The sequence below is a fragment of the Lygodium microphyllum genome, chromosome 12 (genome assembly GCF_053477565.2).
Source record: "Lygodium microphyllum isolate KBCC chromosome 12, Lygodium_microphyllum_v1.1.10, whole genome shotgun sequence".
In the NCBI taxonomy this organism is placed as follows: Eukaryota; Viridiplantae; Streptophyta; class Polypodiopsida; order Schizaeales; family Lygodiaceae; genus Lygodium; species Lygodium microphyllum.
Window position 1 is genome coordinate 151557797 of NC_141146.1, and position 72089 is coordinate 151629885.

At 39.8% G+C, this 72089-nt stretch overlaps 1 protein-coding gene across 6 annotated transcripts; it reads right to left on the reverse strand.

The window, feature by feature from the left end:
• Positions 1–41539: 41539 nt before the first annotated feature.
• Positions 41540–53150, reverse strand: LOC148028447 (aluminum-activated malate transporter 9-like). Of its 6 annotated transcripts, none has more exons than XM_087690241.1 (8): positions 52691–53149; positions 52308–52448; positions 51915–51974; positions 51694–51746; positions 51460–51606; positions 42146–42940; positions 41929–42016; positions 41540–41817 (listed from the first exon to the last, which is right to left on the reverse strand). In XM_087690241.1, the coding sequence occupies exons 1-6, from the start codon at positions 53082–53084 to the stop codon at positions 42350–42352; spliced, it is 1386 nt and encodes a 461-aa protein (XP_087546367.1). In that variant the 5' UTR covers positions 53085–53149; the 3' UTR covers positions 41540–41817; positions 41929–42016; positions 42146–42349. The 6 variants fall into 6 exon arrangements, with proteins under 6 accessions (XP_087546367.1, XP_087546365.1, XP_087546366.1 ...); XM_087690239.1 differs by having other exon boundaries at positions 51915–52184; XM_087690240.1 differs by having other exon boundaries at positions 51694–51830; positions 52691–53148.
• Between the last annotated feature and the right edge of the window lie 18939 nt (positions 53151–72089).

The following is a 72089-nucleotide window of genomic DNA, read 5'->3' on the forward strand; positions in this document are numbered from 1 at the left end:
CGACATTCTTTCTGTTAACCTCTTCATTCAAGAGTGCACCCTTTACATCTTGCAAATTTAACCCATCAATAGACATATTTGCACACATAGCACTACAGAATGTATCCCATGACTTAGGCAACGTAACTAGTAGGAACAAGGGAGGAAGATTGTCCTTAAATTCAATTCCCTGCAAAGACAAGTGGCTGAAAATAGAATGAAACTCATTCAAGTGGGCGAACATGGAGGTCCCCTCCTTCATTCAAAGGTCCATAAATTTCTTCAATCAATACATTTGAGAGGCAAGGCTCTACTTATCATAGACATTGCGAATCTTATCCCATAAATGCCAAGCGGTTTGCTCATTAGAGACAACATTATAGAAAACTAGCTTAGAGAGTGAGAAAATGATTGTAGATCTACATAACTCATCCAATTCAGCCCAATCCTCTACATCAAAGCATTCGGGCTTTATAGCCTCATGTCTCAATGGCTTAATCTGCAATTTTTGCACTAGAATTTGCTAGACTTGTGCCTTCCAATAGTTGTAATTTGTGCCATCCAAATTCTCAATGTTAAAGATATAACTGTCATTCAACCCACCAGCCATAATGTAAGATATGAAAGCACAATCTAAGACAAATAAACTATTGTAAATTATAGTAAATCAGTCCTTAAAATCATAGCCAAATCAAGGGCTAAGCTAGAGAAACTACTAAAATGATGAGCTTTCCACAAATTGTAATCAAGTAAATGTCAAATCCAAGTGATTACCCTTAGATAGAATATATAAAACTAAAATGGCATCCTACTGTAGTAAACTATAGCACTATGCCATCAACCAATTGTGAGCAACTAAGAAAGAAAGATCAAGAATAACTGTCACTAAAAGCTGTCACAACTCTAGTGGGTCAATAACCATACATATGGTAGACATAGATATCACACACATAGGAGATCTCAAGGTAAAGAGAGAAGAACCGATAAATGCATAACCCATTGAGCAAAGCTCAATACATAACCTAGAAGCATATAAATATCCCTGACAACACATTGACAAACATAAGTACCAGGTCCAAAGTAAGTGATCAAATCAGCCCACTATAGGGTAACTGTATCCAATACATATCAAGAGAGCATATACAAGAAGTAAGTGTCCCATGGCTTGGTGAAAGTAAGATCAAGCTCAACTGCATAAATCCAAAGCTCTATGTAATAGCTAAAGTAGCACATGTAAATCCCACTAGAACAAAATCAAATACCAAACGAGCAATGTAAGCTCAAAATATAAAGTACATCACATCCGTGTATTCAAGATGCATGACAAGAAATTTAGAAGCATAAAACCCAATAGATTCTTCAAACCTGCAACTTCGTAAGCCATTGAAGTAACCAATGCATGTAATCACAGCTAAGATCAATGTAACAGAGATCAAATCTCAACTCAAAACTATGCCATAGCATATTAGAAAGTATTTTTTACAATCAAAGTAGCGACACATCCACTGAGTATCCACAAAGCATCATTGAGCATTAGGCATAAGCTTTTCACTGATAAATGCTTGTAGCCAGTTATTATAGTACTAAAATGATAGTCAAATCTGTGCTATTTCAAGCTCAAATTAGTCTCAAAAGCATAACTACACCATCTAGGCATCAAAATGGCATCTCGAAAGCATCAAACATGCATTATGGAATTTATTATTTGTTACCTAAACCAAAACTATTCTATTCTATGTGAAACAAAGAATAGAAGACTACATAGAATCAAATTTATGAGTGCCTAGATATGTAGCTCTCATCGTGCTCTTTACTTCTAGCTACAGAACGCCTCAATTCGATATTGTATACAAAATTTATGGCCAAAATACGACAATATTGTCAAGTTACCATAGTTATCAATGACTTCTACATCATGCTCCATATCCACTTAAAATGGATAAAGTGGCTACTCCTTAGCTCAATAAGTACTGAATATACCTCAAGAGGAAGAAACAATGGCTGCCATGAAACCTTGAGTTGAAGCTTTGAATCCAGGCTAAAGCAAAGGATGAAGAAGCTCCTTGAATGGTGGCTCTAATATGAGTTGAAAGGTAGAGCCCAAGTGGAAGCACACAAGCAGAAGCAAGAGCAAAGTAAGAGCTATGGTGGATGGAGCAAGAGAGAGAGACACCATATGTGGGAACTCCAAGAGTCACAATGTGTGACCGATCTTCTTTTATTCAAAATGTAATTGAAATAATAAAGAATGAAGTGATAGTGATGGGTGTTTGCCACCTGCAGTGTATAGGTGTGTAGGTATTGTCAGTGTAATGAATATACGTGTGGTTAAGCATAGGCGCCTTGACCCCCAATAAGTTTGGCTTAGAAGATGAACAATACTATTTAGGAAAGGGTCGAGAGTATACTCTCTAATGCTAGTCTTAATAATGGATTTTGGCCTAAAGGTATAAAGACAACAATACATTTGATCAACATGTGTCTTAGCAAGCCATTGGATGGTAAAACACTAAAGGAATTATGGTCTTGCAACAAGAGACCTAGTTATGATCACTTAGTATGTTTTTGGCCAAGACACATTTATGAATATACCTAGAGACAAGCAGAGTAAGTTTGATCCTAAGTCTAAGAAATGCATTTTTCTTAGCTATGGAGAATTAGGTGAAATGGGCTATCACTTGTGGATCTTGAATTTAGCAGAGTAGTTAGTAGCCATGATACCATCTTTAATGAGAATAAGGTGCTTAAGTAACCTATCAAAATAGTTGATATCTGTAGAGTGGTATTTCAAGAAGATGGACATCTAGAATATGAGTAGATTGTACGACACATTCCACATGATATTGGGCTTGGATAGGCTGCTAATGTTGAGATGGGAGTGCCATGGCATGGTAAATAGTCTCATCTCTTATAGGATAGATAGATGGGATAGCCAAAGGTTCCTTTTGAGCTAGTTTTACATAGGTCTACAAGGGTTTCTAGACTTTTATTTAGATAAACTCTATCTCTAGACTATGTTATGGTCATCGATTGTGGTAAGCCTTTTTGTTATGCAAATGCTATGAGCAAGGATGTTAGTAAAAAGTGAAATAGGGCTACATAGTGAGATGGATTCTTTGGAAAAGAATGCTACCTAGGAGTTAGTTCCTTTACCTTAGGGTGAACATGTATTTCCATGCAAGTGGGTCAACAAGTTAAAGGTATCTCCATCTCATGCATTGCCTAAGTGCAAGGCAAGATTGGTGGCCAAAAGGATTAAGTAGGAGAAGGGGATTGACTTTGATGATGTATTCTCACTAGTAGTCAAGATGACCACTCATCACATAATGCTTGCTTAAATGGTTGATATAGAGGATGTGGAGTTGGTTCAGATTGGTGTAAAGACCACTTTCTTGCATGGGGACTTGCATGATGATATTTACATGTAGGGGGTTTGTTTTGGAAGGCAAGGAGAAATTGGTGTGTAACATAAACTTGATAAGATTGTCTCTTATACCTAGTGACATTGAGAGTAGCCACTAAGGCATCTATGTGGGTTGCATGAGAAGGAATGCTTGATTCCCATGGATAAACTCATGGATTTCATGTTCCACCTACAAGCATTGTTGTAAGGTATCTAATAAATTGACATAGTTGGAATCATAGTGAAAGAAATATTATCCTCTATGTAGTTTATATTAAAAAGCACTTGGTTTTTAAAATAAAACTTATTCATCTTGTCTTGATGGAGGCCAAATCCCAACATGTCTTTCTCCCTAGGAGGAACAAATCTAGGAGGAGTGGATTAAACATTCCAATTTTCTTTCCTTGGTTGACCAAGACAACATTCTAGTTTTCTTTCCTTTCCTTAATGCAAATGAGACTTGAAAAGGTAAATGCTAAAATCTTTAAATATTTTTTCAAAAGAGATTAACATTTTCCTCTTTGATTTCCATTGAACGTGTTATTACCACCGTGCAATTGAAGTGGAGAAGATAGGATTGAGGGGGGGATAGGGGTTTGAATAACACTAAGGAGGAGACATCATGGTAGAGTGCATCCTCCCCCTCCCCTCATAAATACCCCCTTTCATCATCACCATTTTTTGCATGTGCCCCCCCCCCCCCTTTTTTTTGGCTATCCTACTATTTGTTTGGTTACCTCAGAGAGAGAGAGAGAGAGAGAGAGAGAGAGAGAGAGAGAGCTAATGGGCACCCCAAAGTTCATATTGGATATACCCCTCTCCCAAGCCCCCTTTCCCATGAGAATAATAACACCTCCTCTTTATAGTTCAAATAACCCCTCTCCTAGCCCCCATTTCCACCTTTAATGCCCCCCTCTAGATTCATTTTTACAATGGATATCCCCCCCCCTTATAGGTTATCACCTTGTTTATAACACCCTCTAGCCCTTATTGTTAAAGTGACTACCCCTCCTCGACTTGAAAGCAACATGTTCAAAGAGAGGGGAAAAGGAAAATAAGAATAGGAGCCATGAACAGAGAGCAGTGTGCTCTCTCTTGTTCCATTATTCATTTATTAGGTAGCACTCAAAAGATACTAAGTCTAAGTCACACATACAATGTATGAAAATGGATCACTAACTAACCAGATACCTCTAACATGAGTTAAGTTTGATTGACTAGACACCTCTAGCCTAAGCTAGAGGTGTCTCATCACACATATAGTATATGAACATGGGTCACTAATTGACCAGAGACCTCTAACCTACCCTAAGCTAGAGGTGTCTCATCACACATATAGTATATGAACATGGGTCACTAATTGACCAGAGACCTCTAACCTACGTTAAGTTTGACCGACTCATTATTACAGCATGCAAGGTGGTGATAGCTAGCTATAGTTGTACAAATAAGTTGGTGTAGATATTGAGCTTGAATCTCAACACTCCCCCTCAAGCTCAAGTCAATTGACGTACTCCAAGCAGCTCTCTAAAGTGAATAAACTTATCTCTACCCAAGTGATTTAGTAAAAATGTTAGCTATCTGGTCTTCAGTCTTCACATGGAGTAGATAAATCTATCCGACAAGTACCATTTTCATGATGAAATGATAATGAACCTCTATGTGCTTAGATCTAGCATGATAGACTTGGTTGCTAGCTAATAGCATATGACTATAATTGTCACAGTGCAATGTGACCTTCCTATCCAACTGTATATCCAAGTCATGTAGTAGTTTCACAAGCCAAACTGTGTCACATACAGTTAAGAATGCATCTCTATACTCTGTCTTTGTGCTAGAAAGAGCGACGGTAGGTTGCTTTTTACCACTCTAGCTGATCATACTATTACATAGATTGAAAGCATAACCACTCGTTGACCTTCTATGATAGGCATAACTAGCCTGATCAACATCTGTATAACTTGTTAGATCAAGTGGCTTTCCATGCTCATAAAACAACCCATAATTAGAAGTGCCTTTCATGTACCACATAATCCTCTTGACTACAACCAAATGTGGTTTATGAGGCTTCTACATAAACTAGCTAATCAGCCCCATTGAATAACTAAGGTCAGGATGAGTGATAGTAATATAGATTAGGTTTCCCACCATCTACCTATACATAGTAACATTCTCTATCTCATTTTCAACATCAATTGCAAGTTTGACATTCTAATCTAGTGATGTTTCCATGGGGTTACAGTCCATCATCCCATATTTTAGCATCATAACTTGACCATACTATTTTTGTAGCAGCTAGATTCCTTGAGGTGTAGATACAACCTCAATCCCAAGAAAATATTTAATCTCTTCCAAATCTTTCACCTTAAACTCAGCCTATAACATGTATTTAATTTCAACAATACCATGGTCATCATCTCCAGTGATGATCAAGTCATCTACAGAAATCACCAAGAATACATGAGGTGCTATCATGTCTACTATGAATGCATCACTCTGTCTTGCGAATTCTAATGACTTAGCCCTATTTCTTATAGTAGATAGAATGTGCCTAGAATACATGTTGTGAACCATTTGTTTCCATAGATAATTAGCTTCAAAATTTTAGGACCTATGATTCCCTAAGACCCTTGTATCCTCAAATGATTCTAAGAACTTAGGAGAATTATATAAGCAACAACTTCTCTTGTACTTCAATGTATCTTTATGTTTTCCATCCTACTTAAACTACGCATGGTGTTATCTCTATAGTTGTATTTAAGATTAGTCAAGAAAGCATTTAGCTTGATTCATGATCTTGGGGACTTGATTCTCTCTCTATCTCTTTCTAAATACATGCACACACATGCATACACATGCTCTCTCTCTTTCTCTCTCTCTCTCTCTCTCTCTCTCTCTCTCTCTCTCTCTCTCTCTCTCTCTCTCTCTCTCTCTCTCTCTCTCTCTCTCTCTCTTCGTTGGATAGTAAGCACCAAACACTAGACACCATCATGAGGAGCATGCATCATCCTAAGAGTGTGGTAGATAGTACGACATGCATTTTTCTCTTTCCAAATCTCTCATATATCGTATGCTTGATTGAGTTGGACATTTGTTTTGGTTTATCTTCTCTTGAGTGAGAAGTTTCATGTGGGTTTTGATTTATGTCCTTAATAACTTAATTAAGATAGATCCTTTCGATTCTAGGGTGATACAAGAAAAGTAAATTGACTTATGCAAAAAAGATGCATGTTTTCATTTTAAGAAAGAAAATTTATGCAGAAAGGAAGAGTGATAAAAACATTGCTTGTGAACTTTTTCCTAGACATGAATGCTATCTTCTTACAAGACACTCCTAGATAGCTTTGGGTAATCGGCTCATGCGTGTGACTAGCTACATTTTCTGTATCCTTCATCAATCACTACTGTAATACTTCCACGCAATTTAAAGAAATTAATTGGTTAGTTCAAAAGTTACTTAGTCAATTAATAAGTTAGTAAGGTTACTAACTAAAGACTAACTAAAGTAAAAACTAACTAACATTAATAACTAACAATTTTTATTTAATTAAAAGTTTAAAAAAATTGAGAGTCGTAATCTGACATTTTTTTCAGATTGACAAGGACCGTAGCCACCCTTCATGGAAGTCACAATGTGAACGAGAGTTATGAGCCATATTAATCACTAGTGTTAATGTGTATAGTGAGGATGGTCCAAAAATATTAGATTTTTGGGCAAAACCGATATTACTTATTGTAAATTTCCTAAAAATCTATGGAAATTTTTAGAATAAGATGTCATGTAAAAAAAGTAAGTGGTTTTTTATCATTGTTTTGGAGATTTAATACAAAAAAAGAAGGATTGGTGAAATCACATGCACGGCGATCACAGATTACAGGTAGTAAACAACACTTCGAACAAGGAGAAGAAGGAGTGATTTGGAAGATTTCTAACCAAGTTTCTTGGTGTTTTACCCCCCTTTCGGAGCCAATGGAACCATCACATTTATGATTTGAGCATCGAATCACTGATGTTTCCAAGATCCCCTCCACAAAGCTCTTCTTCTCAGCCACAACCCCTCTTCTCTAATTCACTATAAATAAGAGGTATGGGGAGTGGTTTAGAAAAGCACAAGGAGACCCCGAGAGGCTGCGAGAGAGAGGTAGAAAGATACCCCTTCAAGAGATTGCGAAAAGGAGCTTGAGAGAGAGAGAGAGAGAGAGAGAGAGAGAGAGAGAGGAGTTACCCCGAGAGGCTGCAAGGGAGAGAGTTAGCTCAATTCCCCCTATCTTGGTCCTCGACTAAGCCATCTTCTCTTATGCTCTCCCATCTCAAATTCATTCCTCCTTCTTTATCTCTCGATTCCACTTGCAAATGATGGCCCCCAAGCGAAGAATGTCATGTGCGGGTGGCAATCCCACAACCAGTAATGAACCTTCGGGTGAGGGTATCACTATCAATATAACTACAGTACCGGATATAAGTAATACATTTCCAAATTGTTAGATGCTTGCTTTGATTCCTGCATGAGATATATTAGGTCCCGTACTATGCCGCATGAGAATAGGTCATTGAAAGGGATAAATTTCATCTTTATAATTGTAGGATGCATATTCAAGTGCAAGAGTTAAAACTATGAAAAAGAAAATTACACTCATCCATGTATGGTAAATGCATCTACACCTAAGTGGCAGATGAAAATGTTATCGCATCTATTCTTGCATTGTTTGGAAAAATACAATTGGTTTTGTTGGTTGATCAAACAACATTCTAAATGCTTTTACATTCAACTGATTATTGGATTGTCGTTTGGACGATTATTCCAAGTGCTTGTGATTTATGGTAAATTCATGGCATGGGTCTATGATGACAAGTTGCCATGGGAATGAAGGAATGTTTTTTGAAAGATGATATTAGCGCTGAATGGCTTGTTTGTGCTTGATTCTTAAAGAATTTAATTAAGGAAAGGTTCTTTGCACGGGTGGATCACCTCCATGATCGCACCGCAGATCAACCCAAAAAGGACACTACTCGATTCATGGGCCGAAGGTCGAGTGGTGAAAAGGCTAACCATGGGAATAATATTTCACTCCTAGGCAGCTTGTGGGTTAGGTGGAACTTTGGACACCCCTTGCCAAGTCCGGAGTTGACCTCCGTGGCCCCAACATCTGTGGCATTGGAAGATCCTATTCTAGATAAAGGATGGAATTTGTGGTGCCATGTGATTTTGACCAGCTACTTCTGCAGGGAAAAAGGGATACATAATTTCTCATGTATGTGCAGGAGACAAAGATTGACTTGAAGATAAGTTAAGGAATTTGTTTGAACTTGTTTGTCAAAAGGACTACTTGCTTTGTATTCGTGTCTGTGCTATAAATTACGTGAATGAACCCTATTTTATAAAAGGATTAATTAAGGAAGTTGATTTTAAATGTCACACATAATTGTGGTAGGACCTAATTAAATGACTAAAGAATGCCTATTGAGAGAAGCGAGTGGGCGAAACCCCCAATGGGTCTGCCTTACAGTAGAGTCATAGAGAACTGGGAGGCTTCTCACGCCCTTAGAAATTGTTAGGTTAGAACCCCGATTCATGCCATTTTAGGGGATGGGAAGGGGACTATACCACCCTACTCTATGGGTAGAGAGGTTGAAAGTGCATCCCTCTCATTTTCCATTCTCTTTGAACCAAGTGCGGTATGGATGTGCTTTGTATTGGGTATCTTTACGTAGGTAGGATATCCAAGATTCGATGCTAGAATGCTATCAAGAGACCTTGACCACTGGGAACCCGAATTTCAGGTCGATCCCAGTGGGTTCAGCTACGAACATTCTGTTGTGAGGCGGACTCGCAAAACCCTAAGTGACAAACCTCATGACATTCCATGGGAGTGCCAGGAGCATTGCTTGGATACATCTCTCGATGGACCACTAAAACGTGCCTGGATAACCAATAGGTGGGTCCGTTATAAGTACCCATTGAATAGCACTTATTACTTGTCAAATACTAGACCATTTGTCATAGATATAATGGAAAGTATTTAACTCCAATAAGAACTTGTCATAATGTTACCATATGCCCTCATTTTTGTGTGGACACACAAAAACATGAAAATCATATTTGAATAGAAAATAACACCTTTCAATGGATGGAGACCTAAAGAGCTTATTCAAAAGGAAAATGAAAACTTGTCATTCCTCTTATCCATGCTAAGAAAAAGTAAGAGAGAGAAAGAGATTTCAAAATTGCAATGCTGATCCTTTGAGAGACATGACTTGATGCAATGATGTTAGCAGTTTCATGGAGCTAGATGAGAGGCAAGAAGAAAACAAACTTAATCATGAATATTCTACCATGCAAGTAAAGATTTACAATAACAGTATTAAGCAATGTCAAGATAAACTAAAAGACATGCCATAGAAAAAGATTGAAGAGAAATTTTAACTCTTTAAATTTAGGTTCCTATCAAGTATTTTGTCTTAGGCCCTTCAAAAATCATGCTCTTCTTGCATGATTTTTTCCATGACTGCAAAATACAACAAAAAACAATAATGGAGCTTAGAAGAAGAAGAAGAAGAAGAAGAAGAATTCGGTGGTTATTGGTAAAGGGGGATTCCCAGCTGATCTTATACAGTCCGGAATCCCATCCTTCATATGTATCATCGCACTGCTATAACCCTACTTGATGAATTCGAGAGTGTATCTCTTCAGCTAATTCCATGTTATTGGAATCAGTTTACGGATTCCTTGGCTAATTTTGCTTATAAAGAGGACCTCTTCTTCAACTGTGGTCCTAGTTCGGATGTCACTCTTGATAATAAGATGGGACCTAGTCGCTTGTGGGGAATGTTATCAGACCACGCGTTATATGGTAGGCGATGGTTTATATGGGTAATGCGAAGAGTGGCCAAGACCCATCTACCATTATTATCATGGACCCATAGGTTGATCAAACAACATGTTATGCATATGCCTCTTGCTATATATGTAGGAGGTATGGGTCACAACTTGATGCATTTAGTTTAGGGCTGAGAGCCCTATTTTTCCCCTTGGAATGGAGCGTATTTTCGTATATCTGCCTTCTTCCAAGGAGGGATCTATATGAGCTGGTTTTCTTGATTTCTTTAGGCCAAGAGGGCTAGTTGTTTTAAGATTTTAATGATCTATTTCCTTAGGCTAGGAGGGCCAGTTAGTTTTGTCATGTCATGTTTGATTTCCTTAGGCGGCCAAGAGGACCAGCTAGTTTGCAGTGAAATGTGCTATTTCTTTAGGCCAAGAGGGCCCTATGTTTGTTTGGTGCAGGTACAGTCAATGGGTTTTTGTTGTAGTGATTGCATCATACAGGTTGACGAAGTCGCTAGAGGGAGCCTTTGCTACGAAGGAGCTTCTTGTGGCCATTCCAGGTGGTTTCTTCCCCTTTCCAAGTATTTTCCCTCAAGCAATTAATTATATATGTGCATGTAAGGATTACTTTCTTTTGTTTGTTGGGGACCGATACTCGAGGCATGAAGTCCCATGTTTAGGCTCTGTATGTCTGGGGGAGGTCTGAGTAGTCATTGCCTTCTGCAAAGGCATTGTCAGGCATTGAAAGACTTGTTTTAGAAGGCAATTCTAGTGACCATGTTTTGTTGACCTGCTAGGCGGCCGTTCTAGGAGTTCCTGTTAGTTGTGAGACAGTTAGAGAAGCCTACTAAAATAATGATGGAAAGAGGTAAAACCCTAATTATCTAAAAGACAATATATGAATATACGGAGGTGTGTAAAAAGGGGTTCTAACCCCTATAAAAATAGAAAAGGAAAGAAAGAAAAATCCTTGAGTTGTTGTTTATTGCCTTGCGAAGGCCTGGTAGGTTCCTAGGGACGAGATAAGGCCCAGGGCCATTGTCTTGTCTTCCGAGGGGTGGCATCTAGCTGAAAAACAAAGAATACAAGAAGGTTGGAGCGAAAATAAAAGTAAGCGTTAGAAAAGGATTCAGTGTCGCCTTGTGAGAGCTTGGTAGGTTCTTGGCTACTGAGACAGGACCTGAGGCCGATGCCCTGTTCTCCTTGGGTCACTACGCTCAGTTCCCTCCTTTTTACATGATCGAGTATGGAAAATAAGAGGCTAAAAGAGCAATGTGCTAAAAGAAACTATTTCTTGATCAGGCTATAGGAGTTTTCGCCTAGTAGAAGCTCCTAGTTGAGTTGTCCTTAGTTAGGTAGGTAGTTCAGACCACCATTTAGGATGACCTCTTTGATGGTTCTTTTTAGCTTGGCTGTGTTGGAGTGATTGGGTAGCTTGGGTTTTCTGCCAGATTATGCTAGGCCTACTCCTCATGGATTTCATGCCTTGGTTTTGATAGGGGGTAGGGTGAGAGCTGTGATGTGTTTTGTTGTGTATCTATTTTGTATTAGCCTGATGCTCTTTGTGGTTGTGTTTATGTGCAGATCTGTTCGTGGGATTCGACGGGCTGATTCGCCCTATCCCGTGGTCACCAATGACAGATGATTTTTGATGCCAAGAAGTGCTTAAAAATAGCCAAAAATTTCAAATTTCATGGAAAAAATAGGCTTCGTGGAAGGCGGCGGTTGCAATCACAGTACAATTTTAAGCGACAATGCTCGGAAGTGCTTAAAAGACCCACTGGATGACAATTGGTGAAATTTCATAATTATTTGGCATATCAGATGAGACCCTGGGAGATGCCCGGCAATGGAGGACTTCAAGACGGATGCACAGGATTTTTCGGACTAGGAATTGGACTCCGGACGTGGAAAAGGGAGTGCCCGGGAGGCCAAGCCCAAAATGTCAAGTGTGAATAGGACTTGAGAAGTCCCAAAAGACATGCCTTTTGGGGGCTCCCTTTAGGGAGCCCCAAAAAATCAAAAAATGTGGGAGGGGGGGCACCGTTTTTTTCAGGCATAGGTAGATGAAGGCCATCTTCCATAATTGGTGGAGAGGAGGCTATGGGGGCTATAAAGAACCCCCCAACTGATCTCATGGCTGGTCTGCATTCTATCTACACTTCCAATTTCCGGTCTCCGCTCCTCCATTGGCTGCCTAGTTGTAAAGATAAAAAACCAGTCTTTCTCTCTCCTCCCTCTCTCTCCTGCATAGAGACACTTCATGTTCCAAGAATTAAGAAGAGAATCAGATAATGGATGCTTGTCCGAGAGGCATCAGATTGTTCCAAGAGGCTGAGGAGGCTGAAGGTTGAAGATCTATGCTGAAATCCATGGGTTGGTGGATGCACAGTCCCAATTAATTATTCAAAAAACCCGAAACACGCAAAAAGGCGGTATGCTATATTTTATGAAAGAATTTTGCTTGTTGTTTATCATTCATGGTCTAAATGGTGTGCGCATGGGCTGAAATTTTATTTAAATGTTCCTTGCATTATGTTTGAAGGCTGCAATCACTGTTATACAGAACTCGTATTGATTTATAGTAATTATAAATTTTCAAAATTTAAAAACACTAATTTGATGGAAATTGATTGTTTCTTTGATTTTGAGTGGGAAAAAAAGAGTGGACATGGAAAAAAATAAGAGAAAATGCTATGTTTTAGTTCCAGTAAAAGGAGTCATTTTATGGCCGTATAGCATGTAAAGAAAGGGTATTTCTTAATACACTTTGAATGCACATTATATAGATGATTTTTTTTATAGGTGTACTCCTTGGGTGCATCTCACCATAGGCCAAATACCAACAATTTTGTTTTTCCATTCTAGCATCATCATTCCTTATAGCACAAAATGAGGCATAGATGTATTCTTATTAGTGAGACAAATGCAGAGCAATGGTTTCACAATATGACAAATTTCCTATCTTTATCATCTATTACGAATCCAAATGAATATAAAGAAATCCTACATTTAAAGTTCAATTTACGGATAATGTTTAATGTCTCCTCTTTCGCATAAACTAATCATAAAAATGGACTTGTCATAGCACACATGATGTCTATCAAAGAATGGGTTGATTGACCCAAAAAACGAACAAAAAGGGCAAACTGATGATGATTTGGGTGAGCCTTTCCCTTTTATAGGCTACTGCTAGCTGCAATATTCTCTTTGTCCTTGTGTTGTGCTAATGGCGATAACTATTGTTGCACCCATCTTCCCATCAATGCACCTTGGCCATCTTGCTTTAAACACCACTATCATTTCCCTTAACACTAACACACATAGTGGACTCAGACCCAGAAAGTTATTTGTTGATGTTACCTTCATCTTGGTGGTGAGTGTATCATTTTGCTGGATTGGATCCTGGGGCGAAAATGGGGCAATGGGTGCCAGACTCGAAGGAGGGATGGGAGGAAGTAAGGAGTGGGGCGGGTTAGGATTTGGTGGAGGCCAAAGACAAGGTGCTATCATATTGGGTGGTTGGGGTTACCATGACTAGGCTGGTAGAACTTCTCCTCAACCCAATTGGTTGATAGGGTATACTTATGACCCTAGATGTAGATGGTGGAGCCTGACTAGCTACTCTAAAATAGATTGTGTGTCAAGATAAATTGGGATAGTACTCCATGTGGCAAGTTAATGAAGCGGTTGAGTTCTAAGGAGTCGATCCAAGGTTGTACTTCGACAATAGTCCTTGGGCAAAGAAGAAAACTTCCTCAATTGCAAGTGGGAAGGTAACTATGGAAGTGAGGACATAGAAAGTAGATACAAAGAGGATGCAAAATAACAATGAAAGAAGATTGACAAAGCAAAGAGATGAACACAAGTGGAAGATGACAAATAAGAGTGATGAGAGGAACAAACTTCCTTTAAAGGTCATTGAGTTAATGCAAATGTGTTGTGGCCAATGCATACTTGCCACATCAGCAAAATAGGCCATAAAAGGGCATGATGAGGATGAGTTTTCTAAGATACCCTACTGTTATCAAGGGTATCATCAAATGAGTGGGTTTCATAAATGAATGAAACATCACTTTGATTGGCAACTACTAGATCCAAGTCGATTTGAAGGCGAGCAACCAACTTTGAGTGTAGCAAAGGTAGTAGGGGATTTTTGGTAAGAAGCTCTTCCATTCTTCCACTCTTCCTCTTGGATAGAGCTTGTGGAGGCACTAGAAGCAAGGCGGAGAGCAAAAATATCATATTCTATGAGATTTGGTATACAAGCATAGCACTGCATGTTCTACTGAAAAGTCCTTTCGAGCTTATTTTGCTGCTTTTTTGGGTATCTGAGGCTATTTCGAGCCTTGTTTTAGATGTACAAGATTCTGGACAGCAATTTCAGGATATACTATGATTTTAGTCGTGTTGACAAAAAGTGGGTAGACAAGTTACATATTTCAAATTTGTAGGTTCTGATGCACTTGCAAGGAAGCAAACACAAGTTTTATCTACAAACAGATTGCAAATTACATGTATTGTTGAGTGGTTAGTGAAAAAGATTGCTTGATGTATTACTGTATACTTGTTGCGAAATGTTAGAGAAGACTTGTTTGCTGTTTGGTTTCAATTTTGTGATACTCGTAGTAAACAATGAAAACCCCATCATTGAGAAGCTAGACAAGAATGACTACCCATTGTGGAAGTTCCATGTGACAAACTTCCTTATTGAAAAAGGCCTCTTCAAATTTGTTTTAGGTGAAGAAAATGAACCAGAGCTAAGTGACCTTGCGACTATAAAAGAATTAAATGCATAGAAAGAATGAAATGCAAAAGACAAAAAGGTGATGTATTGGCTATATGTAGTCATTGACAACACTATGTTGGGGTATATTAAAAAATGTTGAAACTTCACATATATCTTGGACAATTTTTTAGAACACGTTTTTTGTAAATACAAAGGCACAGAAGATTTAATTCAAAAAAGAGTTGAATATATTGAATAAAGAGAATATGTCTATAAATGAGTATGTTTTGAAAGTGAGAATCATTGTAGATGTGTTAGCAACTATTGATACAATGCCTGATGATGATTTGGTTTCGTCTACTTAGGGTAGTTGTAAGAATGAGAAGACGTAGAAATCCTTTGTCACTTTTGTGTATGTGTGAAAAAACCATTTTTAGTTTTTGATGAGTTGGTCTCTCATGATCATTGAATAGATCAACATGTAGGGTGAATCATCTGAAAGAATTGGTGAACAGGTCCAAGCTTTTTACTCAAGTTTAGGAAGTGAACATTGGAGATCCTCTTTAAGAAACCATGGTACGGGACGTGCTGATGATAATCAATAAAAACAAGTTAAATAAGTAATTTGGTGAAATGCAAGTTTCAAGAGGTTGTGGAAACTTTAGAGGCAAGGGGAGCTCTAGAGGAAGAGATGGATGGCTAAAGTTATTATACTTGAGGATGATCAACCTACTGGTGGTTCGAGATAAAGACCTCTTTGATTTATCAAAAGAATTATGTTTATGGACATGAAAGAAACTCTTATATCCTTTAATATTTTAAGCTTATTTATTTGGTTAATAATGGATTGGTTCATATGGTTTCATGTTTATTTCCATTCTTTCTTTTAGACAAGTTATTTATGGGGTCATGGTTGTGTTCAAGAATGTTACTAGACTAAAGCATGAAGATATGTAATTAGCTATGAGAGTTGTCTATTCCATTCATTCCAAGGTCATGAGGATGCTCCCTAGACTAATTGTGGGGATATGTTATGTGCTAAAAATACTTGATTTTTGGCTATTTTTTGTTGGTCTTTTGGAGCTGAATGGATGATTTGATACTTGATTGGATAGTTTTGATTGGTTTTGAGAGTATTTTAGAGAGTTTTGGTTTAGGTCGACTATGTTTTGATAGCTCATTGAAGGTTCGGTTCGGTTTGAAGAGTTTCGATGGTTTTTATTGAGTGGCTATTTGGTCCTGATATGTTTAATTTTTCTTCATTGAGTCTATTTTGGTTTTATTAAGAGGTTATGGTTGTGAATAATTGGTTTGAGGTTTGATTGATAATTTATTGAATGGTTTTTTATAGGTGGGAGTGGTTTTGATTTGACTTATATGGTTTTATTATTATTTATTTAAGTTATGTTAGCTTGGAAAAGTTTTTCTACCTTGGAAACAAGAGAATACAATCTCAAAGTATCTAGTTCTAATGAAGATGTAGTAGTTGAAGACTAAAGCTAAAGACTAGGAGTGACAATATCACTTGTCTACTATGAAGGGTCACTGTAATGGCTCTGGTGGACTTTCAAATCAGCCATACCTCGTGGAGGGTGTCTCCATGATGACAACATTAGAATTATGTTTATTCATCCTATTATATTCTATTGTATGAGTATAGAGAGCATGTGTGAGAGAGATATTGTGGGAGAGATAACCATTTCTATACCAAAAACATTGTATTGAGTGAGATTGTGAGTTATTGAAATGAACACTATGGATTGTTATTGAAGACATGAGTGAATTCTATCTGATGGTTTCCATTACTCATGGGCCTTCCTTTTTGTTCATTTCCTTCTTGGTTCGTTACTATGAAGATATGATGTGTTGAATTGAAGATAAATCCAGATGCTATGTGAAGATCTGTTTGTTGTTCTTGTTATTTTCATTTTGTGGTTTCATAAATAGATAAATAATATGCTTGTCAAGATGAGACAAGATAGATTTTCTTGCAGTTCTTTCCCCTTGTTCTTCGTATTCCTAGAGAGCTCCATGCATGCATGTGTGTGTGTGTGTGTGTGTGTGTGTGTGTGTGTGTGTGTGTGTGTGTGTGCGTGTGTGCGTGTGTGAAATTTAAGAAAATTTTGGAAGGAACATTGTGATGGACCTCATAAGCAGTGTAGTGTTTAGAAAGATTTGTCTACTAAAATTTCATCAAGTCTTCAAATATAATTAGGATAAGGATTCACATTTAATGGACTTATAGCTTGATGATTGGATCTTTGAAGAACAATCCTCTTTGGACACCTTTGTGAAGGCTTTATTTTAACTAGCTCTATGAGAGAGAGAGAGAGAGAGAGAGAGAGAGAGAGAGAGAGAGAGAGAGAGAGAGAGAGAGAGAGAGAGAGATTTATCTTTTTGAGGATGAATTTATTAATGGTGTTAACTTGTGTAGGGGGTGTGCAGAGGAATGTGTGCACACATGTACATCCATGCACACATGCTTGTGTGTAGTTTTCAATTCACTAAATGCCTAAAGACATTTTCTTGTAATATTGTTTTGTAGGGTTATATAGGCTTTCATAATAGCAACTTGCAGCTACTAAATGTGATTTCACATCACATGTGTAGCATATAGGTAAATATTGCACCTTTCTAGAGATTCTAGGTAGTACGGACCCCCTAAAGACATTGAAATTATTAACACATGTTTTTTATGATGTGATCTCAACTTCTTAGTAAGGCTACAAAAAGTAATCTTAAGTCAACATCTTTGGCATGACACATAAATGAATTAGAAGATTGTTTTATCGCCACAAGCTTCTTGCTAGAGCCATAAAAGGCAAGCTAATTTCACCATATTTGATTTAACATATCAACAAATATGAAGATTGGGTGTCATGACTCAATAACTTATAGTGTTTGTGTGGGACAAAAGCTCATGTTGTGTTCATGCATTAAAGTAAACAGGTGATTTCTAAGAGAATCATAAAATACATGTATTTATAATAGGTCTCTAACACACAAATCTGTGTGTGTGTGTGTGTGATATTTATCCTTTCATACATGCCTTTATATTCAATGTCACATACACATTTCTCTCATGTCATGAAAACATAGAAGACACGTTAGATGTCTATCACCTTGAGATTGTGGGAATACCATGGTTTATGGCTAATGGGTTACACTAAGGAGAAAGCATGGAACTTGTAAAAGGTAGAAACATTTGAGGATACCCTTTCAAGAACATTTGTAAAAGGTAGAAACATTTGAGGATACCCTTTCAAGAACAATAAGTTGTTCAATTTATGGAATGGTAGGTTTGTGAATGCGTGGCAAGGAGTGCATATAAATTGCATAAACTACAAAAATGTCAAATCATGTATACCTTTAGAAGGATTTTTAATCAAGAAGATACATTTCCATGTGCAATCATTACCTTTCTAGCTTATCCAAAGTCATGATGAAAGCTAAGGGTCTAAGTGTAAATGATGAACATGCTTGGGGATGACAAGTTCATTCATGCTACCTTTTATTATCAAATAGCTTTTAATATTGTTTTACCTTTGTATATCCCATATAACTAAAGAGTCTTTGGTTTTCTGTGTGTGTGTGTGTGCGTGTAACATTTTTCCTTCAAAAATTAATACGTATAGTACTATTGAAAATTTAATAAACTATCTTGAGTCCAAAAATTAATTTGAAAAAATGTAGCGATGTATAAAATTTAAAAGTATACAGTGAAAAACTTTTAAAAATTAAAAAATGCTTTAATAAAAAATATTTTGTAAAAGTAAATAACTAAATAAAGTACAATTATACTTTAATAATATATGACAATCAAATTTTCATGAAATATACCAAAAAGGTGCAAAGAAAAAAAGTTGATTTTTTTGAAAGTAGTATGTGGACATAGTCCTTCCATTGACTAAGCAAAGTGTCTAGCTATTACCTACATCTATACAATAGTATATGGTCATTGCCATCCATGCTAACATGTATTATAAGTGTAATCATGGAACCTAATTGTTATTTTAATTACATTTACAAACTCATTAGAAAAAACCAAACTCGGAGGGCTAATATAAATATGATTGATTTATCCAATTAACAAATTTTTGACAGATGTAACTAAAAGGTACTAGTAGTTTACAATAGAAGACAAGCAAGATAAGTCACTTATGTTTTCTCTTAACAACCAAAAGTAGCCATTTCCATGGCATGCCCAATTTGAGACATCTGCAGTAGCACGATTTAGTGGTTCATTGAGATGATTTTGTAGGCGACACTGCTAAGTGCTCTTTCGAATAACATCAGGTTTATTACCTAGACTCCCTTGAGTCCACTTTGCAATGAAAGGTCTTGGCCATTCCCATGAGAATCAACCTAAATTTTGGGTTCTAGTAAACTAAGGTCACTTATCAAAATAACTAGCATTGGTCTTCAAGCATTTTCTTGTGCTAGATTACTCAAACCAAAGCCAACTCATATCACACGTGGTTCAAGAAGAGTGAGAAACGAGGGGGAGTATGGGTATGTTGAGCCCTCTACCCACCATAAGGTAAAGTCTCACACTCAATGTAATGCCCCCATTACTTAGTTTATTTTAATGTGCATACACTTTCCAAAGAAAATTGATTTATGTTGCACATTTATTTAAAAAAAAACTAGCTCTAATTATGAAACTAACTCTCATTATGAAGATACTTATTATTATTAGTGAGGTATTATATGCCAGTTCATGGAAAAAAGACTTAGAGACTCTCCCAAGGCTAGATTATTAAAACTATGTTTATACTATAGAACAACAAAAAGAACTAGCCTCGTGGATAGTCACTTGGCAGTTAAGTGAACTTGGGTGACGACACTACTGGGATGGGTGACCTCCCGAGAAGATTTTCCTACAAGCTAGTGGGAGCTTCTCGTGCGCAACCAACGGCACCAATGAAGCCTTCATCGCCCGCTATTAAGTATGCCAAGGCCAAGATGCCAAGGTCTATACCTTGGTCACCGCCTTAGTCGTAAGCCTTGGAGTGACGGCCGCCTGACGATGCACCATGTGGAGCTCACCCATAAATTCGTAAATTTTTATCTTCGCGCTATAAAAATGGAGCTCCCTCTCTGATGTCATCAATGATGTCATCAGAAGTGCTAAAAGAAAGTATTCTTTCTTTGTCATCGATTATGTCATCAAAAAATGCTAAAAAGCAAGCATCCTCTCTTTTACACCCTATAAAACTATAAATTGAGGGCTTGGGGATGACCAAGAAGGGGGACAAGAGCAATCTTGAGGAGGACGAGATGCTGATCGAGAAGGAGGAGACTCTATTCTGCAAGATGAAGAGACATCATTCCATTCAACCCAAGGAAGGGGATACACAGAAGGTCTCTCATCATCTTTTACTCTAATCCAAGAAGAGAAGACACAGAAGAACTTTATCCTATTCTATCAATCCAGTTAGAAGTCATACCTCTACTCTCATCCCTATTCCGTCTACTTGAGAGAGAGAAGTATTGCTCTCCATGAGGCAAGAAGAACCATCCGAAAGGCCTACATCATTGAATCCCGCAATAACCATCATCATCATCCAAAGTCTTACATCCTTGCCAATCGGTATTACTACCATGTTCTTCTTCTTCTACGAATCATATTTTCGTCATGGCCCCGAAGAAAAAGAATTCAAAAGTGAAAATCACGAATGATCCTACTAGCATGGAAGCAACCATTGGAGTTGCGAGCATGGGAGTCATGGGCATGGATAACAACCCTTTACCAATTTCGATATCATAGGTTTTTTCTAAAAATTTCTATCCGAATTCAATAGAAATAGGATAAATCTCTTAAGAAATACTGCGATCTTAGAGTATTCACTTGGTAAATTATTAGAACATCTAGGCTAAAATTATTAGGTAAAGTACGAAATTCTAGAACTCAAGAGAAATCATGATGATTTTTTTTCAAGATGGATTTATTAAGAATGAACCCCGAAGAAATTAGCCAAGGATATAGTTTAATCTAGAAGCTTTGATATAAGATTTTAAGATCGAAAATATCTCTAAATTGAAGAAACTGACTTAAGGCCAAGAAACTTGGTTACAAGATTGTCATTATAAACCTTAAACTGAGAGGTTAGAGACCCCAAAATCTAAATACCCTAGGGGAAGAGCTCATTGCGTGAATTTCAATGGTCGATTGCTACGAGATTAATCATCACTTGAAAGTTGCATGAGTGTTTAAAGTCATAATTTCTTAAAGATATCAATCTTGTCTGTGATTTTCTAGATTAGATCTTGATTGAATTAAGTATTGTGATAGATATAAATTGAGGAGCCCTATACCTCCCCCAAGGATAGGTGTTGAATCCCCATACCAAGAGGGGATGTTTTTACTGTTGCCGCGGAAGCATGGACCGACTCTGATGGCTAGAGGTCTCCCAACAGGGATCATATTAAGTAGGAGGTGGTTAAGGTGCCAAGGGACTCTAGCTAGTAAATCCTTTATGTACCTAGGAACTACTTGGTCCCCTGTATGGCCCAAGTTCTACTTGGGACACCTAAAAAATGCTAACTATAGGTGGATTTGATCTTGGTGATGTGCACATACGCCAGATGAGGCAGCACGTGAAATTGTAATTTTTCTCATGTATGGGTGGGAGAACACACATTATGGAACATAATCAATGAATTTGTTTTTTGTGATTGTATGTCCATGAGTAAATTACGCAAATGAACAACTGTGCATAAGAGGATTCTTTTTAATTAATAAAGTTGTTTTTATATCTTTCACATAATGTGGTAGGTAATTAGATAACTAAGAACTTCCATAGAGGGAAGCGGGTGGATGGATTCCTAACGAATCCATTCCTATGGCAGGGTGGTCTCGATTAGCTGAGAGGTTTCCCCAAAAACAAACGCTAGGAAGAAGCTCTAAGAAGGGCCAATTTGATGGTTTACCTAGGGTTTGGTCTCAAAACCCGAACAGTAAATTATCTTAGGGGAAAGGTACGGTGACTGTGCCAGAGAATTGCAAGGGATTTCATAAATCCTTAGTCTACACTGGAAAAAAGTGTTGTACTCCATGAACCAAGGGTAATGGCAATCTCTCCTTCTAGACAAGAAGCCTCTCGAAGGACACCTTCGGATGTGAGCTAGTTGTTGATAGGTGATTGTTAGGTCAATTAGGAACCTTCACCTCCGTGGGTAATAGTAGGACGCTTCCCCTGCGAGGTAGACCTAGGGTTATAGAGCCGGACAAAATCTAATCATTCTAGTTAGAGTAGGGATGGCAATGGCTGAAAGGTAAACTCTAGGCGGCTACTAAAACGATACTCATCACGTAATAAAGGCGAGTACATTACACTCAATTCCACTAAAACGATGTGGAATCAAGATTCTGATTAATTCTATGTGGTCAATGTTCCCTATACTATAACATATCAAATTGTAAAGAAGCTCTTGGCTTCTTCCTTCCCTCGTTCAGGTAGTTTTACTTTTCTACTTACCTAACACATTCATGTTGTACACATAAAATCAACTTTCTTAATTAGTCATTTTAATCACAATGTTTATTCATGTAACTTAAATTACAACACACAAACAATGAAAAAAATCCTATGAAATACAACTTTTTTATTTATTAGAGAATCTTATACAAGTGTTTATCTTCTATCCATATAGAAGAACGACTACAATGCCTTTATTTTACCAAGATTTCCACCCCTAACTAGTATTGAAGCTCTCACGAAGTCCATCCTAAGTCACACAAGCATTTGGACGATTCTTAGGATCCTAAGAGTGTACTCGCTAGAGTTTCCCTTGCACCTTCAACTCCTCCAACACAAGGATCCCCTAGGAAGTGACCTCTTGCCATCAAGGTCTATCTAAACTCTCTAAGGCAATAAAAACCACTTCCCCTTGGTAAAGGGATCTACAACTAGCCTTGGGGGAGGTCTAGTGCACTTTCCTTTTTATCTTTTTTTAAATTTGGTACATTAGAGTTTTTGTGAATTTAATCAAACTTCCTAAGTGCATCAAGTAAACTTGTATGCACCATTTGTAAGCACAAGAAATTCTTTTCCAAGCAATTTTTTCACATAATAGAGAGACAATTTAAGTAAGGTTTTAACCTAGTAGCAATTCTTTCCAACTTAATCTCATTCCCTTCTTGGATTTCTCTTAGTTTTCCTTTGGATTTTACTAAGTTTCCTTCACAATCTCAGTTTGTCTCCTTCATTGGATCCTTTCTTGTTTTTTTGTTAATTTTTCCAACATATTTCGGTCTTTCCTCATTATCTTCCTCGACCTAACCTTTGTTGTGAAGGTTAGTCGATTAACCTTATTCCGAGTCTTGATTATTTTTCTAGACTTCTATGTATTGGGATATGGTTAAAATTTGTCTTAATTTATGGAAACTAAGTTGGAACTTTGGAATCTTGATTTTTACTTTGGAAGTTATGTAAGTCAACAAGGCGGGTATTTTTCCTAGGAATCTTAGGCTTATATTTTCTTGAATGAGAATTATATCAACTTTTTGGTTGCTTCATGAACTAGGGTTTATACTTCACTTCGTCATGTTGGCAAAGTGAGATAATTCGAATATCCTAGGCTTCTAATAGCTACGTACACAACTCAATCTAATAGCTACGTACACAACTCAATAACTTCTAATGGCTACGTACATATTTTAATAATTTTGAGTTAATTAATAATGATGAGATTTTCTCTATTAAAGAAAGTACTTCTACTCAACGAATTTAATAACCTACTTTTAACTATCTTGATTCACTTTTCACTATATTTACATAATTTATAAATATCAAGAAAAATATTTCTCCATGTTAACATAATTTGTAAATGGCAAGAAAATATTTATTGATGTAATTACTCGATTCTTAATTGTTGTGATTATTCTAATTGATATTTTTAAATTAAAAATTAATTTATTTTGATGCACTTTGTTTATATGTAGTTAAAGAAGAGTTTAATTCAATGCATTGCGACATTATACAATTTATCATACCTTTCAAAAATTAAAATATAATTTCACTTTATTTTATCATTACTTTCTTATTGAATTGTCAATTTTTCCTATTTGTTAAGCTATAAAATTTTCATTGAATATTGTAAAATCTTTTATTTATGTTCCTAATCCTTGTTTTAAATGAACATCACTATACAAAAGAACTTGATTTTGTATTGTGTGTGACAATGTGTTATCCACATTCGTGACCGCATTTGTAACTGTCGCACTCTCCACTCCAGAATATCATCTCTTTGGGGATATCAGGAATAAGATTCTCATACACCAACCTTTCAAGCTTTGTTGGTCTTGATTGGAAACCTCAAGCGGCTAGCTAGATTCCATGCGAGACAGAGACTTCATAGAGAGAAGAAGGGGCCATTCCACGAGTGCTAGAGGAAAGAGGGTGGACAAAGCTTCCACAAGCTGGAGTGGTGCTCTCTTATGTGGTGATTGCCAGTGATGATGGTCTCCTCTTACTCTTCTCTTTCCTTCCTCCTATCTCTTTTCTATTACCTCTTCCTCCTCCCTCTTCCTTCTCTTCTTTTCCTACTATTCTCCTCTCTTACTCTTTTTCTTCCCTCCTCCTCCTCCTCCTCTCTCTCTCTCTCTCTCTCTCTCTCTCTCTCTCTCTCTCTCTCTCTCTCTCTCTCTCTCTCTCTCTCTCTCTCTCTCTCTCTCTCTCTCTCTCTCTCTCTCTCTCTCTCTCTCTCTCTCTCTCTCTCTCTCTCTCTCTCTCTTTCTGATTCATTCTTTGATTCGTTCTTTGATTCATTCTTTGAGCAAATGGCTATTATTCTTATCGAACGAATCAAATGGCAACTCTTGTTCTTCATTACTCATACAACGATGATCCCGATGCTATTTGGGTGGTCCGAGATTAAAAAAACATGGAGTAATGATCACAAGGTTCGTTCACATGGATTTGATCATTGTGATCAATGGCATTGATCTGGTGAAATGGTTATGTAATGATCAATTTGTCAACTAGTTTGTTAACATTCCTTTTCTTTTTGTTTAAATTTTTCTTAAGGTTATGAAGATTTGTAAGTTACCTCCCCTTCACACGTGGTTTTCAAGTTATGGCTCTCAAATCATTACATCCTCCCCTTAGAGGAATCAAGATGTCCTCATCTCGAAGTTAGGAAATAAGTTGCATTGTAGAATTTGTGGACCCATCATGTTTCTATTGTGCTATTATGTCTACATACAAACATTGAAAGTTCAAGGTAATGTAGTGATTACAAAGGCAAGGTAAAATAGCCATTGCAAGTATTATATATCATGAGGATCTTCCTAAGATTTCTAATCACTTTCAAGATTTTAGTGGCTCTAGTACTTCATCATGAAAGAAATTGGGGATGTTGCTTACGTAGGGTATCTTCATCCATCCAAGTAGCATTCTCTTTAGGATAGTGTTTCTACTCGATGAGATATTCTTGAAGGGTTTTTCTATCAAGTTGAAGCTCAAGGAGTTCTTGGCTTGGCATTACAAATTATTGATCATAAAAAATATGACCGGGATTTGATACATAATCTTTTATTAGGCTAGCATGAAATATATTATGAACTTTCAAGTGTTCAAGAAGTTGTAACTTGTAAGTAGTGAGTCCCAGACACTTAAGAATCTTGTATGGTCCACAATATATTGGGCTTAGCTTTTCGAATTTCCCCAAAGGTAAAGAACTCTTTTTAGGATGTACATGAACAAAAACCATGTCTCCGTCCTTTAAGATTTGTTTTTGTCTTCCTAGATCAACATATGCTTTTTGTCAATCCTTGGCAGCCTGGATATCTTGACTAATAGCCTTAAATTGTTCATCCATCTCTTCCAACATCTTTTTGGAAGCTTCTACCTTTAAGATATGGTCAAAAAATTTCAATGTGGCTAGATATTCTTCCCCATACAAAGCTTGGAATGGCATCATCTAGATGCTTTGATGATAGGATGCATTGTAGGTAAACTCCACCAAAGGTATGCATTATATCCACTGCTTAGGTTCCCTATAGTAGTAAGCTCTAAGTATGTCTTCAATGACTTGGTTGACCCATTCAATTTGCCCATCAATTTATGGATTATAGTAGGTAGTACTGAAACAATATTGGGTACCAATGTCCTTAAATAAGTGAGAAGTGAAAAGACAATCAAATTGCTGATGATATCCTTTTAGGTAATCCATGTAACCTAAAGATCTCTTTCACAAAGATCCTTGCAATATTTGAAGCCTTGTAGTTGGTTTTAATTGGCATAAGATGAGAAACCTTAGTTAGCATATCCACACACTAGGGTTGAATTGTATCCTCCTTGGATAAAGGGTAATCCAACTACAAAATCCATGCTGATAAATTCCCACTTCATTTGTGGGATGTCAAGTGGTTGGAGCTTTCCTGACATCTTAATGTGCTTAACCTTTGCATGTTGGTAGCTCAAGTATTCGATAACATATCTAAGCACATCTCCTTTGAGATTTTCCCAATGAAAGCTTCTTCTTACAGCGTTGAGAGTCTTTGCATAGCCCAAATGTCCTAAGAAAGGGGAATCATGGACTTCCCAAAGTATCTTCTTCTTGATATATTGACTAATTGGGATTCATAGTCTTGTCTTGAAGTAGACAAGTCCTCCTTATGTAGAGAAGTTCAAATACTTGAACTTGAACTTAGGGTTTATCTCTTTGGAGATAGGATCTCGTTTATCATGTGTTGATACCTTGGATCCTTATGTACTTCTTTGGCCATTTCTATGATCAGATTACTAGCCATTGATACCATTTCTACTAGAGATCTTGCCTTAGAGGGTTCCTTTGAGATAAGAGTGTTGATAAACACTTTGCAACTTAGGGTATCCACACAATTGAATTCTCCTTACGTGGCCTATACTTGATCTCAAAGTTATACTCCTTCATGACTTCAATCCATCATCATTGCCTGATGTTTAGGTCAAGCTACCATTTGAGACTCTTATGGTCAATAACTAAAGTGAACTTGTTACCAAGCAAATAGTGTCTCCATAATTTAAGAGCATGGCATATAGCAAGTAGCTCCAAATCATGGATAGCGCAAGTTTTCCCATGAGTCTTCAAGTTCCTATAAGATTAATATTAACCACAATGAGCAGTCTCCCCACTTGCCAAGCGATAGCTTATACCAAGGAAGTGATATTCAATGTCAAAAAAACAACATTGCATTTGGGACTGCACGTATCATTACCATCACATGGGGCCAACAACACCTCATCTAGAAAAAAAAAAAAGTAACAACCTCTCCACACATCACAAAAATTTACACCTCATTGTGATAAATGAGATTAACCTTGTGGGTGGGAAAATGGTAAAGTTGGTTAATACAAAACTCTAATATTTTTTAAACTAAAGATTACACACTCAATAAAATGCATGTCATAATTTTGAGTGATTTATGCCAATCAACGCCTAAGTAAGGATGGTTGAATTTTCTACGAGAGTCCAAGTCATGCCTTAGTTATGTGTCAATTATTTTAGTAAAATCATAGTGTGCTAAGACTTAACACGAAAGATGCACCAACAAGACCGAACCTTCATTATGATATTGAATAGGAGAGATAACTTGGATTTCAAACAAAATACAAAGTCTAATATAGAATACTCGTACTAAATCCTACTAACACACACCCTCAACCAAAGTCTTATGCTCTCTTACCAATAAAAGGAAATATAAGCATAACACGAGAGTCATACATTTTCTTGCTACAAAGTCATATATGATTGAAATAAATAAAAAAATTCAAGTCTAGAAATAAAAATCCCTTGACCCAAAGTCAATAGGAGGTTATCTAAGCATTGGTAGAGCGAGATAGCATATGTGTGTTATGTCTCTAGAGAGGTAATAGGGGTATGGGATGTGGGTTCCTAAAATGCCTTCCATGCCACCTTTAGATCTTTACCCAAGCATAGTGATAAAATTGATGCTCTAACTTAGACAAGTATACCTCTTCTTCCTTTGCACTAGGTAGCAAAAGATCTTGCATCCCTAGCCATGTGTAGAGGTCCTTCATAATTCCTCCTACTAGAGGCAAGCATCAGCTTCCCAATATTCCTCATCATACTAGCTATTCTATGGGACATTATTGCTCTTAGAGGGGTAAAAGGAGGGTGAATGTGAGGGAAATACATGGTGCCTAAGGCAGGAGTGTCATGAATTCTTCCAAGGGTATATATAGATTCATGTCCTCCAAGGCCAAATACACATGATTTGAGTAGGCATTTGATGTCTCTCCGGTAAAATGATACATGGGAAATTATTGAAAACATATCCATGGTGGGTTTGAATCATATTGGCTAGTCATGCTCCTAATAGGTAATTCTTCCAACCTCTAAGAAATTTCTATAAAGTATCCTTCTATTGGTCATCTAGATGCATGCTTATATATAAAGAAAATGTGAGAGCATCTAATTCTAGCCATCTAGCCAAGCCATTAAGGATGCCTAGTCTATGCGTGCCTCCTAGAGCCAAGAGGTAATATTCATAGTTTGTGCATTATATAGTCGTATGATGTCTTACTAAGTCCCATCTCCTCTGATGATGCAAGATCTCTATACATGGGGCACTCACTCTTGAATAATGATAGATTTATTTCTAACATTAGGGCATTAAAATCCCTAGCTAATAGAATATCCATTGTGCTAGAGTGCTACACAATATCCTCATACAATGACATTAGCCTGACTGCTCCCCTTGTGTAACATATGCAAAGCCTACAAGGCCAAAGTAGCACACTAGTGAAGATCACAAGGAATAAGGGTGCCATTCATTGTAGCCACTACTAAACTCTCTTATGTGCTTCTCTCTCTCAACTTCCTTGAACTCCATAGATTTTATGTTGCATCCCACCATTGCTTCTCTCTCAAATTTATCAAATAAACATTAAAGGAGCTCATTCTTGGAATGAGGAGTGCAATGAGTGAAGCTTTGTCATGATGGTGGAGGATTTGAGCTTATTCTATGACATTTTGTACTTGTTATTTGCATCATAATAAAGGTACCATTCTCATCTCTGAGCTCAAAATCTAAGTCAAATAGGTATTTTAGCTTCAGGAGCCATTGTGGCTCAATTTGGGGGCTTCCGTAGTCTAATCTGGTTGCATTTGGGCAACCATTAGTGGCTAGAATTGAAGTAAAATAGCTTGATCTCAAATACTTGAGAAGAGGTTTTGGTACATGCCTTTGATGTATGCAAGCTTGCTTAAATAGGGGGAAAACTTGTCATTTGGAAGCAACAGGCCTCCTTGCCAAAAGCATAGGGATTAATCAAGCGCTTTAAAGGTCCTTCAAGCAAGGGGTGCTATTGTTTATAACAAAGTACCAACAAGGAAAAACCTTATGAGAGGAGCAAGTCAAGTCACTCTCACACCAAGAAGGATGTGAAATGCTTATTTTATCATAAGAAGAGACGTATAAAGGAGGATTGATACAAATGGAAGAACAAAAAAAATGAAAAAAGGAAAAATGAAGATGATGGAAAGAAGAAAGAGAAGGGCAAGGCAAAGATAGAGAAGATTAGCGCATGTAGCAGTGATGATGGAGATGCTTTGTATATATTCTCTATTGGTGATGCATTCTTGGTTTCCATGGATAATGGCATGTCACAAATTGGCTTTTAGATTCTAGAGCATCATTCCATGTTACTTGAGCAAATGGGTAGCTCACACAAATTATCGAGTCGTCATCACAAAGAGGTGCCCATTATGGGGTGTGATGTACACTCGGCCGTGCATCTTCAATTGGCCTTCGCCTCTCTTCTCCCATGTGCTCTAGTGGCTCTACTTCTATGGGGGCCCACCGGCAATTTGTGTCTGCACGTGTAGCCCATGCTCTAGGGCCCCACGGGCGATCTTCAACTTTTTCCATAAGGGCTCAACAGCCTCCTCTTCCTTAGATTGTGTGGCATCCAAGAGAGTGCAGAGAAAGGCACGTTGTTGGGCTTCCAAGGTCACTTGTGTGGCCTCTGCCCTGCTCTCTACTAGCACCTTGTCACCTTCAGCAAGGGCTAGTCGCGTGCTAAGGCGCTCACTTTTTCTTCACTCCTGTTCACCTAGTCATCTGCTTTTTTCTTCATTTCTTCTAGGCTTTCGTTGTGCCTGTAGGCTAATGCCCTTAACCTCTTCTCATATTCTTTGATTGCTTTTTTCAAGTGCTGTTGTTCTTCAAGCTCTAAGGCTAGCCTTTGTTCCAAATTTGCCATATGCTTTTGGTGGTGTCGGCTTCTCTCTTCTTCTACTACTGCTAGCTGCTCTGCGGCATCTCAGATGTTTTCATTTTCTTTTTTGAAATCCTTGTATAGCGCCACCATCTCATCAAAATTATGTTGTAGGCTCATGAGGCTATGTGTTTCCACCATGAGTTTTGCTTGCCATCTCCCGTCTTCTCCTCCTTTGGCCGCGAGCTTCACTTTTAGCTCCTTGATCTCTCTTTGATAGATGGCTACTTTGACGGGTTCTCTCTAACTGAGAGGCTGCCATCGTCTCCCTTTCACCCTCGAGCTCAGCTAGGGTGATCTTCTTATCTTCTTTTTCCCTTTCCAACTGTGACAAGAGTTCCTGCACATAGGCATTGTAGGTTGTGGACAACGGCAGTGCCAAGGGACCAGTGGTTGTAGATGCCTCTATCTTCAATCGTTTGAGGTCCCATCTGGATTCCGCGTTCGGCGCTACCTGTCTTCTTTTCCCCATCACACAAGGGTTCTTGCGCTCGCACCTTCTTGTTCCAATCACACAAAGGTTATGGCACCCATGCCACAAGATTGCCAGCATCTACCGTGGTGGAGGAGTCTTGGGTGGGTGTAGTGACTGGGGTGGCGGGTAGTAGGACGCGTGGAATAGGGTGGATCAAACCCTTGCCCTTTCCCTCGGTCACTGGGGGCGGCAGGTTTTTGGGTGTCTTGAAGCTTGTGCTTGGACCTTCATGTCAAGGTGGGCTCATAGCCACCAACTCTTCTTGTCTTGAAGGTTGCTCCACTAAGAGGGGGATAGCGAGAGCTATGTCTTCTTTCTCCTTCTTCTTGAGCTCCACCTCTTCCTCCTCAACTCTTCTCTTTCTCTCTTCCTTAGCTCTTCTATATTCCTCCTTTATTCTCTTTGCCTCATCCCTTTCTTTTTTCTTTTGTTGTTCTTTCGTGCTTTTGGACTCACTTTGTGCTCTACGTAGGTTTGTCTTCTCCTTCTTCCCCCTCTCTCCTTAGACCTTCTTCTGTGGGAGTCTCTTTCTTTGACTTCTTGGCCCTTCCTTGGCTAGATTGTGCTTCTTTCTCTCCTTTGTCCTCACTCATGGTCGTTTCGTTGGACTGCTCTTGTGTTTGGTGCGGAGGAGGGGACCTATCCAGCAACCCACCGATTGCCTCGTTGTCTTGTGTTTTCCCTAGTGCCTCTCTTATGATAGCTCTCAAGATTCCTCCAAACCCAATGGTGGAGACCTTTGAGGATGATGATTTATTGGCTTTGGAAGCTAGGGACTCTCCCCTTACGGGTTCGTGCTTTTGCCGATGTCTCTATCGTCTTCCGCACGAAGCCATTGAGGTTTACCTCGTCAAAGGGCAACAATGCTCTCTAGCATTGGTACATTGATTCCATTCATCAATGCATTATACCATTGACTGGAGAACAAAGCGTGCACCATTTTGGCATGGATTTGAACATTGAGGTCAGGGATGTCAGCTAGGCTCATGTTTTCATTGGTGTGGACCATCACTTTGTCTATCCCCAACATGTCATACACATCCCACTTTGGTCGTTTTTCCACTTTGTTTGGTAGGCCCAATGCTTTCTGTATGATCTCAAGGCTCAGCTCGATTTGTACTTGGCGACTTCATTTTCTACGTGTACCATGACAGTGCCTTGATTTTTGTTGAAGGTCCAAAGAAACTCGACACACTTCTCATAGTCGATGGCTTGGCCCACCTTCTCCGTGTACTTCTACATCTTGCACTGCTTCACCAGTTGTTTGGACGACTGGTTCCTCCACAACGATGTCTTCTAGATTCAAGATATACTTGAATTTGACTTGATTATAAGCCCTCGTCTCCAACGAGAGGCCATACTTCGCCTGCTCATCTTCTGAGAATGGAAGTTTACTACTTTTATCTTGACCTACCATAGTGGGTACATGTCATAATGCCACCATTAGTGTCCTTAAGGTAATTTATTGCTGAAAGGTGGGTAGAAATTGATTATGCTTTCTTGGGAAGAGTAAAATACAAAAAGAGAATTTTTTCTTCAAGTAGTCCATTCATTCCAAAACCTTATGACTTGCTCCTCAGTCCCGAGTTGATCTTTATCCGCTCCTTTCTTCCCTTGGACATTGATAGATGTTTTATCCAGACGTTTCATTCACCTTAATTTTTTACATGTTTGATTTCACCTTATCCCAGAATCCTTCCTAGCATTAAGGTTTGAGAGGTTAAGGGCATTCAGCACTAGCTTGCGGCATTTTATTTCCACATGAGCCAATCATAAAAGTTCGGATTATATTCTAGATTGGCATAGCAGTCCATATCAAAAGGACGGATGCCCACTTGAGTGATGTAGGTGAGAACATCTGTGAGGAAGTCACCGAAATCGATCTTGCTAGCAATGTGTAACTCTTTCTCAATCAGAACTCGATCTAAGTACGGGTGGGTCATGATGTGCTCTTCCAAGGGTTGGTTACGGATGGTGGTCAATGCCCTATATGAAGTTGGAGCTACATAAGTGGGATCATACTCGGAGGTCTTAATAGCACATTGTTGCTCAGCATTGGTCATGATTTGATAGCCTTCTTGTTCCCACTGTGGATTCTAAGAGCATACCACTTGCATAAGAAGGATGAGTCATTATTAGCTAGCTTGCGAAGTTTGTCCAATTTTTTGCTCGTGGCAGTAACTCTGCTCTTATTGTAGGAGGTGATTAGTCATTGTATAAAGACTTGGTCTCGAGATATCTCAGCATTAGTAATCAATTCTTCCAAGATCATGGGGGTTTTCACCGTCATGAATTCATATTCCTCCCATGTGCATGTCATGGAGTGGACCAAGCAAACCTAGGTCCAACACTCATAGTTCTTAGCGAGTAGGGTGAACATGGCATCCAAGTGCTTGATACAGGTAATCATGTCATCTCCTATGTTTTTAGCTAGCCAATGTGAGGATGGATCATCGTTCGTAGGATGGTTTAAGACCTACTGGCAGGTAGAGTTTGACTAAACTAGATAGTTTGGCAACTAATGGTTGCGTCTTTGGTTGCTCCTGAGAGTGTGGTTGGGCTTCTTGTGTGATGGGTTTGGTTAGAGTCGAGGATGTTGCGCTACGCTAATGAGATCGTAGGGGCACTAGTAGGACTAGGCTAAAGCATTATATTAGTAGCAAGGTGTGGCTTTGGTTGATAGACTTGTTTAGTCTCCGCCAGCTTCTCCATTTGAGGCTCTATGGGTTTTGCAGTTTGAGTCATTTGTGGCATCGGTGCCTTGTCTGTCACGTGGCTTTGTGTGGTTAAGTTTGGGGGCATTTTTTGGCCATCTTGGCTTTAGGTGACCGAAATCCAAGTGTTGCCCTCATAGTAGCGTTGCACTTGCAATAAGGTTTTGGGTGATGTCTAACACTAAGGCCACCGATAAGGAATTGTTGGGTAAATTTTCATATTTTGTGGTGCCAAAATTTATTCATTTAATTAGTGAATTTTATGTTTGATGGGATTGATGTTTTCTTTTGTCCATCATTTGCAATGGGTTTTGATCAGCAACGATTCAATCTTATCTTCAACAGATCAGATTATAGGTAAATTGGCCCTATTTTGTGTTGCTTCTATTCATGCAGTTATCTAGATATTTTTTGTTAAAAGAGATTCATGCATGTATTTTTTTGTACATGTAGGTATTGTACAAGGTTTAGGTGAAGCACATAATTCTCAATCGACTATTTTGATATGGTGAGTGATTCCGTTGTGTTAGATGATATGGATCTGCTGGAAGTCAATGGTTCAAAAATCCTCTACTTTATTGGTCATGTGTGTCCATTCAGATCTCCATGCCAATTGGCAATGATCCATGAAACTCTTGTATCCTTTAGACCCCAAAACCAAGTTAATTCAACTTCATATGCACTGTCCATCGTGTGATCGTAAATCCATAACCTTGTATCGAAATGCGATGAAACTTCACACGCGCACTTATTAGGTGGCCAAGAGCTCTCTTTTTTTTTTAAATGCCTACAGATCCCTTGTCCAAAGTTTAGCGTTTAGAGCCACTTTCCTTTCAAAAATTAGGCTCTTGGCCACCTAACGAGTGCACATGTGAAGTTTCGTCACATTTCAATAAAGTTTAGTATTATGAGGATCACATGCTTCTGCACTAAAGGAAGCTCCACCTTGTGCTCCGGGTGGTAGGCCTTGGCATGAGGCCTTCCCATGGCCAAAACAACGACATCCTTGCTTGGCACGTGCCATGAAAGCTCGAGGAGGGCAAGACGGAGAAGAGACAGAGGTTGGGGGTGTGAAAATGGAGGAAGCAAAGAAAGAAAGATGTGAAAATGAGAAGAAGAATGAACTTTAAACCCTTTAAACCCCAAAACCGAGTTAATGCAGCTTCATACGCCTTGTCCATCATGTGATCATAAATCCATAACCTTGTATCGAAATGCGACGAAACTTCACACGCACACTTGTTAGGTGTTTTGGAAAAAAAATGCATGTAGATCCCTAGTCGAAAGTCTAGCATCTTTAGCCACTTTCCTACCAAAAATTGGGCTTTTGGCCGCCTAACGAGTGCACATATGAAGTTTCATCGCATTCCAATAAATTTTAGTATTTTAAAGATTATTCCACACCAAAATTATGAATGGATTAATAATCAAGAAATCAACATCGCAATTATTGGCCCTTAGAAACTTCGCACCACCACATAGACTATATAGAGGCATCAAGACTAAAGTCTACAACAAGAAATAGCAAATTTTTGCATGTTTTTCCTATTGAAATTGACAGTGCTTGCAAAAATTATATATAAGACTTAAAAATACAGCGAAGATGCACAATCAAAGTTGAGAGTGAAGGACAAGAGTAAAAATTTAATTTATATTTTAAGGGCACATACAACAGTTTTGCACTACTGGGACATAGTCATATGTCCAATGCACAAGGAGAACACTATGCCAAAAAGATAATATTACAAACTGTATTCATTTCATTGGAACGAATGCATCCTTCATTGCTTGAAGATTTCTTACAAGTTGGAAGTCCTTGGGAGCTACAGTGATACACTTCACATATATTGCACAATGTTGAGCATCAGTCATCAAGTCAACTAAAAAGGTCTCTGTAGCACATTGTAGAGCATGAAGACATTCTTTTGTGAAGCGATTGGGTCTATCTTGACCTTGTGCCAAAAACCACCTCCTGCTTTATGTACTGTAGAGGTCTTGCACAATCTCACGAACAAGTCTCGTGATGCTCGCCTTTGAAATGATGAGATCAAAAGAGTATTGATACCTCCTGATTTCTCTCAAGGCCACTATATCTAGCTTCTACACTTGTGTTTCTTTGGGGGATACTAAGAAGGACCCTTGTGAGGGCGGCTTGAGGAAGTTGGGTTAGGTTGAGAAGGGGGTGCATCTGAGCTAGTAGATGCTCCAAGAGATTGAACAAGATATGGAGCTCTAAGGGGAAGCTTATTTGCAACTACCTTGGGCCTAGCGATCTTTCTTGCAAAGAGATGTGAGAACTCAATGAATAAGACAGAAAGTGAAGCTCTCTTTTATATAACCCTAAACTGTAAGACTCATTCACATAGATGCACGCTCTCTCTTTCTCCCTTAAACAATGAATTGCATTCACACGGAACACATTGTTCATCTTACTATCTTAGCTCTCTTCAAACCCATTTGTTGAAGCCTTGTTTCTAGCCACTTGGCATGATTTTCTTTGGCACTTGAGGCTTCATAATGCACTCTTTTAGTAACATGACGTGATTCCATCATGTCTGCAACCAATTCATCAGCACTTTCATTTGCACTCTTTTGTAAGAGTTAAGCTTCATCCACTACTATAATTCTATACCACCAAGATAGCAATTGGATCATTGGATTGCTACCATTTACCCCTCCACCATGATCAGTTTTTCTTTGGTATGCACCACATACTATCCAATGTGAATTTTCCATCCCTTGTGTGGACCAAACTCCGATACTTCCCTTTTCTACAAAGTATGGCCCATATGCCTCAAGGATATGCTACAAAGACACATATCACATATGAGTAAAACTATGCTCCATAGTTTATGCAATTCATACAATTTTAAAATATTAACTTAGTACGCACCATGTAATGTGTAATAGAGCTTTTACCCCATGCTTCCACCGTGTTTTTGTAGAAGCTATGCACAACATCGATAAATTCTTACTTATCTTCATTCTTAAATACCATCTTACGAAGTTAGGGAGCCAATTTGTTAAGACTTATCCAAACCTTAGCTTTGGCCAACCTTGTTTTTCCTCCATTACTTCGATCAGGAATTGCAATATGTAGTGTTTTCCACCCATCGTAGTCCTACGGCCTACAAACCATGACATGCCCTTCCTCATTGATGGGTACTGAGAGAAACTTCCTAGTCTTTGCTCCTCCAAAGCAAGACTTTTTTGGCAAGTTATCAAATTTTCTTGATCTCTTCTTATCTTTTTCAATCATCACTTAATACTTGTGTTGCCCAATTTCTGATAGCACTCGCTCCACATTCTTACATGTTGCAATGGCTTCTTCTTCTAGTTGCAACCTATAAGCAAAGCAAATGTATTCATATACAAGTTTCTCCATGATTCTAACAAAAGCAAGCAATGAACAAATGTGAATACGATCTAATGGAATGTTGAAGATGGGCTTTCAAGTGGAATCTTCTCTATTGCGCATCGATGCAACACTTGTCACCCTTTGCTAGTTCTTATTTTCATCCTTTCCTTCCATCCTCTCTATCAAGCAATATAGGCATGGATTCTTTGTATTTTCACCATTGGAGATTCCACACATGCATTTTAAAGTTTTCAAGTCTCCTGCAAGATGTCATTCAACCAAGTATTAACGATACCCGTCCTTTCCTTCCATCCTCTCTATCAAGCAATATAGGCATGGATTCTTTGTATTTGCACCATTGGAAATTCCACACATGCATTTTAAAGTTTTCAAGTCTTTTGCCAAATGTCATTCAACTAAGTATTAACGATACCCTTTAATCGAGAGCATCTCACCATGTTTCTAATGATCGATGATGTTTGAAATGCTTGTGTGTGTAAAGAACAGTTGCAGCACCTCAAATGTTTTCTTAGGAACTTCAAATGCAGAGAGTCACCACACATGGCACTCAGATTGAATACTAAAGTTCCCTGGGTTGTTCTTGTTGAATTGTAAAGCTCTATTCATCAGAGTTACACTAACTCTTTCAAGCTTTACTCCTTTGACGACCTCACTTTCATCCAATTTTATAACAAACTACAATTTGCCATTACATTCTTCAATAGACATATTGTAGTACATTACCATTGTTGATTGCACCTTGAACAAATCTAAATCTAAATAGTAATTGTTGAGTTCGGTGAACTTCACCTCATATACATTTTTTGTCCCAACCTTTAGTGTTTCCACGCATTGAACATGCATGGGATCTCCTATCAACTCTAAAACCTCTGTATTAAGTTGTTGTCGAGCATCTATTAACTTTGAAGGTTGAAAAAGAGGCATGATTCTATTTCTCTTCGACACACAACCAAACCCAACCTTCACATTGCACATCTACAACTAAGAACTCATTTGACATATCTTTTAACATGCACTCAATCACCTTTTCCTTCATAGCCTTAAACTTAGGATTGCTCAAAGCATTTTTCAATGTACTTGCCTTCAGCAATCTACTAATACATAATCCAAACTCACCCTCACCTAGGTTCTCATTCTGAGCTACCTTACATGCTTTGATACATCTCTTCCACTTGCCGCTATTCACAATTAACTCATTGATTGGCGTCTTCTTTCGTTTGTGCTCTTGTGTTAGCTTGTTGTTGATCTTTCTCAAAGTCATCCAATTGTGTCTTTGCCTCCTCATATGAGATACCAATGTTATGGATAGTGTTCTGCATTGAAATAATTTGATTATTTTGTTGAATTATAGTGACATTCAGCTATATCACTTGTCCTATGAGTTGTTGTATATAAAGTTAATGTGCAACGATCACATCATGACAATTTTCTATGGTTACTTAGCAAGTTGTAAATACTTCGAATGCTTGATCATTGAGCCGCCTAGTGTAACCAAGCAACCCATTTTCACCCTCACACACATACTTTAGTAAATTTGTGATTCCTGAGAAAGTTGGAGGTCTATTGTTTAAGGGGTCAATTTGGTAGATTCCCCCATCAACCCACAAGTCCACATGTCTCAATCCCATTTGCCTGTAACTTTGCAAAACCTGCGAGTTGACACTGGTATGCTGGGTTGTTTTGAATAATGGGACATTTTCAATCTCCACCTCAATATACAACTCCTTTTCTGTATTCATTTTACTATTAATAGAAACAGGGAGCCTACTTGGTTGTCACAAGAGGTAGAGTGGAGATGCACAGAGGCACACAAAGGTGCCAAGGGAAAGGAGAGTGTAAGTAATTCACTCTATTAATGAAAGTTGCATAAACACAGAGAAGAGGTTACAATATATCCATGAGAGAGTATAGATATGGGAAAAAATAGCTTAGAGAGTAGGGATGTCTAAGACTTTTCGTATTTTAGACATTCCTATTTTACCTCCAAAAACATTTCCAAAAAACACAAAATTTGACCAATTGGTTTTTTTTTTTTACCAAAAGCTAGAACATTAAAAATCCCCAAAATATCTTAAAAGAAACTCCCGAATTTTCATTTTCCTTGTTCTCAATAAAAAAATTAATTACCTCGTATCTACTAATCATTTTGCATTGAAAACAAAGCACCTCGTGACTAACTCATTTTTAAATATAAAAGTTTGTTGAAAAAGACGTCTTAAATTAGGAGAGAGGATGAATCTAAGTATATCTTTATAGATAATATAAAAAGGGCAAAACGAGATTGCAAAAGTGGAGAGAAAAGAGGATTATTTTACTATTCTTCTCTCCTCTTTTCGTTGTTTTAAGGAGAGGAGGGGACTAAAAGCCCCATTTGTGAGCTCATTTTTTTCCTGATGCAAAACTTTGAAAATGTGAGATTTTTTATAAAATACCCCAAGTCAAAGTCATTTCCTAAACCTCAAGTTCCATTTGCCAATTGCATAACCAATAAACCCATCCTCATATAAGGGTGTGCAATGATGATTAAGAAAATCTCTATTTAGTGTCTTAAATTGTATCAATACATCTTGCTTTTTGTACCGCCAAAAATGTGCCTAAAATACTTAAAAGTGCTCTATTTTGAAATTCATGCCTCCAAAACTCTATGCACCAAAATACTTAAAAGTGCTTAACTTTAAAAATCTTTAAAAATAAAATAAAGTATTTAAAGTTGAAAATTCTCGTTTTTACCATAATGGTAGCTCTCCCCTCTATTGGTTGAGATGATTTCTCTATCCAAAACTAAAAGGCCCAAACTTGAGGCTAAGTTCTTCTTAATATCCCCTTTCTCTTATTCAAAAGATATCAAGCCAATTCTTGTAAGTGATTACCTCATTCTTAAGCTCCTCAATCACATTCTCTCTTCCAAAGACATGAGTCAATATCCCCTTTCCACAATGAGAAATATGCTTTAATCTCATCTTATATTCCATGTTTCCATTCTTGCACTTTTGTGAGTAGCTCCTCCCTCATTTATCAAATTTCACAATGACATGTGGGTGTTCCTTTTTTTCATGATGTTTTTGAAACCTAGTTTTTTCATGTGTTCCAAATTGCTTTCATGTTTTTGAAACCTAGTTTCAATGCATATGGAGGAAAAGACAAAGCTCTAGTAGATCTCTCTCTCTCTCTCTCTCTCTCTCTCTCTCTCTCTCTCTCTCTCTCTCTCTCTCTCTCTCTCTCTCTCTCTCTCTCTCTCTCTCTCTCTCTCTCTCTGTGTGTTCAACTATCTTGCATTAAATAATTGATCAAGTTCAAAGTAATTTATGTCAAGCACATGATATGACTTGAAAGCTCTTCCAAAATGGCAATTAAATGATGTGCATTGCCATGGAAGGTTGCATCTAGAGTAAGCTAATATCTCTCACCTTATGTAGGTCCAAGGAGGACATATCAACCTTCTACATTAGATTTCTACATGATTGTCAGAGTTAGCTAAAAGATTATGGAGTTAGATTATATACAAAAGTTATGTATATTGTTTTAAGAAATTCAAAAAGATATCTCCAATTTCTACTATTTTGGTGAAGCATCCTTTTAGATTTGGCCAAAAAGGTTAGTAATGACTTTCAAACCCACTAAGATTTTTCAACAAAACAATTTTTATATTTGACTAGATCTCTATGATACTATGCTAAGGTGGTTTCAATGAACAAATATGGAACTTTTCTCACATCTTGCGAAACACAATAATTCATTACTTTTTTGAAAACAATATTGTTTAGTCCAGTTCTTACCAAATACTAGACCACAAATAACAAGTACATTTGTCTTTCCTAGTGAAAAATACCAAATATTTTCTACTATTTCTTTTTCTAGAATACATGGCCAAGCCAAGATGTATATTTGTCTTTCCTAGTGAAAATATTATTGTTTGTTCTATCTCCTTATTGGTGTTGGTTGTAGTGCTAGTAGACTAGTTACACACTTTGTAGAGAGGACTTATGAATAAGTTGTAGATCTTGAAAAGCATTCAAATATCTAGTGCAAGAAGTGCCATATCAAAGTAACACCATTAGTTGTGGTTTTATCTTGTAGTGCTACTAGATTAATTACAAGCTTCCTAGAGAGGACTTTTGAAGAAATTATTGATCTTGAAAAGCCATTCAAATATAATATCTAACGCAAGAGGTGTTATATCACAATGACACCATCAATTGTGGTTGAAGAGTTATCACAATAGATGTAAAGCTACTAAATCAAGAAATGAATGTAAGCTTCCCTTTCCTTTCCTAAATTTTCAAAAATGCTTTTGCTTTGTAACTTTTCTTTTTAGTTCCTTGCTCCAATGCAAATAATGCCCTAAAGGATATATGCAGTGGATTAGGTAGAGATATAGAGTTGATTTTGACCAAGGCAATTACACCTATGGATCTAGACTCCCCTCTTCCATGAAAATTAGCCAAGGACTAGCTCAAACATTACATTGATGAAGTGACAAAGTCTTGGCAACAAGCCATACTGAAGGAGGGCCCTAAGACATGGTAATTACTGAGATTTCGAAACACATTAAAATGAAAAGCATGGATGATGATATACTGGTGAGCAGTTTTTATGTTTCTGAACATCTTACCACAAGAATTTCATCCCTCATTCCATTAAATTTTTCCTCTTTCTTCCACTACAAAAATATGGGAGTACTTTATATCTTCGCATTTCAAGATGTTTCCCCATTAGAACTTTATTTGTTCTTATTAAGTCTTAACTCTCTTGCACTTTCTTACACTCCAGGTTTTTCTAGTGCTGAGTGTAAGCCGACATTAGTAGTAGTAAAAGAACCATTAATATAACTTAAATCTCTCTTTATATATTTTGAGAGAACCACCCTTGTGATGGCATTCAAAGATAATATGTTTAGAACTCACTACTGTCCAGCTGTCAAGTCTCATTGCAATCAGTGTGGGACAACACTTTTTTGCCACAAACTTGGCTCACTTATGGGTCCCGCCTTTGAGCATACAGGGTAGATAGATCCATCACATTTCGGTTTTAAATAAGTAACATGATGTTTCCTTCACGGCCAAAACCTCCCTGCATGCTGGGTGCTGCAACATAAAATATATTGACAAAAGCTTCTTGGATACAATCACCAAATTTGACACTATTAAGGAAGCTTATCATGCAATGAAACCCTGATAGACTCCCACAACTCTTACCCGGAAGTATCCAGATCGCATTAATTGACCACCTCTGGATTCTGGCATTCAGTATACTTTGGCAGTCTTATTAATCATTACCAGCCTCCTGCTTCAGTAAGAAAACAAGAACTCAGTAGGTGATAGGCTGGAGCCTCTATCAGAAACCGTGGCACAAACTGAAGAGCAGCAAGAGTAAAACCTCCAAATCCTGCTTTTGGGGTTGGTGATAACTTACATTTGTCACAAACTGGAGATGCACCTGTAGTGACTCCTCTAAAAGAACCTGTCATATATTGATCACACTCCTTGAATCAGCATGCAGGCATGATAGATACATTCTACTCTTTTCTCTGTCTCTGCTTGAAAACAGAATGTATACCACATGTCTTCAGTTTTTCTGCACCACACAATTAGCACCCAAGGGCTGCTTCCTTGCTCTTCAAAACAGTGTAGAGTCCAAAGCAGAACTAAAATTTGCAAGCTCCCCGAGTTCAACCACTGCTTCTACCACATAATCAAGCCTAAGTGCAACTTCCATCAGCAATGTTGCAAATGTGCCCAAGGAAAGGGCGCTTGCACTTTCCAAAACCCTTACTCTTTGCTCATAAACAGACTGACTAGTAAAGTCCACATCATCCATAGGCCTGCATGGCCAAGAATGCAACTTTTTCATGTATCTGCTCGATACATCATTTGCATCCGTGGGGGTGTACATGACCATTCCCAGTTTATTAGTTGTTTGGTTATCCAGTGTATTGGCAGGCTCCTCCCTGTCTAACTTCACATGAACAGATATGTCTTCTGCATTTTCTTCCAAAACATTAGTTCTTCCCTGTAAAAGCAAATAAGAATGCAAATACAAACTCTGTTGCAAGCATTCCACTGCACGTAGTACACCTTTGAGAATGTTATCAGAATCTCCCTTCTGCATATTCTCAAACTGCATTCCTAACCTTCTCAGGACGAGAGCACTTTCTTTGCTAACTTGACGAAGTTCAGTCTCAAAAAGTCTCCTGACTTCTGCTGGTGCCTGTTGGCAAAGATCATGTCTTTCAGAGAATCATACCTAAAAGATGAAGGTAATGGAAAACAAAATCAAGACAAAAGCATATTAAAAAACTGCTTAAGAGAGCTGATCATTGAGGACAGGTACAAACATATAATACAGCTCCTACAAAGATCTGCTTAAGAGAAAACTTGAGACTTCCAAGAGGCAGCTAACAACAGTTAACACTAATCTAGATCTTTCTGGAAAGATCACTTTCCCAAGACCGTGTCTTTCAGAGACAATCATACCTGAAGGATGAAGATAATGGAAAACAAAATCAGGACAAAAGCGTACGAAAAAAACTGCTTAAGAGAGCTCATCATTGAGGACAGGTACAAACATACAATACAGCTCCTACAAAGATCTGCTTAAGAGAAAACTTGAGACAAACATATTACAAAATGTGTTACAAATTTGCAGTACAAACAAGAAACACCTAAGAATAGTCCGTATTTATTGGTCAGATACAAGGTCTCAGTAATAGGTAAATATTGCCGATGCAGCTAAGCAGGCCAAAGAAGTTGGAAGCTGCATTTGGTGATTGATTCACCATAAGGGGTGATACAAAAGCACTCACAGCACATGAATAGTAGGCAGAAAAGGATCTCATTCAAAGCCCTAAAGATTGCATATGCAGGAGAATGCATGAACCCAACATGAGGGCATAAATGTGTTACAAAATTGTAGTACAAATGAGAAACATGTAAGAACATTTGGACAAGTTTCTGGGCCAGTAGCTGCTCTCGACTTGAGCTTTAATCAATGAATCCCACCTGTGACCTAGCTGAAAATTTTGAACTTATGTCATTCACAACATTATGCCAGTTACTTCGGAAAAATATTGCATCTAAACAGATAATACATTCAAATGGATGAGCTTAGCTATCCTCCCTAAACCCCTGTATGCAATGCAAATCCAGGCATGCCTTGTGGGCTGATCCACTCCACATATATCACACAAAATTTACTTCGCCCATATCTACTCTACAGGAGGTCTACCTCTTCACCTGCTCTTACAAGCAAAGTGATATGCATGACAACAATCCAAACGCGAATTTTTTCACGTGTTCTCACTGAACAATTGTCACAATGATAAAAGCCCCATCCTAGCCTACACTCCTTTTGGCCAAACAAAATTATCTGTATTATTTTCTGTGATAAATTGTGCAACACTCCAAATACCTTGCACTGACCATAACTATTTGTTCCATTATGCTGGAAGGTTGAGCATGAGGTACATGTATTTGCACTGGAGTTTTAATCAATGAATCCAACATGTGACCAGCTGAAATCTTAACTTTAACCAAGTCGTATGGTCCTGAACTTCCAATTGCAGATCTTATACCAGCTAATGTAATGTCATTCCAAACGATATATTGTGCAATGCTCTGAATGACTCACACTCAGCATAACTATTTGTTCCATTATGCTGGAAGTTTCAGCCTGAGGCACATGTATTTGGCCCACCCAGCAAATGACTTGAGTTTTGATCAAATCCAACATATGACCAGCTGAAATCTAAACTTCAACCAAGTCATATGGTCCTGAACTTCCAATTGCAGCTCTTAGACCAGGCCAATGCCGTTCGTGGCATGCCAATCACTTCAACAAAACATTGCATCTAAACAGAAAATACATTCGTATGGATGAGGTTAGCGATTGTCTGTAGACCATTGTATGCAATTTATATCCAAGCAGACCTTTTGGGTTGATCCTCACTCTCCTCACCTTCCAATAAATAACAAATTGCTTAGTTTGTCCATAACCATGGGAGGTAGGATAAGCTCATTTCTAATATGTCATTGCGATAACATTTTCTACCCCTTCACCTGCTCTTACAAGCAAGGCGGTATATGTGCACAACAATCCAGATGCCAATTTTTTCCCATGGAATACTAGTGTTATCACTATATGAAAACGGTTGACAATACTACATTCAACCCCAGACATGTGAGATTGGTATCCGAACTGCCCATTCTTTGTTTTGTCCAACAAGTGAAGTCAATTCTGATTCCACTAGGCTTCTAGAAGTTTCAACCCATAAGCCAACTGCTGAGATGGCCTCAAATCTATACAAGGATCTCCAAAGAAGCCAATAGAATGTTGTGTCAGAAGTGGGTGCCCAGTGCAGCAATGGAAGCATAGAAGACTGCCGTGATAGACTGCACAACACATGCGAGAAAAGAGAAAACACAGAACAAAGGAACAATTTAAGAGAGAACTCAGTGTAAGATGGGAGGGATGGGAGGGACGAGAAGATAATGGTATCTCCCAGACAATGTAGCAAAATAAAGGAGAATGTGGAATCTGAACTAATGTTGCTACTTCCCACGACCTTTATTCACCTTCACTAAGAATAAGGATCTTTAGCTCTTGGAGCACCTATACTCTAATACCATACAAAGCAACGGTAGGGTAAGCGAGGAGGATCACCGTGTGTACATCAAACAATGTGATATAAAACTCAAAAACACAAAAGGTGAATGAAATAATGAATCGCATACAATGATGATACAATGGACGAGCCTTGGGGCTCATGCCTTGAGGATGAGTACTGAGGTAAGCGAAGACGAGTCAATGGCACTGATTAAAGCTTGGAGATGGTTGCGCTATCTTGGCTAAGTAGGTGGCAACATGTGGATGATGATCATGCAATGCAAAAGGGAGATACAACAAGCAAGGAAGGCCAATGTCAAAGACAAGTGGTAAATCCTATAGAATACCAAGGGGGGCAGGAACCTCCTCTCAACCCTACATATCAAGGTCGAGTTTGCATGGTACCAAGAACCATGATAGATGATGAGAAGGAGAAAGCACCACGACTGGAAGAGCAAGGCAAAAGACACTGCCATGATAGTATCAAGAGAGTTGTTGCACGATCTGCCTCAAGAGGGGAAGCCTCCATGATGGTAGAAGAGCAAATCTCCTTGGAAGACAAAACTACGAAATGAACAGTGTGCATATGTCTCCAACCCAAGAATAACCAATGCAAACCTGCATTTTAGCCCTACATTGAAATACAAAACCCTACAAGAGAGATCTTTGGTAGTGTAGTACAAAACCTATTCTTTTTAGGAGTTGTTGCCAAATGAGTTTAGGTTCTTTGGTTCTATCTAAGGAAGGGGCGTCACCCTTGTTTTGAGCTACCTTCACATATTGAGTATTCTTGTCACCTCTAGTTTTCCCTTGCAAAGAAGAGGCAACCCAACCTAGTGCTCACAACTCGACAACCCCTACGCCTGCGTGAGACTTCACAATCGATCTCCTCTAGCTCCATGCAGAGATCCTTGAAGATGGTCCCCTGCTTTTCATTTTGCTCCTTGTTGACACTCTTCAAGGTAGCCCCACTTAACTCGATCTCATCAACATTTACCTAATTGAAATAAATGATAATTTGCATATTTAGAATCTAACTCCTTATTTAGAATAAGTAAGGAGTGGAATACAGCTTGTTACTTCTAACTTACCACTCGCACGCACCAACTTAACAATCCTACATTAGGCAAAAAATTCAAATTGTTTCAAAAGTCAAATTCAATGATCACACAGCAATTCAGCTTTAGGTGACAACTTACAAGTGGATACTTACAACTTACCTAGGCAAGCACTCTAAGGGCAATCTTTTGGACAGTGGGTACTTGATATCCAAAAGATTCCCACCAAAAAAGTGTTTTAACCAAAGAGACCCTCTTCCAACATAGAGTGCTGGCAAAAGCGGTTTCTCTTTGGTCACTATAATTGATGATTTCTTGTAAAAACGTTGTGTGCCGATCTTCATCCAATGCCTTTGGAAAGTAGGTATCTCTATCGGCTACCAACTCTTGATCCATGAAAAGGGATGGAGCTTTATAAGTAGGATGCGAGTGCAATCAATCTATGGATGGGTCTTCTCATCCATTTCCTCCACGCTTAAGAGTGGCTCCTCCTATGGCCACGCCTTGAGCTCCTTCAAGACCATGGCTTGCTGAATTTTGTTTTGTGTGTCGTATAGTCGCTCTAAAAGCAACCACATGGCAACAAAACAAGTCTTCGAGGGCTTCTTTAACTCTACATCACTATAGGCGTAGTAGATTGCCAAAACCTTTACCTTATTGGTGATGAAATCTACTATAATACAAGCGTCCCCAACAATCTTTCTCACCCATTCCAATGATCCTATGTATTCCATGAGGAGATCAATACACTAGGTAGTACATAGAGTCTATACAATGGATGAAAACTCCGCCTCAAGCAAGCGACTCATCCTTTGACAATTGAAAGCGTTGTCGGTGACCACTTACACCATGTTGGTCACACCAACCTACATGGCACAAGTAAAAGAGGAAATAGATTTAAGTTATAATGGAATCATGAATCTTGGAGATAGATTTATGAATCATGATGGAGAATGAAGAGGTAGAATGAAGAGAGATTTACGAAGAGATCAAATGAACCATGATTTATGAATATTCAAACATAAAATGAGTAACGAATCATTGAATCATAAACCAAAACAAGATTTCCTCAATGATAGCTTGGTAAATATATGAGTATATGAATGTGTCCGTAGTTCTTCATCCTCTTTACCCTGCATCCACGATCCGCAAGAACAATGTGTCAAGAGGTGAAGAAACAAGGACATTGATAATGCCTTATTTCTTCCGATCGCTCAATCCATCGAAAAGTATGATACAACCATACGTTGCCTATCCAACACGCACAAGCTTGAGAGATCTATTAATTCTCTCTCCTCATCGAGCTTTTTGGTCCGCATGTATGTAGGTGACACCATACTACCCCTCACGTGAACCAACCGGCAATGGCTTTGACCATTCTCTTCCACCTATCCACTCGAAGCAAGTGGAATGGGAAATTACAGTCAATAACAAGAAGTGCAATCTATCTCCACATTCCTTTGCCTCTCTTTGAGGAAAGGCAAAGAACCAAAAACACCACACGTAGCTTCTTGTAGTGAGGCTTACCTACACAACCTTTTGCTTCCAACGATGGTGGTACAACCTGAGGCTGTTGAGACACATGGGCTAGGATAAGGTGCAAGAGTACATGTAAAAGAAGGCATTTCAAAAGCATCCACTTCCATGTCGGGGGAAACCATCTCATCTTGAGCTTCTGCTATGCTCAATCACACATGGCCATTTTGACAAGAGAGGGGAGAGTACATCATTATCTCATCTACTATGGATTGAGGGATGGAAAGACATGGGCTACATTGACCACCTACCTTGGTCAAGTGGAGGATGAGCCTCATCACACTACTAATCGTCGTCTTCACGAAAAACTTGCAAGTCCAATGGTAGCAATTTGCATTGCTCGAGGCCTTCACAAGATTTGTGATATAGAGACCAAAAGCTTCATGAAGAGGCTTCAGCATTGTGGATAGAGAGAGGGAGAGAAAGAGGAAGAGGGAGATGGATGAAATGGAGAGAGGGAAAGAGGGAAAGAGATAGGGAGAGAAGAGAAAGAGGTGGTGCAAGAAAGGGATGGGAAAAGGGAGAGCAAGAGGAAGAGAGATAGCGATAGGAGAGGAGAAAAAGCAAAAGAGAAGGATAGAGAGAGAAGTGAAAGAGAGGGTAAAGGAAAGGGATAGGGAAAGGGAGAGCAAGAGGAAGAGGAATAGGGATAGAAAAGAGGGATTAGACTCGAGAGTTAAAAAAGGTATTAAAGGTGCTTCCCGCTTGAGCTCGAGATTTTTGGATGAAGAGGTAAGAAGGGGAGGGTTCCCCTTAATATTGAGGTGAGATGAAGGGAAGGAGAGGAGAGGGGAAATTAAAAAGAGAAGTTAGAACTAAGAGAGATCCCATCTGCCAAGGTCCATGTGCAATGGCTACAAAAAACGGGCACAAATTTGAATTCACGCGCTATCTAGACTCTGCAATGGTTGAATCAACTAGGCACCTACAAGAATGCACACATCACTCTATGGAACCATACGAAATGTTCTATGGTACGGCACTGTACAAAACGTTTCATGCACGCATGGAATGCAACCCTAATCAATTACGTGTCATTCATGTATCTCGCACAAAATCAAGCCTCTATAATAACATAGGATACTCTTTAACAAAGCGTCGGCTCTAATATCATGTGGAAGATTTACTAGGATTTGCACTAAGAAAACATAGAATGTATGAACATGAACATAATAACTCAAGCAATAATGTAATAATGTAATAAACACAAAACTTAAAAGTCAGACTCAAAACACAAAAACACAAAAACACAAAACACAAATAAAGAGAGGAGAACTTTGAAGTGAATGAATCAATGTAGTAAATGAATGTAAGATCACAAAATGCTCAATAGAAAAGCGGTAAGTGATGACATCCATCGGAGAGGGATCCTGAACTATTATAACCACCAATCGGAGCTATAGGAGTGTTGAATAGTGAATGGCAACAGGTTAATTACCAAAACGCAGCAATCTAGAGGTTGTTGACTGATAAACATAGCACTCTACAACCAAGGAAGGGCTGAAAAAATTGCACGCAAAAGCTATGACTAGCAGGGTGATAGCTGGAGGTATATCGGATCACTACGGGCCTACATGGGGGAATTAGTCAGGCAGCCAACTGCAATTGTAAACACAAGTTGTCTGAGGCATCGCCAACAGTAAAAGTAATCACTACGCAACAATGGACAAGCTAATGATGGCGTGCCAACAATCGCAAAGGCTAGACAGCCACTGAGTGAAGGCTGATGGCTACACATAGGAGTGAGAAACCAACACAAAAGGATGGGGCTGAATGGTGGACAGCCTTTCTATTTAAAGATGCAAAAAGATCCTCTAAAATTAGGGCCACCAATTGAAGCAGATGTTGATGAACAAAAGTCCTGAAAACACAAAAATAACCTACTAGTGCTCTAGATGACAAAGTCGCAAGGCAACCTCAGCAATCTACCAAGTCCTAATGATCGATGCAGCAACTAGAAATACTGGAGCAAGGGCTAGACCAATCAACTAGAGGGCTAGAGTGATGGTGAAAATAGTTGGAACCAAACGCAAGTGTGGGTACCCTTTGGATGATCGCAACGGCATCTAGAGATGATGAGAAACTAGCAATCATGTGATGATGAATTGTGGATAGACTACAATAACCTAAAAAACAAGGCATGGAACAAGTGGCTAGGCAAGCTCCTATTCATAGATGTGAATCCTCCAAAATTCTGGATATTTGTGTCAGAATTAGGTGCAAGAATGGAAGCATGTGAAACTATTGAATAGATTGCACAATGCAAGAAAGAAGAAACCGCAAAGATAGAGAAGAACACTACAAAGAGAGAACTTAGAAGAATACTCAGAAAATGGACTAAGAAGAAACTCCAAGGATAGAGAAAAACAAGTTAAGAGAGAACTTAGAAGAGTACTCGAAAAATGGACTCCATATACCAAGACATGAGACAATCCAACACACTAGTCAGTCATTGTAACCTAAGTGGGCTTTGGCACCGGCTCCCTCTCCAATAAGACCTATAAGTAACAAAGTGTGCTGATGATAACATAGAGGAGGAGAGAGCCTAGCCAATAAATAGGCTAAAGATCTAGATCAGGTCGGCCAGCATCAAAGGAGCTAAAAATAGCAATCGCCCGGCCAAAAATGCCGAGTAACCACAAAAACTGGGCAAAATAACTAGCCCCCACTGATCCAATCAAAAAAATGAACTGCATTGTTCACAATTGAACACAACTAGACTAACTCATGGATTGACTAATCTACTAACAATTTGCTTATGTGACACAAGAGCTTTGGTAATGTTTGAGTTTTGGGGCTGTTTAAAGAGCTAATTATGGTGTTTTTGCCAATGCCAATGGAATAGTTAGGAGTAGATAGGAGTAAAATAAACTTGGATATCAACCTCACAATGGCCACCTTGCCTAAGAGGAATTCCTAGCATAGCGGCTCTTACAAGAATGGATGAATGTGCAACCCTTGATGTAGTGTAACAAGGCTGACTCAATTACAACATCTGAGCAATTGAGAGGTCAAGGTGGAGAGAGGCACCATGAGCATGGGTAGGAATTCCCTATGGACACAAATCCAAGAAGCAGCCATCAGAACAATCAAAGTGGACGAATTCTTTGTTGGTGAAACTGAATAAACTTATATCAAGGTTCAAGATGTGTTATGCTCAATGTGAATATAATGCATATTAAAACCAAATGCATGTGCATGCACACAAATGAAACACAAAAAACGATGGTCTCATATACACCATAAATGGTATGCTCTGACAATTGATGCTGGAAAGAGAAAAGAAAGCAAGTGACAATCTACAGATTGTGTGAGGGCAATAAACACTTAGGATGATTCAGCATACAAAAAGACAAATATTTGAGAGGTTGCAAACAACGACACCAAGAACAAGATCTCTGCTCTTAGCAATATGAAAAAAGGCCTTCATATGGTTTAGCAATGTGAAATCCAGTGCGGTGTCAAACTGCATAGAATAAGAACAAAATCTGTAGCTTAAAAGTAATCTCGCCAAGTATGTGCTTTACTTACTTGGATACCTGAACGCAAACAACCATGCAAGGCCACTACAGAATATGCACAGTGTCGCAAAACTGCACCAATCTTCACATACTGCTTCCATGGGTGTTTCCATTTAAACCGACCATGTGGAAAGAGCTCCCAGCTTGCAAAAACAGCCTGTGAAATACAACAATCCCTTGTTGAGGGGCACTGCTGATGACCTCCAGGTACAAACAGGGATTAAATGATAAAGGGACTGTATACCAATGACTCTTCCTTGGTAGAGGAAACCAGGGCCTGGCGATAACCCTTGTACACTGGATCATCAGGAGCTAAACCCATGAGTATTTTTGAAGGAACTCTTTCGAGTCTTGTGCCATGAAGATACTGGTTTACACATACTAAACAGGACAAAACTCAGAGGCCACAAATCAATCACATGCAATTTAACAATCAGCAGCAGATGAAGCAGAAAAAGCACTTACACTCCAATGAATCCGCTATGCTGTAGAAGTTCTTAGTGATAGACCGGTGAAGGTCCTCCCCTGCCCAGTTAGGAAGAATAAAAATGTTCACAGCTATGCCTATGCAGGCACCAAGAAGAATCACAAGAAATCGCTCAATGGCTGTGCCTAATGGGTCACTCCCTCGATATCCGGCTACAATGATGAGACAGAATGTTATAAGAAATGTTCGAAACCCATATTCATATGTCTTGAATGTGGGCTGAAGCTTGAAGAATGTCACAAGTCCACCTGTTCACCAAGATCCCATTTGGGAACAAACAGAACAACAGCTTGATCCCCTCTGTCTTCTTACAAAGGCTAGTATTTGGAAAAAGGATATCAATCATCAATGTAAGGGGACCATGGAAATACCTGTAAGGAAAACACACAGAGCCATCGCAATGGGGTGTCCTATGTCTCCAGTCAGTTGAGTCAGCTGACCTATTGCGATGGCCATAAGTCCTGCCAGAAGGGTGCCTATTCCACGGTTGAACCCCTTGCTCAGAGTTGCACCTGAAAAGAATACATTCCAATTTTTGTTCGCCACAAATGAAATTTTTTGTGCATAAATGATGCTCGGAGTAGCCTCTTCGAGAGGGAAGGGGCAATTACGAATCAGAAAACAATGATATAAAAGCAATGCCGTTTAAACAAAGCGTATGGCTTCTATGTATGATCATGACAGACAAACGCTTGTGCAATTGAAGAAGTACCATGCTTGCTAAAACACAATGCTTATACGGTTGAGTGAGTACCCATAGTGAACTCGAAGACGACGATGACTGTCATAATTGCCCAGATGATGTGCGTGCCGAGCTGCTCGTAGGAAGCATCGAGGAGGACGAGGAGGAAGGCCAGTGCCAGGGCAAAGCCCACCTTGAGGGCATGGATAGTCTTCGCAGGCTCACGGCACACAGCCGCCCGTAGCGGTGACACCAGCTGCCGCATGCAGAAGGCGGAGGCCACAGCCATGGCGGAGAAGAGGAAGCAGGAGCGCGAGGATGAAGGAGATAATGACGGTGATGCTGATGGAGATGAATGCTCGCGCCGAGACCAGGCGCGCTGCCATGCAGCGGTAAATCGCTTGAGCTTAGGGTGGCATGGATGACGGCCGAGAAGGGGAGCTTGCAGGGAGCCATCGTGCGCCATAGCTGGGAAAGGACCGAGTTGCACGGGTAGTTATTGAGAGAGAGAGAGAGAGAGAGCGAGTCGATCAAAAAACTGTGTTGCGAGCAAGCGGGTTCGTTTTATCCCGCGAGAGAGAGAGAGAGAGAGAGAGAGAGAGACGGGGCACACGCCGCAGACTTACCACGAGTCGACGCGTGAACCCCCTTTCCTTACATAGTCCTTTTGCATTGTCCTTGCGACCCCTCCACCCACCAGTAGAAGTGTGGCTCGCCTGCGCCTGCACGCGGCTATCTGGTACCTCTCTTTTAATAAGTTTGGCAGGGACTACATCCCAAGTACAAGACCTTAGAAGTAACCTCCTTTTCATCCCTAACGCAATGTAATTTTTACATGAGGTTAGTAGACTGCACTCCTTTCACAAAGGCGGGATTCGAACCCGACACCCGCATTCATAGTCTCATGATCTCCAACCAGCTAGGCATTACTAGTCCAACTAGCTGCGTGCCTACTGAGACCGGTTCCTGTAATGTACCCATTCTTCAACAATCGTAATACGTTTTTATTTTTATTGCTCTTGAACAGAATTAATGAACCTGATTTGATTAAGTTTTGATTGAACTTGCTAATGGGGTCGTGGCATAGTAGCTTGGTTGTGCGTTCCGAGATAGGGGTGCATGAGTTCAAACCCTACGCACCGCATCCCCAAAGGCATGATAAAATATCTATTCACTTCTACGTCTTGACCAAAGTTAGTGTTCCCACTTGCAGTCACATCCCGGACTCTCATATCTTACTACTGTATTATTTTAGCTATAGGTTAGGAAAGCCCCGAACTTCCAAAGGGCTTCCCGAACCTACCTCCTTTCTTTAATCAAAACCCCCTCCCCTCCTCTCTTTCTCATGTGTAATATCTCATTTTCTCTTCCCCTTCCTTTTTTTCATTAAAGCCTCCCCTCCTTACCTCCCTTTTTTAAATTAAAACCCCCTTCCCTTTTTAATTAAATTCCCCCCTCCCCTCTCTCTCATGTGTAGGGCCTAGGTTCTCTCTCTCTCTCTCTCTCTCTCTCTCTCTCTCTCTCTGATTAAACTTTTTTAATTAAATATTTTAAAAGTTTTTTTAATTTAAAAATTTTCGAACATAGTTTTTCACACAATTTGAGAAGGAGATAGAATAAAAGAGAGAGAGAGAAGAAGAATGATAAAAAGAAGAAGACGGAGAGAGAAGGGAAAGAAAGAGGAAAGAGAATAGTCTACTGTATTATTTTAGCTATAGGTTAGGAAAGCCCCGAACTTCCAAAGGGCTTCCCGAACCTACCTCCTTTCTTTAATCAAAACCCCCTCCCCTCCTCTCTTTCTCATGTGTAATATCTCATTTTCTCTTCCCCTTCCTTTTTTTCATTAAAGCCTCCCCTCCTTACCTCCCTTTTTTAAATTAAAACCCCCTCCCCTTTTTAATTAAATTCCCCCCTCCCCTCTCTCTCATGTGTAGGGCCTAGGTTCTCTCTCTCTCTCTCTCTCTCTCTCTCTCTCTCTCTCTCTCTCTCTCTGATTAAACTTTTTTAATTAAATATTTTAAAAGTTTTTTTAATTTAAAAATTTTCGAACATAGTTTTTCACACAATTTGAGAAGGAGATAGAATAAAAGAGAGAGAGAGAAGAAGAATGATAAAAAGAAGAAGACGGAGAGAGAAGGGAAAGAAAGAGGAAAGAGAATAGTCTTTTTTTAATTAAACATTTTTCTTCTCCCCCTCCCTCCTCTCTCTCATGTGTAAGGCCTAGGTTTTCTCTCTCTCTCTCTCTCATATTAAACTTTTTAATGTAAACTTTTTGTTTAATTAAAATAAGGAGATATATATATAAAAAAAGAAAGAAGATGAGAGAGAGGGAGAGAGAGGGGGGGAAAGAGAGAAAGAGAATTATAGAGGGAGGAAATATAAAATTTACAAGAGAGAGAAGAAAATAAAAAAGAAAAAGAGAGGAGAGAGAGGGAGAGAGAGACATATAGAAGAAAATGAGAGAGAAAATAAGAAGAGAAAGAATTTGAACACAGTGAGAGAATTATAGAGAGATGAAAGATAAAATTTAAAAGAAAGAAAGAGAATTATAGAGAGGAAATATAAAATTTGAGAGAGAGAGAGAGAGAGGAAAAGAAAAAAGAAAAAGAGAAGAGAGAGGGGGAAGAGAGACAGAGAGAAGAAAATGAGAGAGAGAAAATAAGAAGAAGAAGAGAATGAATTATAGAGAAAGGAAATATAAAATTTAAAAGAAAGAAAAAAGAAAAAGAAAAAAAAACTTTCTTTTTAATTAAAATAAGGAGAGAGAGAGAGAGAGAGAGAGAGAGAAATATACAAAGAGCAAAGAAAAAAGAAGAGGAGAGGGAGGGAACAAAGAGAAAGAGAATTATAGAGAGAGAAAATATAAAATTTAAGAGAGAGAGAGAGAGAGAGAGGAAAAAAAAATGAAAAAAGAGGAGAGAGAGGAGACAGAGACAGAGATAAGAAAATGAGAGAGAGAAAATAATAAAAAGAATAAGAAAGAGAATTTGAACACAGAGAGAATTATAGAGAGAGGAAATATAAAATTTAAAAGAAAAAGAAAAGAAAAAAATGTAAAGAGAGAATTAAAAAAAAGAAAAAAGAGGAGGGAGAAGGAGAGGAGAGGAGAGGGGGAGAGAAAGAGAGAGAAGAATACAGAGAGATGGGAAAAAAGAAAAAAGAGAAAAGTCTTCTTAAAATTTAAATATTTTTTGAGAGAGAGAAAGGGAGAGAGAAGGAGAGAGAGAGAGAGAGAGTATAAAATTTAAAAGAGAGAAGGAGAGAAGAAAAATATAAAATTTAAAAGAGAAAAAGGGAGAGAAGAAAAAAAGGAAAATTAGGAGAAAGGGGACGAAGAGAGAGAGAGAATTATATATAAGGAAAAGATAAAAGTTAAAAAGAGAGAGAGATAATAAAAAATAGAGGAGAAAGAGAGAAGGAAAAGAGAGGAGAGAGAGAAGAAAAGTGCAAAGAGAAGAAAAGGAGAGAGAGAGAGAGAGAGAGAAAAGAAAAAATTTAAAAAGAGAATGAAGAGAGAGAATTAAAAAAAAGAAAAAAAGAGGAGAGGGAGAGAGAAAGAAAAGAGAGGAGAGGGGGGAGAATAAAAGGAGAGAGAGAGAGAGAGAACCAAGAGATGAAAAAAATAAACTAAAATAGAAGGCAAAGAAAGAGAGAGAGAGAGAGAGAGAGAGAAAATTAGACAGAGAATTTGGGGGGGAAGAGAGAGAGAGAGAGGAAAAACAGGAGAGAGAAAGATGAGAAATGGATTGTTGCACGAAGTTGCCGTGCTATCTTCGCTTGCCGCTTTGAGGCAGTGAAGCTGCTGCAAAGCGGCCTAGCGTTTTGTGCGCGCGAAATGCTAGTTTAAATAAACCAAGCTTTCAAATTTTTAAAATCAATTTTTGGATTTTAAAGCCACATGCGAATCGAAGCCTATCTATTAAGGTTATAAGCTTAATGAGAGAGAGAAATTTTTCACTACAAATTGCACCATAAAGCTTAGCCCATACTGGTGAAGGTGCCCTTGATGGGTTAAAAGCAAACACCCCCCCCCCCCCCCCCACCTCTAGCTCCTCGAAAAGAAAAGAGAGAGAGAGAGAGAGAGAGAGAGAGAGAGAGAGAGAGAGAGCCTCAAACACACACAACACTTAAAGCCTCACAAGAGCAAGAGAGCAAGAACATGAGAGTGAGTGAAATCTCCAACCTTTGTTAAGGAGAGGATGATGCACCACTAGGAGGACACGGACATGCTACCAACAAACAAGAATACATTGTTGGTTAGATGAGTCAAGGAATCACCACATCTTACCTCACTGCATTCATCACCTTACTCTCTAGTCGAGTTTCTACCCAAACAAAGAGTCTAAACCCTCATCACACCACTAATGCAAGCTAAAACTATCAATCCAAGTGACCACATGGTCCCTCACACTGTTATTCGAGAGTCATCACTCTTGCTACCACCATGCAAGTTGCAAATAACAAGGTGGATGTGAACCTAAGACAACCTAAGACAAAAAAAACTTTTTCATAAAGGGACTCAATTCCCATGCTACAAAATCAAATTATAGTAGCCCAAATTCAATGTGTTTGCTTGTGTTATGTATTAATTAAGAAATAAACTATTATTGACAAAATATGGTTTCATGAAATGTATATTCTTTAGTAGCATGTTTAGTTGTGATAGATTTGTTTTTTGGTTTCTACTGGCTCCTTCATCGTGTTGGTAAGGTGAAGAAGAACTATTATCAAAGATTGGTTGTGATGTACTCAAGAAGCCCCTCTGGCCTTACAATAGGAATGATGGACCATGCGGTCACTAAGAGTGAGCTACATCAATTAAAAGTCACCTAGCATTGAGGGCACAAGATAGGTGGTGAATAAAGCCCAACCCTATTATGCCACCCCCTCACACAAGCAAACAAAGTCCAGTGTTGCGTTCAAGGAGGGCTATGAAACAACTTGTTGTCTTGTCAACTGCTTGCGACAACTGTGCAATCCCTTAGGGTGTACCCCAATAGGGGACTAGATGGCCGAATTCTAAGTACTAGCACATTGTTTTGCCGATGAGATTGGCACTTTTTACATTAATGACAAGTCATTTATCTATTAGTGAAAGAATATTTGTTTATTTCTTGATTGATGTGCAGTGCTTAAAGGAATCATGTAAATAACAAACAACTATTTTTTCAAGTGAATAGGCAAAAGCAAGAGAATGGAGGTCCCAATGACCTCATTGTATGAAATTTGGACCCAATAAGTGGAGTGGTTATTTCACTTAAACTCATAGAACATACGAAAGGTTTTCAAAAACCAACCAATCCTATTTTAGGGGAATTGTGACTACACTACAAGGACAAAGGGATCGACACTTGCTCCCCCTCTTTTCATACTGTATAAATTGTGTGGGATAATGGATTAGTTCATTAGTGCAAGGTGCCATCCAACCCAAGGGTACAATGCAAACTTGACTAGATTACTTTAGATGATGCCCATGTTTCCCCTACAAGGTAGTCTCGACAATCCAATTATGATGATAGATAGTCAGTCTCTAGGTTCAATCAACTTCTAAAAGGTTACTTAGCATATTTTAGATTGAGCATCTTAGACATGGTATGGAAGCGAATAAGATCATAACCAAAAATTGACTTGCACATAAGGGCTCCTTCTAGATCGATGCTTCATACATGGAAATTCAAGAGAAGAAGGTGCTTGTTAAGCACATACAATAATCTTCCTTCCAACGGAAAGGGATCTAAGGTGGAGAAGGATTATGAGTTCTGGAGCCCCAAGAGGAACACCAAGGAAAAGGGAATTCTCTTGTAAGAAAATCTATCTTGTAACATCAACAAGCTTGTTTATCATGTTTCATATGATCACAATGAAGAAAAGAACACCAGGCACAACAAATCTTCATACAGCATCATGTAGATCTCCCACGGTTTTGATAGAATCAACCACATTCTTCAACATCTTCACAAAATCCATCAATATAACAAAGAAAGCAAAGGAATACACCATCTTTGAATGGAAATACATCACATAGTATTCAGCTTCAATATCTTCATAGTCTTCTCTCTCAATCTCTCATATACAATCACTCTGTTTGAGTAGAATTGGCTATCTCTGGCTCTCTCTCTCTCTCTCTCTCTCTCTCTCTCTCTCTCTCTCTCTCCATCAATAATACATCATATCCTCACTACAATCTCTCAATAATCTCTCTTAGGTCGTGGATACCCCTCCCAAGAGGTATGTCTGGTATGAAAAGTCACCAGAGCCACTACAGTGTCCTTTCATAGCTCACTACTGTCACTTCACTCTAGTATTCTCTTGAGTCTTCAACAGCTACTTCTTTCAGCTCTTTTGCACTTGTATTCACCTCTTTCCAAGGCTAGAAAACTTTCCCAAGCTACACTCTCATCCATCAGAACACATACAGAAGCATACAGAACAGTCACAGAACAGTCACAGAACAGTACCAGAACAGCTACAGTACAGAACAGAACAGAGACAGAAGCTTTACAGAAGACCTACAGAAGGTTACAGAAGATCATCAAAACCACATAACTCATACTTAAACCATTCCAAACTCTCACAAACCATTCAATAAACTTTCACAAGATCTCACTCTTCATCAATCAATACTCCATCCCTCCTTACAGAAGACAATCAGAACAAAACAGACAAAAACAGAACAAAACAGAAGGTATACAAAACCTATCAGAACATCACAGAACCACTAACAAACATCATGAACTTCCAAAACACCATCATTATCATCCAAAATACTCTCAAACCACTTCCAAACCAATCAATCATCTCATAAAATCAACCATTCAGCTCTCAAAAACAACAAAAATCAGCCAAAAAACAAGTCATTTCAACACTCAACATATCCCCACACTTAATAAGGAAGAGTCCTCGCGACCCAAGAAAAAGGGAATACAAGTGCATTGAAAAGCGCAACGTGGATCGTCAATATCTCTTCAAAAAGAATCCATCCACCACGACCCCAACTTATAACCTGTTTCTGATATATAAAAATACAAAGAAAGGAAAACCCTTTATTCATTAACACTTCTTAACAAACAAGAAAATCGCAACAAATTTGTAAAGGATATAAGAGTTTGCTTCTTCTTCATCAGCATCAACTTCAATTCTCCAACCACGACCCCATCACCACAATTCTCCAAAATGTAGCTCATACACGAAATCCAATCCAATAGAAAACCACCACGTTCGTTTTACATAAATGAACTCACAACACAAACACTAATACAACACAACCATCTGAATGACCCCTCCAAAAAGAGAGTTTTTCATTAAAAAGCATCCACCATACATTGGAAAGGTATCAATGAAGATGATCCCTCTTGAAAGATTGATGTTATCGGAAACGATCCATAGACAAGGATTCATCTACAAAGTTTTTGGGAGGATTTTGAAAAAATTGGAGACAACACATCCTTTCCAATAGGACCAGGTATTTGCTAGGCAAACAAAGGGCATGAAAATACAATATGTCCAGCTGCTGGGAATCAATGCTCACATTGACATTCATGCACAACTTTGGAATAGGCTTGGAATCATTATGAGAGTGCCTATGCATATACGCCAGGTACCAAGCAAAGTGAGCAGTTAATCTCACTGAAGGATCTGCAGACTGTGAATACTGCTGAGCAAAATGAACATAGTTCTGATAAGCTTGACTGGAAGCTGTCCATTCCCCTGGAATTACTGGCCAATTGATCTGAGGTCCTGTAAGGCAATCCTCCGAACTCCATCCCCTTCTTTGGGAAATCTGATTATTAAACCCGTCACAGTCACTAATCAACTGAGGTGGTTGAGATATAGAAGTGTTACGAGAGGGTAATGGAATAAGGAAGAGTGGGTGAAGGGAGGGATAGGAAAAATCATAAAAGGAAGAAAAGGTTAAAGAAGGAGTGGCATAAATTTGGAGGGAATCACTAAGGAACGGTGTTAACTGATAAATAGGAAATGTGGAGGGTACATGAATGGATGGAGAAGGACATGGCGGAGAAGGGGAAAATACCCTATCCTCAATAAAGGAGCAGTATGTAAAAATGGAAATTTGAGGGAAAGATGAAGGTTGGAAAAGAAGGGGTAAAATAGTGGTGGAATTAGATTGACAAAGGGAAAGATATATAGCATAGCGTGAGCCATTTGTTGGTAATATAGGAGGGTAGGAACAGAAGGTCCTAAGAGAGATCGTCTATGATAGGCATCAAAGAAGGTAGCATCAAATGGATTATGCTTTGAAAGATAGGCTAAGAGATCCAGCCTCAGTTGATTAGTACTCTGGGCAGAGGTAGGAGCTGTGTTTTGTTGTTGATTCAGGACCACAGAATCAATCATGGGATGCCAAGAATTATCATGACAATCAGCCACTTTGGATGAATAACTCTGGAACATGTCAGCTATGCGCAACTCCAAATGATTGACATACAAAACAGCCTGTAAGACCACATCCCCCACATACCATGCCATATCCACCTCATCTGGAATTAACAAGTCTCCTCGTAGATACATGTATAACATCAACATGGTATCTGGCGTGATAGAATCTTCAAACACCATCCTGACTACCTCTGTCAACAACTCAGTAGACCAAGCCCCACTCCAGCCATCCTCTGGAAGAGGTAAATCCATCGTGGAAAGCTTCATGTAAAAGACCAACTTCTGTAAGTGGTAGTGGACAAAGAAAGAATGGTCTGGTAGAACATATTCCTGGAACTGCTCAAAGGTAGACCATAACAAGTCCATTCTGGACTGCAATCTTTCCACTTTATCTTGGAATAGAGGCACAAAGTAGCATGTCTCTGAAGAGCAGCCAAGTCCTGCTGTGAAAGAGAAGGAATCAAGGGAACATTAGGGCTTGGAGGAACAGAACGGGACTTTGCAAGTTGATCTTGCAACTGCTGGATTTGGGAGGCTTGGGAGGCCACTGTGTCATTAGCCATCTGTAAAGCTGAAAGTTTGTCATCTAAGATAGCTTGGAACTCATGTGCTTCTCTGGACATCCTCTCCTTCTCCTCAGAAAGGCTAGTAACCTGTGATTGAGCCTCTAGTAACTGGATCTTCAAAGAAGAAATCTCATCTCTTTGGGTGGCAACCAGTTGGGTTTGTTGTTCCATTTGTTTAAACAAATCTGCTAGGGTATCCTTAGCAGAAGCTAACTCAGATGTTGCCTTATGCAACTGGTCCTTAGACTGCATGAGTTCGTCATAAAAAGACGCGTACAACTGTTGAACACAGGCTGTCACTGACAATTCAATGGAACTTTGAATATCTTTACAGAGGAAAGGAATTGCATCTCCTGAGACGAGACTGTTCAGGGAGGGAACTGATATGTCCAATGATCTTTCGCGATGTGCTCTGAACAGGTTATTACAAGTGAGATACCCAAGGAGATCACTGCCAGAGGTAGCATGGATAGGTACTGAAGGAAGTACTGAAGGAGCTTTATCCGCTACCCTCTTCAAGCGTTTGCGCTGTATGACCAGGGGAGGCGGAGAATCATCATCCTCTATGTCAATAGGTTCTGACTCATCTGAAGGTGGAGGAGGAGGTACTGGATCTGATGGAGGAGGTGGAGGCACAGTCTTCTGTAAACCTGAATAGGTCAAGAAGGCAGACAAATATGTTCCATATGTGACATTGGTAACATTACCCCTGGTGACTTTGACGAAATGCTGATCCATTTTAGTGAGGAGGTAAGTGCTCCAATCAATAGCAACTCCTTTCAACACCATCCTGGAAGCTGTAAAAAGCTCTTTGGACAAGTACTGGGATGGCGTTTTGGCAGGCATAAACCTGTCCTGGAGAAACTGACAGATCGTCTTCCATACGGGATCAGTGATCATAGAAAAGGAAACTCCTGAAGAGTTGATCACCTTCTTAACATCGAGTATTTCCCTTGTCTACTTTTGCAACAGCTTTAGAATCTCTTCATTAGAGAAAAGCTGACGAGTGGTAACAAAAGGTTCACCTTTGGAGGGAAGAGACAGAGCCTTCCCTAAGCCTCGAGGTGTCAAAGTCATAGAAATTCCCTGGACTAGTCATGTCTTCTTGCTGTAGGAGGCCGGAAACTCATCACATAATGACGGATCCTCTGGAAGCAATGGAAAAGAAGTAGCCACAAAAGCAGCAAGTCCCGCCTTCGTGAGAGGCTCAAAAGTAAGTAGGGAAGAGTAATCCCTACTAACTAGTGGGACGTACTGGATAGGGGGAGGAGCATGAGAAGGCGCCATTCAGATGGTTACACACACACCACAAACACAGACAATCAAGGAGAATGCCTGCAAAGCAACAAACAAAAAACCAAGGATAAGAGAACAACCAAAATAATAAAACGGGACTCGACCAACTAACCCCAAGCAAACCACTGCCTAGAAAAAATTCAACATGACCTTGAGACATATGCGACCAAAAGCTTCATGCGATGCAGCAGACAAACACCCAGAACCCCGTATCAGGCAATAAAAGAAAAAACTGCATACCGTACCCTTAACCGTAACAAAGACAGGAAACCAAAACAATACCGCATCCAACACATATCAAGACTACATCGTTGATAGACCAGGACTGGACCGGGAAAATAACTCTAATGACTGCGCATACCCATCCCATGAAACGGTTCATTAAAAAGGGGAAGTAAGTGCAGTGAGGGGGGATTAATTTAATGAAGGGTTGATTTTAATAAATTATTAAGAAATATGTGAATTTTTATTAAGTGATAAACCTTAGCAAGAAAACGGCGGTTCCTTATTATAAATTTAATTACCAATTATTAGGTGAAAGCGGTGCGTTAATTCGAATCCCAGACTTCGATACCCAGACTGGGTCTCTAAATGCAAGTTCATTGATTACAAATTAAGGTGATGTGGAGCGCTTTTTTGCCACCGCGTGCTCATGTGACGGCTGGTTCATTTTAATTAAAAATTAAAGTGCCTCTGTAGCGCACGTAGCGCGTGCTAAGTGAACGACGGGTTTATTTTAATTAAAAAGTATGTGTGTGTATAGCGCGAATGCGCATGGAAACTGTGGGTGAATAAAGAGTGCATTTTAAGAATTAATTTGTGATTAAGGGGGAAATGAAAATAAATAAAGCACATAAAATAAATACCTGAAAGGGATGTGTATGTAATGCAGAAATGCGCACGAAAGAGTTCCCCAAAAGAAGTGAATCCAGTAAAGGAAAAGTAAAGACCACTGACGAAACAACAAAGACAATACCTTATCGGATGTGTTGATGTGGTTTTTGTTGGTTTTTAAAAAAAATTAATTTTTATAATTTGTGATTATTTATGGTTGGTTTTGGTTTGTGAGGTTATTATGTTTTGTGGATGTGTATTGTTTTTTGTTTGTTTGGTTTGTGGTTTGTTTGTGTGTTTTTTTTTTAAAAAAACGAGAGGGGTACCATGTATGATAATATTTTAAAGTGAAAAATAAATGGAAAATGGTCAAGGCGGGTGAGGGGAATTTTTTAGAATTTTTGTAGAATTTTTTACTAGTTTTAAATGAATTTTCTACATTTGTTGGTAATTTGGAGGATAAATTAGGAAATATGTAATTTTCAGAAATTTGCGGGGGTGGAAATTTCCATCTAACAAATTTCCAAAAATGGGCAAAAAGCGAAGGGAATTTTTAGAATTTTTTTTGATTTTTTATGAGGTGGAAATTAATTTATAAATTAAGTAAATCAAGTAAATCATGTTAATCTGACAAGTAAGTTGAAAGTAAGTCAGTTAAGTCCTGTTAGTCTATGTAAGTCATGTTAGTCTGACTAAGTCAACTCAGGTTAGTCAGATGGAATTAGGTTAGTCTAGGTGAAGTTAGATAAGTCAGTTAGGGGGAACTAAGTCAATGGAGACTAACCTAAAGGGGGTTAGTTAACCTAAGTAGGGTTAGGGTTAGGGTTAGGGTTAGGTTAGGTTAGGTTAGGGTTAGGGTTAGGGTTAGGTTAGGTTAGGTTAGGGTTAGGGTTAGGGTTAGAGTTAGGTTAGGTTAGTTAACCTAACTAAGGTTAGTGGGAACTAACTAGGGTTAGTGTTAGGTTAATGGGGTAGGTTAGGTTAGGTAACCTAACTAAGGTTAATTAGTGTGAACTAATGTTAATGAACATAACTAATGTTAAGTTAGTCAGAGGATGGTTAGGTTAGTCGAACCAACCGTGGTTAGTTAGGGTGGAGGTGGAGGTGGAAGAGGAGGAGGGGGGGTGGCACGGCCGACGGATGGCGGCGAGACGGCAGCGTGCAGGCGACGGGGACGACGGGGCGGCCACCGGACGGCACGCGCAGGCGGCGGCAAGGAGCGGGTCGACGGTGACGGGCGGCAGGGCTCTGGCAACGGCGACAGGCTCCAGCGACGTGGCGCGGGCTCTGGCGACAGGCGGCAGGGCTCTGGGTGGTGTGGCGCGGCTTCAGTAACGGCGAGAAGACGGAGGGAAAGGAGGGGAAGGAGAAGGGGAGGAAGAGGAGGAGGGGGAAGAGGAGAAGGCGGGGGAGAGAAGGGGAGGAGGAGGGAAGAAGATGGAAGGTGGGAGGTGGAGGAGAAGGAGCGGGAGAAGGGAGGGGACGTGGGAGAAGGAGGAGGAAGGAAGAAGACGGAAGGTGGGGGGGAAGAGCAGGAAGGAGAAAGAGAGAGAGAGAGACAGAGAGAGAGAGAGAGAGAGAGAGAGAGTTGAGAGGGGGGTCCGGTGGGGGAAGGGAGAAGGGTGGGGTGGGGGATAGGGAAGGGTGTGGGGGGGGGGGGGGGGGGGGTGTGTGTGGAAAGGGGGGAAGGGCCATGGGAAGGGGGGGTGGTCATAGGGGAATGGGCAGGGGCCCATAGGAAGAGGGTGCCCGAAGGGTGGGGCACCCAAGGGGGGGGTAGGGGTAGGGGGTAGGTTAGGGAGGGACCCAAGGGAGGTGGGGGAGGGGGGGGGGGGGGGGGGGGGGGGGGGTTGCCTATAGGCGCCTGAGAAGAGGCCATGGGAAAGAATGGGCGGGGGGGGCCCATGAAAGGGAAAGGCATACCCCCGTCCCTCGCCCGTGCGCGGGACGGGGTAAAAAAATTTGCCGTGACAGGAGTGAAATAGCGTCGGAATGACAGCACGGGTCATGTTGACACGACCGGGGCGCGTGGAGACGGGTAAAATCGAAAAAAGGGCGCGTTCACGCGCAAGATGGAGCGTGTGAAAACCCGTAAAATTAAAGAAAAATTAATATCTCCCAATCCGGACGTCAAACCGAAATAGCGAAAAAATAAAAAGTGGGTAGGACGACAGGGGGAAAACAAGGAAAATATATGACGGAGGTTTCAGGGGGGAGAAAGGGCAGTCACGTGCAAAAAACCCAAAAAATGCAATTAAAAATTAATAGTGGGAGATCCGTGCATCGGAACGAGGTGCAAGATAAAGAAAAACCGGGCAAAAAGACATGCCCGACCAGCCTATCACATCCAAACATAATTCCAACTAAGATAAGACGCGCTCACGTGGGAAAAACCCAAAAAATAAACCCGAAAATGGGATCAGAAATTAATATCGGACGAACCGTTCACCGGAATGTCATGCAGTAAGAAGGAAAAATGTCCGCAGGAAGGAGTGGCATAGGGTTATCACGTTAAACCGCAGTTCCAGTGGAAGTAGGAGGGGTTCACATGCAAAAAACTCCAAAAATACACCCAAAAACTCATTGAAAAATTAATAAGTAAAAATCCGAAAGTCGAAAGAGGGGGGAGGAAAAAGGAAAAAGGTGGGGGAAGACACAGGGAACACGGCTGGCACATCAAATTGGAATTTCGAAGCAAATAGGGCAGGTTCACATGGAAAAAGGTCAAAAATACGCACGAAAAATGTGTAAAAAACCGGAAAATTAATATTGGACAAACCGTGTATCAGAATGACTCGGAATAAAAAGGAAAAATGTCAGGGGAAAAGTGATTGGCAGGGCTATGACATCAAATCATGGTTCTGAAGTAAGAAAAACACGTTCACATGGAAAACCGGCTAAGTTGCGCAAAATGCTTTAAAAATTAAGAACTCAAAAACCGTGCACCGGAACAGGGGTAGGTAAAAAGGAAAAATGGTCAGGTCAAGGGGAGGAACAGGGCTATAAGGTTGGAGTTGGACTTCAGTGAACGTAGGATGCAGTCACATGGCAGGACCTTAAAAGCAGGGAATGAAGGAAAACTGCAAGGGAACCGCCCCAAGGGTGGGTGGAACATAATCGAGTGGGTGGGAAGGGACCCCATCAGGGTAACAGCAAGGCATGGCAGACGTGCATGAGCAGGTTAAGGCATAGGCAGAGGGGTATACAATGAAGACGCGCAGGGACGCGTCCCCACACTTAAGACCTTAACGGATAGGGTTAACCGAGCAACAGGGACCTAGGACCACTCCACAGACCATCCACTAGCGTCCCCACACTTAAAACATGATCGTCACGGAGAAACAGAAGTTGTAGGGTTAGAAAAACTTGGCCCATTTCGTCAAGAAGCAAGGGTGAGTGTCGATGGCACGTCCAGGGTTGTTGTCAACTGCAAGAGGTACCAAGGCATCTTTACAGCGCACGTCCTTCATGGCAGGGACCATGCAGTAGTACCTAGGGAGGTAGCTGGTTGAAGGAATCGCAAGAAATTCGTCGATGATGAGGGATACTACACTCAACTCGCAGTCACTCAAATGGAATGAAAGAACTGGCACTTGCCCCATGACTAATATCACTCGAGGAATAAGGATTGAAACCCATATCGCATACCCGGTTTAGAAATCGACAAGGGGGAATGGTGTAGAAGGAGTATGCCAGGGTGCACAATTGAGGGTGCATTAGTGCATCCAACCCGTCTGGCATAGGTGCAAGAAGGAAGGCAAGGGAGCCTTACAGTGCAGTGGACAGAACAGGGTGATGTGTCTTGTGATGAGGGCAAAGACCCATCCCGTGGGTGCACAGGGAAACTGGAACATACCTGACTCCAAGTGTCGTAACGTCCCTCAATCTCACCTCTCGGTAATTGATTGAAGAAACTCCAGTCACACTCATCCCACCCTCTGTCTCACGGTCTATTGATAGTTACAGGAGGGCAGCCCGTTCCTGAAACCCGTTGATGTTATCCTCACAGTCACTTGTGCAAAGGTTGTATGCCTTGTGCGCATTTGATGGTGCAACTGTGCATTCCGCCCTGTGCCGGCATACGGTGCGAGAAAGAAGGCCAGGGAGTCTTATGGTGCAATGCACAGAAACAAATCGTGCTTTGTGCATTGAGAGGCCCATCCCGTGCGTGCAACACTTCATTCACACTACTCACCTCTCATTTGATTTGAAGGGAAAAGACTGGTCTCTCGTCCCACCCTCTGTCTCACGCTCTATTGATAGTTACAGAGGGCAACCCATACTCACTTCCCCATTCGGTTAGGATGAAAGCTCACGTCACTCGATTGGTTGTCGATGAAGATCGTGTCGTCAGTTATTGAAGAGGCAGACCCAGGGAGGTAGCCATCAAATCGAAAGTTGTGTTGAATAGGACATGCCATCTGCTAGAGGACAGTTAGACGCTTTGCAAAGAGTCCCAGGACACAGCGTACCAAGGGAGGCAGCTTCGGAATTGGATCCTGAAAATTTCAAGTGATGAATCCACTTTCTGGACTGCTGGGTGTTGCCACCTTTTCCACAGCCAGCTTCCCGCCCAAGGGTGTTTACCACCTTTTCTTGGAACGAGGCCTGCTATGACAGGGAATTGCTTCATTTTCTCTCATAATGGATTTTTTTTTTCTCTCTCTTTTTCTTTTTTTTGTTTTCCCCTATTCCCGAGGGTGTTTCCACCTTTTCTCGAAGAATAGGTCAGCATGACAGGGACCTTAGTCCTTTTCTCCCATGACCGATATGTTTTGTTTTTCTTTTTCTTTTTCTTTCTTTCTTTCTTTTCTTTTCTTTTTCTTTTTTTTCAAATTGAGCAAGGGAATGGTAGAACTACCATTTGTCAGAACCCACCTCGCCACTGTCGCTGGTGGAAAATAGAGGATAAGAGATCAAGGCTGGAAGGGGGGTTTGAGGGAACAGAGGGTTGCGTCCATTTCATCAGGAGTGGCTGAAGAACGGCTATCAGAAGTAGCATCATAAGAAGTACAGTGCCGCGCCAACGAGGGAAATGTAGAGCCATCCTACGAATTTCGTCAAAACACTGTAGAGCCATCCTACGAATTTCGTCAAAACATTCCAAATGCAGGAGATGGCGTTGCAGTGAATCGTCGTCCCCCAAACGCTCTTTGATAGCCACTCTCAAAGGGGGTAATTCCAGTTCAATAGGAAAAATGGCTTCTGTACCATACACCAGCTGGAATGGTGTCTGTCTTGTTGCTGCTTTATGGGAGGTTCTGTACGCCCAGAGGGCCTCTGTAAGTCGATCGTCCCAATCATGACGATGTGCGGCAATCGTTCTTGTTAGAATTGAGCAGAGGATACGATTGGTGACTTCGACTTGGCCGTTGGCTCTGGGGTAATAAGGAGTGGACTTGCGATGGCGGATCTTATACAACTCTGTCAACTCTTCCATGACTTTGTTGAGGAAATGAGTGCCTCTATCACTTACCAGCTCTAAAGGACTGCCAAAACGGGTGATGATATTCTCGTACATGAACAGGGCCACGCTGTTACCATCGTCCCGCTTAAGGGCTTTAGCTTCACACCACTTTGTAACATAATCCGTACATACGAGGATGTATCGGTTCTACTTCCTTCTGGTAGGAGGATCGATCGGACCTACGAAGTCAATGCCCCACTTCTCAAACGGCTTCAGGGGAAGGATAGGTTGCAGTGGCATGGCACTTGTCTTCGTGGGTTTCCCCATTCTTTGACAAGCATCACATCTTTTACAGTAATCATAGGCATCCTTATGAATGGTAGGCCACCAATATCCTGCTAGCAGAGCCTTCCTGGCTGTAGCTTCTCCTGCAAAGTGACCTCCACATGGCTCGTCATGGCAAGCCTTCAGAACAATCCCAATCTCATTTCCTGCAACACATCTTCTGAGCACTTCATCTTTGCCTTTCTTGTATAGTGAGCCACCTAGCAGGGTATATGGGGCTGATTCTAGCATGAGCTTCTTCCTTTCCCGACTAGAAATACCAGGAGGATACTGTTGGGTTGCCAGCAGATTGGCAATGTCTGCATACCAGGGAGTGACAGTTTCTACCAAGAATAGGGAAGCATCAGGGAGGTCTGGATCATCCTGCTCCTCGTCTGCAGTTTGTGGGATACGCAACAGAAGATCAGCCAGAACATGGGAACGACCGGGGTTAGTAATCACCTCAAAGTCGAACTCCTGGAATAAAAGGAGCCATCTCATCATTCGTCCTTTCACGTTTGCTTTGTTCATCAGGAAGGACAGGGCCTCATGATCCACATAAAATTTAAAGTGGGTCGATAAGAGGTAATGGCTGAACTTCTCTAGGGCAAACACCATTGCCAAGCACTCCAGCTCTGTCACTGTATAGTTCCGTTCCCTATCAGTGACTTTTCGGCTTGCATAATAGATCAGTTGATCTAGCTTCAAGGAGCCCTTCTAGCAGAGGATAGCACCTAAGCCTTCAATTGATGCATTAGTGTGTACATGGAACTCTTTCGTCCAATCAGGAGGTTGCAGAATGGGTGCCTCAATCAGACACTGCTTCAAAGTGTGAAAGGCTTTGTCACATTCTTCCGTCCAAGTAAACTCTGCATCTTTCCTCAGAAGCTTGTGCAAGGAGGTTGCCTTTGTTGCAAAATGGGCTATGAACCTTCTATAGTAACCCACATGGCCTAGGAATCCCCTCAACTGTTTGAGGTTGGTGGGTGCTGTGAGAGCTGCGATCTTTTCAATCTTTGCAGGGTCTGTTGATATCCCTTGTGCAGAGACAATGTGGCCCAACAGAACTCCGGAAGAGACCCCAAAGATGCATTTGTCGGGGTTGAGGGAAATCCCATACTCCCGACATCGGTCAAAGCATTGTTCCAGGTGTTCCCAATGTTCACGGATCAAACTATAGACACAGAAGTCATCCAAATATACCTCAATGAAATCGTGCAGATGATTTTGAAATGCGGCCATTATGACTTGTTGGAAAGTAGCAGGGGCATTGCAGAGTCCAAATGGCATCACTCGGTAAGCGTAGGTCCCCCATTTTGTGGTGAAGGTTGTTTTGGACTGGTCCTCTTCTGTATCTGCACTTGGTTGTATCCGCTGAATCCATCCAAAAGGGAATAAAGCTCATGTCCTGCCACTGTGTCCAACAGTTGGTCTGTGAAAGGGATAGGAAAGTGATCCTTCTTTGTTTTAGAATTGAGCTTGCGAAAATCCACACATATTCGCAATTTGCCATTCTTCTTGGGTACAACCACAATGGGTGAAACCCATTCACTATTTGCCATTGGATAGATGAACTCGGCTTCCAGAAGCTTCAGCAGCTCCGCTTTCACCAATGTGGAATAATTCGGGTTCATTCGCCTTTGTCGTTGCCGTACTGGCTTGGCATCAGGCTCCAAGTCAATATGATGTTGACATATTGTGGGATCAATCCCCTTTAGGTCTTTGTAAGACCATGCAAACACGTCCAAATTCTCTTTCAACAAGTTGTACAAGGTTGACAACTCCTCTTCTGGGAGGCTGCTACCCACCTTCAAGTGGCGTTCAGTGCCTTCTGCATCCACAAAGGTTAACTGCCTTTCACCTTCTACTTCACGGATGAAGGTCTCACGGACTGCTTCTGGGTACAGATCCGACTTCTTCAAGGGAGTGGTGTCCTCTTCTGATGTCCCACTAGAACCAACTTCTTCTTTTGGTGGAGACTTAGGTTGCTCCTTAAGATGTTGAAATGGGATTAGAGTCGTCTCGGGTTTAGTTTCAAGATTAATTACCTCTTGACTTGAAGACTCCTTTTTTGAAGATGACACATCCAGGAATGTCACATAACAGGGACCTTCTGATGCCTGTTGGGTTGGTGGGATTGGTGCTTGTTGGCACGGTGCATCATCATCATCTTTCTTTGGCAAGGATGGGTTAGGACGGCATGAGCCACTGCTAAAAGACGGCTTGTTCTTCTTAACCCACGTCTTATAAGAATTTTGCATATGAGAAGATCCATTTACTAGACCAAATGGTACCATCACCATTCTGTCCCATAGCATGAGCTCATCTACTTCTGATGCTTCTGGAACTTCTTCCTCAAATGTATCCTCTTCAGGCGGGATAGATTCTTCTGGCTCACTTTCATAATCTTCTTCGTCCATATCATATCCATCCTCTTCTGTCTCTGTCTCTGTCTCTGCTTCTGCTTCTGCTTCTGTCTCTGCTTCTGCTCTGTAACAGAAGAACAGATTCTCTGTTTCCTCTTCGGCCTCTGTCGCTGGCTCTGCTATGGCCATGTAACAGGGAGAGCAATACATCCATGCTTCTATCTCACTATCAGAAGTGATTTCAGAAGTCATTCCCGGTTCAGGTAGGAAGTATTCACCCA

Excerpts from the sequence above, each read along its gene's own strand:
- LOC148028447 (XM_087690237.1), bottom strand. The coding sequence starts at position 53,084 with ATGGCGCACGATGGCTCCCTGCAAGCTCCCCTTCTCGGCCGTCATCCA. Across the intron at positions 52,449-52,690 it reads CGTCTTCGAGTTCACTATGG|GTGCAACTCTGAGCAAGGGG; the intron begins GTACTCACTCAA and ends TATTCTTTTCAG. Across the intron at positions 52,185-52,307 it reads TCTGTGTGTTTTCCTTACAG|GTGGACTTGTGACATTCTTC; the intron begins GTATTTCCATGG and ends CTTGGTGAACAG.